At 37.9% G+C, this 72,089-nt stretch overlaps 6 protein-coding genes across 6 annotated transcripts; 3 read left to right on the top strand and 3 right to left on the bottom strand.

The window, feature by feature from the left end:
- Positions 1-24,472: 24,472 nt before the first annotated feature.
- LOC113732394 (L-type lectin-domain containing receptor kinase IV.1-like) lies at positions 24,473-29,546 on the bottom strand. The gene is made up of 2 exons (XM_027258115.2): positions 29,053-29,546; positions 24,473-27,076 (listed from the first exon to the last, which is right to left on the bottom strand). The coding sequence occupies exon 2, from the start codon at positions 26,791-26,793 to the stop codon at positions 24,772-24,774; it is 2,022 nt and encodes a 673-aa protein (XP_027113916.1). The 5' UTR covers positions 26,794-27,076; positions 29,053-29,546; the 3' UTR covers positions 24,473-24,771.
- Positions 29,547-36,196: 6,650 nt separating this feature from the next.
- On the bottom strand, positions 36,197-37,043 carry LOC113728961 (uncharacterized). Its single transcript, XM_027253304.1, has 2 exons — positions 36,941-37,043; positions 36,197-36,681 (listed from the first exon to the last, which is right to left on the bottom strand). Exons 1-2 carry the CDS (start codon positions 37,041-37,043, stop codon positions 36,197-36,199), a joined length of 588 nt encoding a protein of 195 aa, XP_027109105.1.
- A 3,465-nt stretch (positions 37,044-40,508) lies between these two features.
- LOC113732392 (L-type lectin-domain containing receptor kinase IV.1-like) lies at positions 40,509-43,026 on the bottom strand. The gene has a single exon (XM_027258114.2). The coding sequence runs from the start codon at positions 43,013-43,015 to the stop codon at positions 40,994-40,996; it is 2,022 nt and encodes a 673-aa protein (XP_027113915.2). The 5' UTR covers positions 43,016-43,026; the 3' UTR covers positions 40,509-40,993.
- A 2,801-nt stretch (positions 43,027-45,827) lies between these two features.
- Positions 45,828-60,259, top strand: LOC140036222 (uncharacterized). The gene is made up of 12 exons (XM_072077550.1): positions 45,828-45,849; positions 52,713-53,008; positions 53,347-53,413; positions 53,598-53,788; positions 53,844-54,092; positions 54,207-54,398; positions 54,525-54,672; positions 54,756-56,359; positions 56,528-56,972; positions 57,093-57,267; positions 59,420-59,788; positions 59,893-60,259. The coding sequence occupies exons 1-12, from the start codon at positions 45,828-45,830 to the stop codon at positions 60,257-60,259; spliced, it is 4,125 nt and encodes a 1,374-aa protein (XP_071933651.1).
- Positions 60,260-61,221: 962 nt separating this feature from the next.
- On the top strand, positions 61,222-61,776 carry LOC140036221 (uncharacterized). The gene has a single exon (XM_072077548.1). The coding sequence runs from the start codon at positions 61,222-61,224 to the stop codon at positions 61,774-61,776; it is 555 nt and encodes a 184-aa protein (XP_071933649.1).
- Positions 61,777-64,255: 2,479 nt separating this feature from the next.
- On the top strand, positions 64,256-64,996 carry LOC140036220 (uncharacterized). The gene has a single exon (XM_072077547.1). It carries the CDS (start codon positions 64,256-64,258, stop codon positions 64,994-64,996), a length of 741 nt encoding a protein of 246 aa, XP_071933648.1.
- Positions 64,997-72,089: the final 7,093 nt, after the last annotated feature.

The raw sequence follows: 72,089 nt of genomic DNA, 5'->3' as shown, positions 1-72,089 counted from the left end.
GGGACATTGGAAAAGAAGATGATATAGGTCTCCATCAGGCACATTACACATGGGGCAAGAGTTATCCACATGAATACATCGCTTCTGAAGATATCACAGGAAGGTAATGAATTATGGATGATCCTCCATAGCAAGTGCTTTGTTTTGCTTGGGATATTAAGGCCTCAGAGTTTTTTCAAAATCTTGTCAATACCTGAGCTGCTGCTTTGTTTCTCCTGCTGTCCTACCTGTATGGCATTTGAATCCATTATTGCATAGTACCCGTTTTTAACAGAAAACTTGCCATTTGCTGATTAATGCCAGGCCCACCTATCTTTGAATAAAATTGCAAATTCATTAACATAAACAAACAGGTTTAAACATTAAGTTTTTGGTTTTCTTAGTCTCGTTTACACCTTAATTGAGCCAACCCTAGTCTTCAAAACACTTCAATGTTGCATCCTAATTGAAAGCCAAATAGGCACTTGAAGGTCCAACCCGAAAAATGTTCATCTTTTTATAAGTTATCTATTTATATACTATTAAAAAAGTGTAATGGGTGACTTGTTTTCTCATGATATTCGATAGAAGTGTCATATTGCATCCTGTCTAACAAATAGACATAGGACTTATCTAATCGGACTGATGGACATGATTCATACAAAAAGTACAATTTAGACATTAATTCATTAATTCAATCGATACTTTAAAACAGTCCTAATTTTACTCTTAACTCTAAAACACGACCTTACGAATTAATTTAGATAAAATTATTGCAAATGCAGTTACGTGTAGAATCTCTTAAAGTTAAAAATGGCTAAATCGAACTTAAAGAGCTTCCCCTTTTACAAAATTAATTCTCTATTCCTTCTCTCTAAACAACTCTCTAACCAAAACTTCCTCTAACTCTTTCATGGGAGAGAGGTCAGATTTTTCTAATCTTTTCCAGTAGAAGGACACCTTTCTTTAGTTCCTTTTTTTTTTGTTTGAATAAAGTCTCTTCTAGAGTTTTTTAGTGAGAATTTCTTCTCTTCTAAAGTTATCGAGTGAGAGTTTTCTTCTCTCCTTCTAGTGAGAGTTTTTGTCTCTCCTAGAGATTTTTAGTGAGAGTTTTGGATAGTTTTTCTTTTTTTATTAGATCTAAGTTTTTTTTTTAGATTTTGATTATTGAATTTGGAATTTCTTGGGTCTATTTGGCAAATATCACCATTATATCTTAACTTAAAGTAGTTAATCAGTAGATTTGTCAATTGGAAGCGTGCACATATTTTTTGGGGCTACAAAATTGTTTTATCTTATTTTTAAATATATTTTTTGGAACTTCATATTATAATTTTTATCTATTTTTTAGATCTGTAGTATTCATTCTTAAGATGTGTTCTTTGAAATCTGTATATTATTGATAATATAACTTTTGCTATCAATACAATTTTTAATGAAATTATGATCTTTTATAAAAAAAAAATCCAACTTAAAGAGAGATCGATGAGGTAAAAAATGCATCCTAAATCTTAAATAAATTTTATAATAATTTATGCCCCTATTGTTCTATACTTTCTTTTTTGACCCCTCCCAAAGCTTGAATTGGTGAATTTACGAATTGTATATGTTGTTCTCCAGGAAATTGTTTTAAAACTTCTTAGTGACATAATTGAATAACTATCATTAATTTCAGGTTTTACGTCATAATCATAGTGTTGGTTAAATTTATTTGACTGTGACAATTATATTAACATAAGATATGTCAATTTAGTACAATTAAAGATTTTCTTAAGTCATTGTTTGTCTTACAGTACGCATGAATTTAAGAAGCTTGAAAAATGTTGTAGGGATAAGGGAATATATGGGAGTTGAGTTCGATGAACAAAAGATAGGGGCATTCTATTGTTATTCATTCAATTAAAAGGGGCATCTAATTTTGTAATACTACTTTTTTTTTTTGGATAATTTTTAGATGCCTCCCTTGATGTTTCTAATAATATCATTTGGCACCCTCAAACTTTAAAAAATGTTACTTGGTTCGCTGCTTTAAGCTTTTTATAACATTTGCAATCCATTTCAAAATATAATATTAAAAACTTTATTTTGAGAGAAAGAATATAATCTCATTCCAAAATTGGCCTTTTTTGTGGTCTCTTAATTATCATAGCACGCTAATTTATCTCTTAATTTTTGTAAACTTTGTGGATGTGGTTCTTGAATGGAAATTTAAAAATTGATAATGGAGTAGAAAGACCCTATAATAGTTTTTGTGTCATTGGTTCAGACAAGAAATATTAAAATATTTAAAATAATAAATAATTTGCAATACTCTTAAAAATAACTTGAAATAATTTTTAATAGGAGAAAACCGTTCAAAACATCCGTCACATTTTGTAAAATAATTTTTTAATCCCTTAATTTTAAAAGTATAATTCTACATCTTTTACAAATTCATATTAGTCAAATTTAGTCATTATTTAGGTTTTTTACTAGGTTTTTATCGAAATTTACCACGTGCCTTGCGCATGATCATTTTTGAGAGGCAAAATTATAAAATCGCATTTCACAAAATCCGATCCATAATCCCTCATATTTCATAAAATGAATTTTTTCGCTCCTCATATTTCAAAAAATGAATTTTTCCATCCTTCATATTCCACAAAATGAAATTTTCATCCCTCATTGATCATGTGTATGAATAGTTTTTTTTTTTTTTTTAAATTCATGTATATGTCTATTTGATTTCACCTAACTAGCTAGCATGAATAATATATAATATATCTCTCTTTAATTTCAACTACAACTATAATTAGCTTGTTCAAGTGAAATCAAATAAAGATATATTACAAGAAAAACTATTCGTACACATGATCAATGAGGGATAAAAAAATTGATTTTGTGAAATGTGAGGGATGAAAAAATTTATTTTGAGAAATATGAGAGACTATGAATTGGATTATGTGAAATATTATTTGACAATTTGCCCCTAAAAACCTAGGTAATGATCAAATTTGACCAATGTAAATTTGTAAGGGACATAAAATTATACTTTCAAAAGTAAGGGATGAAAAAAGTCATCTTATAAAATGTGATGAACGTTTTGAACAGTTTTCCCTTTTAATAATGGAAACCACTTTTTGCATCAGCTTGAAAATAGCACAAACAATTTATATATAATTTTTAGCGTTTTGTATTTTTCTAGTTTTTTAAGCCATCAGTTTGGACAACAAAATGTGAACAATTTATAAAACTCCTTAAATTAACTCAAATACTATACAGTAAAGAAAATAATATTTTTGTAAGTTGCAAAAACCTCAAATAAACTTTCAAATATTAACTCTTTGTACTATAAAAGCACACTATAAGGTTTTATTCGTACATTTTTATGTTCTATTTGTTTATTTGCATGTTTCATTTACAAACTAATCCGATAGTCTTTTGATCCTTGTTGGCGTAATAAATCAAACTTAGCAATTTCTATTTAGTTATTTAGCTATTTTGTTGGAATCAGGTTTTTACTAGTTTTCCTATTTAATAATTTTTTTTGACATAGTGGTTTCTTGTTTTACATAGCTAGTTGATTATCGAATAGGGCATTAGTTAAGGTATTTTTTAAAGAGAGTTTAAGAGCGTTTGTAAGATTTTATTATGCTGTGTCTTTCTTCCATTATTTGATATTTCAATAATTGTGTGAATTATTTATTTTTCTTCTCTTCCATATAAATATTTTGTGTGATTATTTTATCCATTCAATCTATAACCTTGCATGCATTAATTATTATTAGAACCCTAAATATGGGTTCTACAAAAAGTATCAAGAGCCAGACTACAAGGTTAATCTTGGGTGTTTTTGCTGTCAGAGTGATGCAATGAGATTGGACCTGAAGCATGCAATTGGTGAAGAAATCGATCATAAGATTGGTCCGAAATTGTCAGATTATTACAGGTATTATGACAGAGACTAGACAAGATTCCTATTAGTTTTGTCAATTGATGAAAGTTATCAAATTGAAAGATTTGATTGGTTAATTAGTTAGAGAGACTAGGAAAACTTGATAGAAAGGGGAGACAAAATTTAATTCAAGTACGTAAATTGTTTTGAATTGTAATGGATAGAGAATTTGTCAATGGTAAAAAATTTAAAATTTTACACGCATTGAGTACTTGTAAAGAAAGATCCTAATGGATTGCAATAATGAAGAAATATCTCAAAATGTATAAATTGGATGATATTCTCAAAATAAATCTTGATAGTGGTTTGTCAAAAGAAAATAAGAAAGAGAAGGCTAAATTGTTTTTCAAAATTATGCAAAAATATATGGTTGAAGAATATTTTATGAAAGTCTTCATTGATTCTCAATCACCTCAGCGGTTTTTGTTAGATCTCTTTTATATTTTGATGGAGATTGCATATGAGTCTGATCATTAGTCAAAAATTAGTTTGACATGGGAAATCAATTTGGAAAAAGATTTGTTTGTTGACAATGGAGATATTTATGAAATTTTTGATGAAATTGGAAGTTTTGATTTGTATACATTGTTTGGAGAAATTAGGAGTGATGCATTTATCGAAGAAAAAATGTGTTGATTTGGCCAAGAAAGAAGAAAATTTTTTATTTAGCAAAAAAGAATAAGAAATTGCTATTAAAAATTTTGTTGGCTCAGACTCTCTTTAAGATGATAGAAAAATATTTGATTTGATTGATACATGTTTCCTTAGAGTTGAAAAATATTTTGATGGAAGAAACTTAGTTCATGATACAAATTTTTGGTTGGTTATGGTAGTGGTTAGTTTGAATTATTGATGGTGATAATTTTGGCAAGAACGCAAACTATGATTTTGTACTCTTATGAACTTATATTAGTGGTAAATATGGTGACTCTGATGATGCATGGGTTGGTATGAATAAGCATTTTGACCAAGAAAAAATTACTAGAAAATTATTTGTAAAATATAAAATGCATCCACTGCCACATGTAAAAATGAAATTGATAACTGGCAACAAGATAAATCGTCTATTCAATGACTGAATTCTCAATGGAAATTTATGCTCGAAATGGTATTAGATGTGACTACAATGATAAATTTGGTTTAAAATAGGCAATGTTGGCATTATAAACCAACTTAAGCAGCTTCTGTTTAGTTATTTAGCATTTTTATTGGAGTCAAGTTTTTAGTAGTTTTCCTATTTAATTATTTATGTTTTATTTGGTAATTTTTTGACATAGTAGTTTCTTGTTTTACAAGTCTGGTAGGTTCTAAAATAGAGAATTAGTTAAGGTATTTTTGTTTTAAGAGAATCTAAGAGCATTGTAAGGTTGATTGTGTCGTAACTTTCTTATATTGTTTAAGATTTCAATAATAGTATAAATTATTTATTTTTCTTCTCTCCCACAGAAATAGTGTGATTGATTATTTTATCCCTTCAATCTATAACCCTGCATGTATTAATTATTATTAGAATTCTAAATTTGGGTTCTACAATCCTTGCTGCCCCATCAAGAATCAAGTTTGCTAATTGAAATTGAAGATAACGTTTTAGATTCCACCTCTTAGGATCCGTTTGGTTCAGGGGATGACACAAGATTGGATTAATCATCCTATATCATCCCATGTTTGTTTACATTTTACACATGGGATGAAATATCCCAATTAATATAATTAATTCCCTATTCATGAGATAAAATAATCCCGTGAGGGAGGTAGTGTTAGTTATCCCAGGATGACAAAGAGATAGTATGATGAAATTTTAAACTAATTTATCCTTACAAATAATATAAATTTATACTATCATAATTATATAACCTTACTCTCACATGACAATATAACATGAATGGACTAATTTACCCCTACTAATTAATTTAAAGCTTTTGACTAATTTGCCCCTACTGCTAACATAACAATATTTGGACTAATTTGCCCTTGCAAATGATACAAATTCATTCTAAATATTAAATAATCATACTCTAACATAATAATATGTGTTATAAAACAACTAAAATGTGGATGTCCCTTTGTATTTCCAAGAGGATTAATTCATGATTTATGGCTACATTATGTATAGAAGTTACAATCCATAAATCTATTCATGTAGCGGAGAAACCGTTTCATAGGTTTCTTCATATTCTTGTAGTAGTGGATGTTTAATAGGATTAATGTACCTTTACTCTTGTAGTACCTATATATAGAGGTACATTGACACCTTTTGGAGGGACTTTTGTATTAGTTGGAATAATAAGATAATCACTCTCTATTTCTCTACTTCTTTCTCTAATATCTCCAATATTTCGCTTGATATTATAGTGGTTTATTTTATTAGTTTTACAACATGTTATCAGCACGAGTCTCTACTTTTGAGCAAAAGGTGAAAATGGAGGCTTTACCTTGAGTAAAAGTGAAACACGAGATTCTGCCCATGTTTTTTTTTCGCCAACATCTGTCTATTTATTGAGGTAAATTTCTAACCTATAAATATATTTCAATTTATTATGGTTAACCTTTGAATGATTGCAAAATACAAGTGTCTACTACTGAACAACTACTAAACAAGAACATATACTCTTTGACATCTTTGAGGTAATATTTCATCTTTTAATTCTACTTATTTATCTTTAGAATTATTTGTTATAAATACTTATATTCTGATGCATTGAGTTTGGGAGATGCTATTATAGAAAATCAATTATATTTGAGGATCTACTTGTCCTTTGAAATATTTAAAGAAAAAGATTCGATCACCTGAAGATGGTCGTTCTTTAACGAAAAGATTTGACCACCAGAAGATGGTCATTATTTCAAAGCTTGGTATAATAAATTTACTTATGGTTGCAAGTACATAATTCTGCTATGTTTAGAATTATTTCTTAGTTGAAAATAATATTCTCTACATATTTCTCAAATATGCTCTTGTAGTAGCAATATTGAGAGAAAATTTGAGAAGTATTTTGTACTTATTGCATACTAGTTCTAGTCCATTCCCAGAAGTGAATGCGACTAAATTTCAATTTATTAGTTATGGTTGCTGCCATGACTATGATTTTGGTAATTATATATTTTACCATGACAAGAGAAAAAATTACCACTTGAAGTAGGATAATAATGATAAGGACAAGAAAATAAGAATCCTGAAGATAAATGTCTCGAAGTACATATGAGGAATCAAAATTATAATAGTATCTTCACATGGCCAATTTCTTTAAACACCCTGAAGGTGTATGATGCTTGATTTAATTTATGATAGTAATTGACTTTTCTTCCTGAAGAAGAAATGGATGTTAAACATTTGGGATCAAAGGATTATGGTGATGATATTTGTCCCATAAGAATTATGGTGACAATGATATTTGTCTCATTAATAAGTGCTACTATATACACTATATTCCAATGAGAGAGACAAACACAATCAGTGGTAGTGCTTAAATGATTGAAAGCTCCAGAAGAGCCACTACTATATTTCTCCCTGTAGGAGAAAAGTTTATCATAAATAAAGCACTATTTTTACCATGTCTCAAAAAATTTATTGAATTTGAATATCCGTTGAAATGGATATCAAATTGAGACACTAAATGAGACAATAATAGAGATCATGTTTAGAAATCAAATGAGATAAAGGTTAATTATATCATAATAACCATTCGAGAGAGAAATGGTTATCGCTATAGTTGTCTTCATTCTCATTTGATTTATAATTATCACCTGCAGTAAACTAGAAGTTTACTGATCCCAATGGATATATGATTTGACAAAAGTGAGAATATTTGAGAGCCGGCAAGTATTTATACATACCCCCTTTATATTATATATGGCTCTAAAAGAAATTTAAAATTTATGTCGGGTATGAATCACCTTTTACGAATAAATATCATAAAATATTGATGGGTGATCTATTGAATGATTTATTTATTCTGATGAACTACGATTCCCGACATTAGGGGGAGGAAAAAATCAACCAAAAGGAAATCACCTGAAAAATTGAATTTCCTCGATTCTCATACAAAATAATGTGAACTAGAAGTTCAAGAAATTCTTCATTTGTAGAAAGTTATATTTATCGACTCCAGAAGAGTCATTAAATCAACTATTCCTGCAGGAAATACTCTGGTTAAAATTGATGTCCCTGAAGGACATGCACAAGTGCTACAAATAAATTTAAGACCGGCCTACCTAAATAAGGTATAAATTGATTTCGAATAACTCCGGAGATTAAATAAATGTCATGACAAAATTCAACCTCTTGAAGAGGTCGCTCCCGAAGAGCCAACTCCTGAAGAGAATGAAATCATAGAAAATTTAATTGGAGCCTAATAAAATGTAGCACTTGATATTATAGAAGTTGATGAGAATTATGAATCTAAATCGATTGATGAATGTCGGTATAGAAATGATTGGCCAAAATGGAAAGATGTGATCCAATCTGAATTAGACTCACTGGTTAAAAGAAAAGTTTTTGGACCTGTAGTCCAAACACCTGAAGGTGTAAAGCCAGTAGAATATAAATGGGTATTTGTGATAAAGAGAAATGAGAAAAAAGAAATTGTGAGGTATAAAGCAAGACTTGTAGCCCAAGAATTTTCACAAAGGTCTGGATTTGATTATGATGAAACGAATCCACATGTAGTGGATGCTATCACATTTAAATATCTTATGTGTTTTGCAGTACATGAAAAATTAGATATGCGTCTAATGGACGTCGTTACTGCATATTTATATGAAAATCTTGAAAATGATATTTATATGAGAATCCCCGAAGGATTCAACATGCCTGAAGCATGCAAATCAAATCCTAAAGATATTTATTCTATTAAATTACAAAGGTCTTTGTATAGCCTCAAACAATCTGGACGTATGTGGTATAACCGCCTCAATGAATGTCTAACTAAAGAAGGTTATACCAATGATCCAATATGTCCATGTGTTTTTATCAAGAAAAATGGATCAAATTTTGTGATAATTGCTGTATATGTTGATGATCTAAATTTGATTGGAACTCCTGAAGAGATTCAAAATAATGTTGAATATTTGAAGAAGGATTTTGAGATCAAGAATTTTGGAAAAACAAAATTCTACCTTGATTTACAAATTGAGCATTTGAAAAGTGAAATTTTTGTCCACCAAACTGCTTATACCCGAAAGGTATTAAAGCAATTTTATATAGATAAGACACATACATTAAGTATCCCAATGGTCGTCAGATCATTAAATCTTAATAAGGATCCTTTTAGACCACGAGAGGAAGATGGAGAGATACTTGGTCCTAAAGTACCATATCTCAGTGCAATTGGTGAAGAATATTGGAATGCGACGATTAAAAGATCTCAAATGATGTTTGTATCAGGGGGAGAAATTAATACACAAGAATAGTGTATTCTTTTTCCTTCACTAGGGTTTTTGTCCCGATGGATTTTTCCCTGGTAAGGTTTTAACGAGGCATATTCTTTGTGTAATGGATATCCAAGGGGGAGTGTTATAAAACAACTAAAATGTGGATGTCCCTTTGTATTTCCAAGAGGATTAATTCATGATTTATGGCTACATTATGTATAGAAGTTACAATCCATAAATCTATTCATGTAGTAGAGAAACCGTTTCATAGGTTTCTTTATATTCTTGTAGTAGTGGATGTTTAATAGGATTAATGTACCTTTACTCTTGTAGTACCTATATATAGAGGTACATTGACACCTTTTGGAGGGACTTTTGTATTAGTTGGAATAATAAGATAATCACTCTCTATTTCTCTACTTCTTTCTCTAATATCTCCAATATTTCACTTGATATTATAGTGGTTTATTTTATTAGTTTTACAACAATATGATAATAAATAGACTAATTGTCCCTACTAACTACATTTAAATTTTTTACTAATTTGCCCCTATTCATTATTTTAAATTTTTTACAAATTTACCCCTATAAATTAATTTAATTTTTTTGACTAATTTTCCCCTACTTACATCATAATAAAAGTACTATATTGCCCCAGGATAAATTACCCTTACAAACCTTATTTTCTCAACCAAATTATATATAAATAATAACCTTATCAATTGGACTTTGCGAATGAGGGTTTCAATAACCTCAAACTCGACCCAAAGAAAAGTTTCTACATTGGCTTGAGTTTGGTTCATTTAAAGCTCTTAAATGGGTTGGATTTTAGTCAATTTAACCCTAATTTAGCTAAAACTCGGCCCATTATTTAATTTAATTTCAAATTTAGATTAAAAACTAGGTTAAACCCAATTTTTAAGGGCCTGAATGGGCTGAGTTTGAGTGAATGCAAATTTTTATATATCAAAACCCTTGATTTACTTTATAATTCTAAAGTTTAAAATTACTTTATTTTAATAAAAGTTATAAATTATTAAATTATTTTACTGAAACGATTCTACAAATTAAGGGATACTTTAGTCATTAAAATAGTAATCCTATCTAATCCAATCTCTAACCAAACATAGGATAGAATTATTTTTCAATATATTCTATCCAACCTAGAACCAACTGAATATTAGATAACTTGGACTATTAATCCGAGGATGACTCAACCCATGATTAATAATCCGAGAATGAGTCACTCCATTTCATCCAATCCGTAAACCAAACAAACCCTTAGAGAGCTACTAACCTCCCATCCTTATTTCTTAGAATTTTGATTTATTTTAATTAGATAAAACTACATTTAATAAGGTCCCTTATTTCCTTTCTATCTTGGTTCTAAAATGTCTTAACTTGAACTACCATCAAGAAAAGAGAAATTTAACCAAGGAAAAATGCCTCAAAGCTGGAAAATTCTGCTGAACCTACAACATGCTGTCTGTCTACAAAGCTGTGGTTGTTTCACTCAAAAATCTGTTAAGTTGTATTTGTATGCAACATGCACACACTCTAGCTCTTCTATCTTGACTTGCATGTAGAATTTCACTTGAAGCAAAGAAGGATCAGTGTAAAACTAGAAGGAAAACCCTGCTTAAAACTGATTACCTGTTGGAAAATTCTCTATGTTTGTTGAGAGGGAGAGAGAGCTTGAGTCTCACAGCTTTTCATTCAAAAATTTGGAAGAAATTTCACTGGGAATGCATGATATATGTTTTATCTCTTATATGATATTTATCTTTGAAACTAGTGAAAAGTTGGTGAACTTGGTTGAAAATATTGAAGAACTTTGCTGGAATTCTATTGAGATGGCTGAGAGAGAAAAGAAGAATTTTTCCAATTTTCCTCTATGAATTTTGGCTGCAAACTTTCATATTGTGGTTCAATACACCTTATACCACATAAATCTTAACATGCATGTTGGATTTGAGTATAAAATGAAGAGTTTTATTGGGAAAAATATTTATTTTCAAACTGTTTACTTGCTGGAATTTTCCAGCTTTAGCCAAGAGGAAAGGAAGTTTGGTTTCCCAAACTTATATTCGAAATTTTAGGAGTTTGGCTAGGAGAATTCTTGTTATGTGCTTACTCCTTGTTGTATATATGTCGTATCATGTGTTTCACTTTAGGTTCTAGTGAAAAGTTGGTTGTTTAAGAGAAAACTTAAGGAAATTGCTGGAAATTTTGTTGAGGGCCAAGGAGAGGAAAATCTGGGAATTTTCAGCTTTAACTCCATAATTTTATTTATTGATAAGTATATCCTTGCTTCATATACCTCTTAATATCTAAAACTTAGCATGCATGTGGTAATTTACTTGATTTAAGCAAGGAATTTGGGTGAGTTTGCAAGAAAATGAGGAATAAAATTTTGAAAGTTTTATTTCATAAGTTTGGCCAAACTTGAGTTGGTTATTTGTGCAGCTTGTAGCTGTGAATTTTGAGGGTTTGATGAATTGTTGCTTTCCACCTGTTTTACTAGATGTGTGTTGGTTACATGATTGAACCCCTTGAAAATTAAAAGTGGGATTGTTGTGTGAGAATTTGGGAAAACGGTGAGCTGTTTGCTTCACCTAAACATGGCTATAGCTTAAACCCCTTTTGGAATTGTGATTAGAGGCTAGGAAATAGCATGTATGTAGATCTTTTCTCAAGAGTTTTACCAAATGAATAGCTAAATAATTATGGTAATTGTAAATTGTCTCAAGAGGCAATATTGCAAGAAGGAAACCCTAGAGCCAAAATGTGAATTAATCTTGTAGGGTGAGTGTTCTATATTTGTTTGTAATGATTGAATGTCTGATGAATGATAAATGTTATGTGCCTGGTTGGCTAATATCTATTGGACTATTGATGTTTGAATTGTTTAGAGTGAAAATTGACAATTGCTACTATTCTACTGAAAGGCGAGCGCATACTTTATTGCCCTCGACCTAAATGAATTTTGAAAATGATAAATGCCTAATTGTTACAGGAATTGTGCATGAATGTAAGCCGATTGTGTACTTTATCATAACAGCTGAACTGGGCTCAAGCCCCCACTGTTGGACAGTCTATTCGGCCCAGTAGTGGGGTTGGTTGAGTAGGCTAGAAGACTTTGGGCATTGAAATGTGTGGTATACTTGAGTATTACCCCTTACTGGGGCATATATTGGAGTGACGAAGTGATTAATGATTGTAGGGGATTGTTTATTGTTCTGAAGGATATAAGGAGAAGATTGATGAAATGTGAAGTCATTGCAGGAAGTTGTGCAATGAATTACTAAATAGAGCTAAGTGCTACGTCTGGAAACATATGAGAGCCACCTCTAGATTCCATATCAGTACCGTATCCTTTGATATTGATTGTGCTATTTGTTAAGAATTGTTTCAGGAATTATCTTGTTATTAATTGGTTTGTTATTCCTATTATATTATTGAAAGTGTGAAACTATGTGTTTATGGTTACCTATTTTCTTATAACCTCACCGGGCAATAGCTCAATCATTTAGTTTGTTTTCCTTAACAGGGGTTGGAAACGTGGAATCAGGAAATAGTGAGTTCGAGAGTTGAAGTTTTTGCTTTAAGTAAATTGCCATCCTATTTGTACTTAGTGAATTGATTGAACAACTTATAATGTGATTCGTTTAGTTGTACATATAAGTATGAATGATTTGGAATGTTGGATGGTTTGTAATGTTTAATTGTGGGGTTTTAATGCTTACTTTGGAGTTAATGCTATTGATTGGAAGATTTTGAGTAAGCACTAGCGAGGGTTAGGTAGGCGGTCTGCTAAACCTTAGAGTACGCCATAGGAGGAGATAAGATCGTCATAGCCACTAACTCTATTATAAGCTAATTAAAGAAATTATTTTCTTCAGTTTTTTTTATTTTGTGAGCTTAGGGCACTTCGGTAGTTTTTTTTCTAAATTTTATATTTTTAATATTGGCCTTTACTCAATAGGTTTTCTTTTCAAATGTTTTATATTTTAATGCTGGATTTTATACTCTGACACTAAATTTGTAGTATATAAATTATAGTTTTGATATTTCATTTGCACTCAAAATAAATTTTTATTGTTATTGTGCATTTATCTTGATGACTTTTCATACAACGCATGTACATCAAAAAAATGCACTTAATAGAAAATTAATATATACATTTAAATCAATAGAGATGTATTTAGAAAGTTTTCTTTGAGAGTGTTTTAGAAAAATTTTTAGACCAAATATTTGATTAGAAAAATATCCTTTGATTGATGTTTGTGAACACAACAAAAAATGGTATTCCCTCCATTCCAATTATTTGGTCCTAGTTCGAGAGTCCAATTTTTCAAAATAGTGGTTTGATTGTGATGTTTGATCTTTTCTTTTCAATTTTATCCCCACAAATTTAAAATTTAAATTTAAATGGTAACATGCATATGATTAGAGGGAGGGGCTATATTGGAAAGAGAGATTAAAAGGTGTTTTGATTTTCTTAACATGAAAAATATTTTGGGACATTCCAAAATAGAAAGTAGGACACTTTCAACAAGACAGAGGGAGTAGAATTTTACAATATTTACACCCAAAAGCCTAATTTTCTTGAGAAATACAATTCTAGCTTGATTTTCTTGAGAACTGCAATTAATTTACACCCAATATTTACAATATTTCTTGAAAACTGCAACTCTAGCTTTTTGTTTGACGTAAAACACTTGAAAAGTGAGGAAACGTATTGTGAAAGTGAAAGGAATGAAAAAATAGGATTGTATGGTTGGAGGAGAGCAATCTGGGTAAAGAAGAGTTGCAGGTGTGCGATAGAGATAAAACTATCAAAATGGATGATTCGTGTGGGTATGGGCGTGTTATGATTAGGCCAACTCATATGTACTCACGTAGTTCATGGTTCAAATTGAAGGGAGCCATAAATGGATATACTCTTAGATAAGAGTAGGCCACCTCATTATCCATTTATGACCTATTTAAAAAAATTTACTTACTTTTTCTCTGACATTTATTAGGAACAATATAGTATATTATTGTAATAAAAAAGTAATCATATTCTAGACCAAATAACCAATTTATAACTATCTTTTGATGGGTACTTGTGAAAAACAACAAAGAATGGTAGACTTTCATAAAATTTTCACCCAAAAGCATTTTTTTCGAGTACTACAATTCTGGCTTTTTATTTGAACAAAAACTCTTGACAATTGAGCAAACAGACCATGAGTAGGGAAAGGAGTGGAAGTATAGGGATTGTAGGGTTGAGAAGGATGATCTAAGCCAATGGGAAGTTCCAACTGTGGGATGGAAATAGAGTTGTCAAAATAGTTCATTCATGTGGGTTTGAACATGTTATAATTAGGCCAACTCATATCCACCTACATAGTCAGGGGTTGAAACTGGAGTCATAAATGGCTATAATCTTGTTGGGAGTGGGGTATCCAATTATTCATTTATGACCTACTTAAGAAAACTTACTTACTTTTTTCTCACATTTTATTTAGTAACAATATAATATATCATTATAATGCAAAAAATAAACATATCAAATTAGTAAATGATCTTTTACCTGAATAAAAAGAAAACAAAACAAGAATTGCATAGAGGAGCAAAAAATAGTGATCATAATGAGTTCAATTGCTGCTACTTTTACAAGAATCTAAAAATCATATAGGTGTTAATGCTAGAAATCAATTAATACTCAAAGAGTTTGTTAGACTTTTATGGAATGGAAGAAGGAAGTAGGAAAAAAAACAAAATAATAAAAATTAAAGAAAAGGAAACAAATGCTGAACATATCTTTGCAAAAATTAGAATATAATTATTGGATTTGTAATAATTTAAATTTAGCTACTTAATACCCACTAATGTTAGAGTTTAACTTATATCTAATTTAACGAGGTTAAAATGGATGACCCAAATCTGCCCACTGAATACCCATTAATTAATAGATTTCATTATTTCACCCATTTAGACCGAATTAAATTTAGTAGATACTCAAACTCAATTATTGATGGGCAGGTCAAAGTTAATGGGTTACTATTTATAGCTATAGATTGATGGAAACAGTCATATGACAGGGTCTACATAAGGGTGGCGACGGGGGCGGTTGTCCACGGGGTTAGAAATAGAGCTGGGGATGGTGCGCGATAGGAGGAGAAATCCCCCCCCCCCTTAAAATAGGGTGGGGGCCGGGGCAACATACACCCGCTCCATCTCCCGGCCCGTCCCCCTCATACAAAAAAATATTATATATATATTTAAATTTATAGATGTATATATAATACATATATATACAATATAATAATTTAGTTATAATCCAATTCCTTATATTTAATAATATAATTAATAAAATAACTGTATATCTCTAATGACTAATAAGTAATAATCTATTATTTAATAAGGCAACTAAACTAATAGTACTATGTTATATATTTAGTCGGATGTTTTAATGCCATTTTCATGGTATTGGCAGATTGCTAATTTTCTTTAATTATTAGTATTTGCAACTCGTTGAATGTTCTAAGGTTGAGTGCCTAAACATGTCTTTATTAAATATTTCGAGATAGAATGAATGATAAAATTGTCCCATAGATAAGCAGATTGTTAAATATGATAGACTAATTTCACCTTGCGGGGGAATCGAGGTGGGGTGGGGCAGGGGATGGGGGGGAGGTGGGCGAGCTATTTGACAATGGGGTGGGAGATCCTTCCACCACCCCAACCCCACCCCATTGCCACCCTTAGGTCTACAAGAATGGCGCGGGTTGGGCAATGGGATGGGAGACAGGTAAGGTGAAGTGAAGGTAGGGTTTAGGCGAGAGGAAAGGGTTGTTGGGAAGTTTGGGTTAAGAAGTTCAGACAAGGGCTATGGCGAGTTAGGTGAGGGTAGTGAGGAGAGAAGAAGGGAGAGGGTCAAGTCCTTGCAAGGCAGGAAAAGTGGCTTGACCGGTGGAATCTAGGAGGGGGCCAATAATGTGTATTTGATGTGCTTTTGATATTTTTTTAAAATATTTTATTGAGCTTTTTTTTTTGTGTACATTTTAGTATAGTTAAATGTTTAAAATAGGACATGTATAGTACGATATTTTGATATAAGTTAAATACTAAAATAAAATTCTTTTGAATTTTTGCCTCTTTTGCACATAACCATTTTAAATTATTATTATTATTATTATTATTATTATTATTATTATTATTGTTTGAAATATAAACCTTTGCATAGCCAAAATACTAGTTTTATACATGGGCATGCAACCAGCATAAACGGCGCCACCAGAATTGGAATTGTTTTCTGTAACTTGTCTGAAAACAGGCATGTTTAATCTGTCATACAAAAATTAAAAATTTGTCTTGGCACCTAATTAGTCTCGCTAGTCTATTAACAGCAGGAAGAATGTGAGGTTAGTGTTATTTTCTTGCTTTCTTCTACCTATTCGTTTTCCTTTGATTTGATGAAAAGGATGGTCGATCTCATATGTTCCACATAAACATGACGTCGAATTTATATCTTCAAATCAGCACGCCAAAGAAAATGTTAGGTCATATTAAAATTTTGGGTTAAATACAGAAAATTCCCATGAACTATTGCATGATCAGTTGCACTTTACACCCAAAAATATTTAAATAGGCACTTTACACTTTTGGTCAACTAAAAAATTGATAAGTGACTATTTTGTATTATATGTGGATGATATTTTATGTTACTTTTAATCACTTTTGCAATGTTATAAGAAAAAAATGATCCATTTTGGCTAGAATTAGTTCTAAATGCTACTTAGTGTTTAAATGAGATTTTTGTTCCTTTAACTTGCATGCTTTGATTGTTTTTTGTCGGAGTTGGAAATGACCTATTTCTTGAACAAGAAACAAGCTTGCAATATGTTGATTGAAGTTCTAAAGTTTGCAAAGTCGGTGAGTTTCAAAGGTGTTTTGAAGCATATGAGTAAGAAATTGGAGGAACTTGTCAGCTAAAAAAGTTGGCCAAATCCCTTAATCCTTGGTTGGGTTCATGGAGGGATTCGAGGTAGAAGCAAAGCAAGTTCGACAAAATAGGGGAAGTGAATCCCTTCAAGAATCCCTGGCTGGATTTAATTCAGCTAGGTATCTGTAGCCGGATTCTTGAGGGATTCTGGTTAGACTTGTCGGATGCAACTTACGTAATTCAATTTCAACTCCATTATTTCATTTCTTTCGATGGGACAAATTTGCAGAATTTTTAGCTAGAGGATCTAGAACCACCTTTTGGACTAATCTTTGTCTATATAAACATATGAGTTGCAAGAATCAAAGAAAGTTTGGAGAGTGCAAGAACACACCACAAAAATGTATCTCTTATATTTTCTTAGTTTTAGATTAGTATAGATTAGGTAGTAATGTATGTCATCTACTCTTGTACATTGGTTAGACTATGATAAAGATGGGTATGAAGAAGGAGGGGTTGAAATTCATATGACAAGGGTTTTCTCTTCTTCAACTCTTTATCTATTATATTGGATTCTTATGTGTATACAAGTTTTGGATTTGTACATTATGTATATCTCAAGTTTCATACCTTGGGTTTTGGTTGAACTTTTTATGATTGTATTGTATTGATTTCTTGATATTTGATACTATTATTTTGAGCAACTTATTTAGCACTTTTGCTTTTCTAATCATGATTAATTGGCCTGTTTTCGAGCTCGACAAGGATAGTGCTCCAGGTTCGGATGGCTACACAGGCGCCTTCTTCAGACACTGCTGGGATACTGTGGCGTTTGATGTCTGGGCAGCAGCTAGAGATTTTATGGCCGGCACACCGATCCCGAAAGGCATTGCTAGTACACTGATTGTTTTGCTTCCAAAGAAACCTAACCCATCTACATTTGCAGATTTTCGTCCTATTAGCTTATGCACCTTCGTCAACAAGATTTTTATGAAGGTGTTAGCTAATAGATTGCGGGCCATCCTTCCAAGCATTATTTCTCAGGAACAATCCGCTTTCTGTCCAGGCCGGGATATCGCCGAAAATGTCCTCCTGGCACAAGAAATGGTGGCGTCCATCAATCGGAAGGCTCGAGGTCACAATTGCATTTTCAAATTAGATATGATGAAGGCCTTCGACAGAGTGTCCTGGGGATTTCTGCGGCAGCTCCTCCAGAAATTTGGTTTCGATGATAGATTTATTTTGCTCGTTTTAAATAATCTCTCTCAAAGCTGGTTTTCTATCTTGGTAAATGGCAGGTCGAGGGGTTTTTTTCAGGCATCACGCGGGATTAAGTAAGGTGACCCCCTGTCCCCTATTCTATTTATTTTGGCATCTGAGGCTCTTAGTAGGGGTTTAAATGCGCTGGTGGCGGGTGGTAGTGTCGCTCCTTATGCAATGCCGAGAGACTGCACTAGTATCACACACTTGGCTTTTGCGGACGATATTGTCATATTTGCTCGTGGAGATAGGAGATCAGTGGGCAATCTGCTCCGTTTCTTAACACTCTATCAGAATGGAGCGGGGCAACGGATCAACAAGCAAAAGAGTTTCTTTATAGTGTCAAAACGGTGTGGCGCTGGCCAAATTTGCCAAATCCAACATCTAACAGGGTTCAGGCATGGCTCCTTTCCTTTTTCTTATTTGGGGTGCAACCTCTACGCTGGTCGTCGGAAAAGGGAGTTCTTCTACTTTTTGATTGAGAAGTTTGTTGCTAAGCTGGCGGGTTGGCAGAAGAAGCTTCTCACACAAGGGGGTCGCTTGATTCTAATTAAGCATGTTTTGTCTGCCATACCCTTGCATGTCCTGGCGGTCATGGATCCCCCCAAAGCGGTGATCCACAGTCTAGAACGGCTAATGGCTGGTTTCTTTTGGGGCTAATCGGAGTTCGGGCCAAAACACCAATGGTGCTCCTGGAAGAACTTGTGCTACCCCACAGCTGAGGACGGGCTTGGGCTACGTTGCTTTGAGGACATACAGGGGGCTTTTAGCTGTAAATTGTGGTGGCGGTATTGCAATTCCAAATCCCTATGGGCCGATTTCATGAGATCCAGATATAGTGTGCACAGTGGGGCGCAGCAGGCAGCATCCAGAGTCTGGAGACGAATGCTGGCCGTCCACGACACGGTGGACCAATTCACACAGGTTATAGAGTTAGATGACACAGTTTGGCGAGCCTGGGTCCTTACAGCCTCCGGAGAGTTTACCGTCTCCTCGGCATGGGATGCAATGCGGCCTCAGCGGGCGTACCTTGGTTCAAGGAGATGTATATGGGATTGTCGGCTCCCTTGCAAAATTTCCATTTTCATGTGGAAGCTGCTCAATAACAACTTGCCTTTCCCTAAAGCATTGCGTAGGTTTGGCTTCCAACTCCCTTCCAAATGTCAGTTCTGCCCTACCGGAGAGTCTCAAGATCACCTCTTGTCCGATTGCTCGCTTGCAACAGAGGTGTGGAATTTCTTCTCCAGGATCCTTCGGATACCTATTCAGCCCTCCAATGGTGTCGTCTGCCGTTTGCAACAATGGTGGCTTTATAAATCTCAAAGTACCGCTCGGGGTGAATTATGTAGGGTACTGCCATCAATCATAAGTTGGGGACTGTGGAAGGCTAGGAACGTGGCAATATACGAGGGTGTTAGGTTGACGCCAACACAGGTTTGTCGGAACATACAGGCTTTGCTACTCATCATTTCCCAATCCCATCCTTTCGTCCAGATGGCGCACGACGACAGGGAGTTGGTGCAATCCGGGTTGTTGCTTAGCATGACACGGAGGAGACATAGGCTCCTGCGCAGGGTCACATGGGTCATGCCGCCAAGCGGGTGTGTGAAGCTCAATATTGATGGCTCGTCCCTAGGAAATCCCGGACCGTCAGGAGCTGGAGGGGTGCTACGTGATTCAGATGGTACCATCCTGAGCGGTTTCTCAACGTTTTTGGGGTCAATGACAAATATGGAAGCAGAGGCCTTGGCGCTGCTGGAGGGCATGCGTGTTTCTGCTGGATTTCACTGGTTGCACGTCGAAATGGATTCTCAAGTCTTGGTGAGCATGGTGACTGGCAATGGAAGCGTTCCTTGGAAGCTATGGAGTACTATCTCGCGCATCAAAGCCATAGCCCTGGGCCGGCAGATTACTTTTACTCATACCTATAGGGAAGCAAACACAGTTGCAGATGCCCTTGCAAATCTAGCAAGTTCCATGCATGTTTGTCAGAGATTTTCTCCTTCTCAAATCCCGGAGTATATAAAGGGGTTAGCCCGCCTAGATAAGTTACAGATGCCTTATGTACGCTTGGCATAGGTTGCGTAGAGCTTTTATGTTACTGGCAGAATGTCAGCCTCGTCCACCGCACATTGTTGGAATTTTGAATAAATATTGGAGTGGTGCCCACCCCCGTGTACGGGGTTAGCCGAAAAAAAAAGAAAAAGAAAAAATCATGATTAATTGGCCATTAATTGTGATAATTTCAAGGTATTAAATTTGCAATGAGAATTGGAGTTTAACACTAGTTCAAGAAAGTGCTAAATTTAGAGAGTACACTCACAAGAGTAGAGGTACACGTTTGTGGCTTTTTTTTTTACTTTATTCCATGTAATTTCATATCAGGAAATGAACTTGAAGCTAATTTTATAACCACAATAGTATGTATGAATTAGTTATAGGTATAGTTGATTCACTAATAGAGTACATTTCACATTTATTACGTCATAACTAGCCAAGATAGTAGTACTCAATAATTCGAAAACTTGCACTTGTATGAGTAGTTAGGAATACCATGACCTAAGGAGCTTTCATTTGTTAATTTTCTTGCACATTTTAGCATAGTTTTATTTTCTTCAATTTGTTGATCATCTAAATCATAGAGGAGATTTAATGGTGCTGGTAGTTATCTATTCTTCCTTGTGGGTTTGATCCTTAATACCCTGTGCTTAATCTTGATTCATATATTTACGGAAAATTACGTGTGAGGTATTTAGGAATTTATAAATATAAAATTTGATTGCTGATTGAGATTAATTTTGTATGCATACCTTGCACTCGTCGATTTTTTAGAGCCATTGTTAGGGAACATTGGTGGTAATATTAATGTGAAGAGTAACTTTTTTAGTTTAGGCATTTTATTTGTTTTCTTGTGTTTGTTGTGTCTAGTTTTCTTATATGTTTATTGAGTCTTTGCTTGTATGTTTTTGTATGTGTCGAGTCACCTATTTTTCTTGACTAAACTTGTTTTTGAATTATTTTAAAGGCATGTCTAGGGACTGAAGGAGAGTAATAAACATGGGTGGACAATGCATAAGAAATGAAAGTTCGGCAATGGACTCTTACCATGTCCAAAACTCCATGAATAGAGGCAGCCAAAAACGTATCGTGAATATGCCTTTTGAAGATGGTTTAAGGAGTTTAAAGGCTGAATTTGATTATATCACATTAAAAGTGCGATTGGACAACATCATGCATTTGATTAAACGGAACATAAATGTTAATACTTTTAATTCTAATTGTGTGATTTGTAACTTGCGTAGAGGATGTCATGCTTCTTACACATGTATGCAAGTACAAAATATGGATTATTGTGATGAATTTGGGCATTATGACTCTTGTTTTATCAATGCAACCCTAATTGGGGTAATTCTCATGATTATGGTTGGAATAATCAAGGTGCATATAGTAATTCTTCATATTTGTATGATGATTTCCAACCCAATTTTGTCCAATATGAACCTAATCTATCACGGGAATTAGTTATTGAAAGAGTAGGTAATGGACCTAGACAACCTTGGGAGTTAGCTATTGAAAAGTTAGCTAATGTGATATACGATTGTTTTGATAGCGTTGAAGAAAGTATAAATGAATTAGCTTCTCATTTTGGTAGAATTCAAGACCAATTGCATGTTTTGTATGAAGTTATTTCATATAATGATATGCAAAGTAACCTTAACGAGAATAGTGGGAATGTTGTATGTGAAAGCGAATTGTATTTTGATGAAAATGACGAACCTAATTTGTGTTTCAATGAAGAAATGTCTATTTCACATAATAATATCTTTGCAGCTAACTTTGAATCTCGAGAGGCGAGCATTAATGACTCATTTTTAATCCCTCTTGAGAAGTGTGTTGAAAGCATTTTTAATCCCTCTTGAGAAGTGTGTTGAAAGTATAGGTTCTAAAAGTATTATTACCCAAGAAATCCTCGCGGCATCTCTTTTGAAGAGTACTCAAGTGATGCACATTGAAGGTAATATCTATGAATCACTTGAGATTAGTAAGTCACTTTTATCTCTCTTATCATTTGGATATATGGCTCATACAATCAATCCATTTGGATATAACTAGGAATTAATCTAGTAGAACCCGCCAAAAAGGATGAAACCATGCATAGAGCTCTCTCTCTCTCTCTCTCTCTATTTAACTCAAAAACGAATGAAACCATGCAAGAATTGCCAAATGCATTTTGCCTCAATCTGTCGCTCCTTAGGGATCAATCAGTAGTGGTCATTAAGACACATACTAATGTGTGTGTAGTTAATATCGAAATTATTTTTTACAAAATTTTTTAATGGTTTAGATTTAACAAAACTTCCACTATGATAGCCTAAGAGAAGAAAATTCTCACTAGTAAACACTAAGAGAGAGAAAACTCTCACTAGAATATCCTAGGAGAGACTTTATTAAATGTAAAATAAAAATAACAGAGGGATCAGAAGGAATCCTTGATTTGAGACCAAGATCTCCCTTCTATAAATGAAGAATGGTGGAAAGATGGTTGAGAGTGAAGAAATGGTAGAGAGATCGGGTAGGTAGAAAGTGGAAATACCTTCTTTTTTTTTTCAAAAGACAGCGGATTACTAAAGTTGACAATTACAAACCAGTTCACTGCAATTCCAAAAGAACAATCTTTTCGACCTTGGTTTTATTGGATCAAAGCAAGTCAGAAAGGTTGACAAACGGTTTACAGACAAGTGAAATTCATTCCATGAAACAATTTGCTCTATATATGGACAGCATCGCTGTGGTAGAGGTTGTAATGCCAAAGGAATCATTATCGTACAAACGAGATAATTGTTTTTTCAGCTTAACTACATCTCTTTTCACCTGGTAAAGGTAAAAGGTTCCCAATTTTTGTTAATAATTGTTTTTAATCAAACAGATCTACTTTCTGTTCAAATTTTTGATAATTAATATTAGGATTAATTTTATATACATTGTTAGTATATACACTATTACTATTAGATATATGACAATGTGCAAAATTTGAATTTCAATTTAAATTTTGCTCATGTCATCCATCTAACCGTGATAGTGTATATTTTGACAGTGTATATAAAATTTACTCTTAATATTAATATCTGATATACCATATTCGACTAAAAAGATGTATTTGGTATGATACAAATTTAAATTTTGAAAAAATAGAAGAGATTCTTGAACCCTTCATGCTCATGCACATCAAGGCACTGTAAAAGTAAAAATAACCAAATCCGATCTAATTTTTTACCGGATTAGGGAAAAAGAAAAACCCGATTCAGATATAAAAGATACAACTAAAAACATGCAGGATTTCGGATTGTCACAATTTCTAGTTATCGTAAGGTTAATCATTTTTAGATTTGTATTGTTAGAATGTTTTTGGGGCCGAATCCACTTTGAATTTGATAAACTCAATAAAAATGCTTTTTAAAAAGTGATGCAGTATAATCAGGTCAAATAAACCCATTTGGAATAAATATTCAGCAATCAAGTTCAGAAAAAAAATTTCAATATTATATTTGCCAAGAAATGAAACAAAAGTTTCATTTTCATTATGGTCTTAATGACACTTACATAAATACGTTGATATCGTTGGCCATAATTGATTTTGACAAATACAAACTAGTTCACTACGCTTCCAAAAGAACAATTTTCCACAATTTGATTATTGAAGCATTAACACGCAGCTTTATTTTGACCATTATACTTACACCCAAATTACAATCAGAATTGCTCATTTTTAAGGCCATTGTTCATCTATAAAATTGCTCTACTGTTAAGTTTATTTTGATGAAAACGCGAACTAAAACAAAATTCCAAGATATCACCTTAAACTCCAAAACCTAACTTAAATGGTCAAAAATAAATTCACAAGCAAGTACTGATATGGTAAAGACTATAAACTATCCAAAAACAAAAAAAAAGGTATTTCTGCTAAGTTTGAGGGTAACTCTTAAGCGTTGTGATGATGATGACTGTAATGACTGGATATACATTCCAGACAAACAAGATGAACAGATGGTGATGTATAGGTTTTGTTATGAATGAATTACTACACAATATTATCTACCAATCCCACTTAAACTTACTAAATTCTCATTAATGGCTAGTTTTCGTTCTTTTGGGACATCACTTACTCCCTAATGCCAAACTAAACATAGAGCCACAGAAAGTGGTGGGGGGGGGCAGAGAGCCATAGTTTCTTATTGATCAGTAATTGCATAATTCTCCAGAAAAAATAATTAACCGAAAGCATTGTCCTCAATCACCGACCTCCAGATAGTAGCGATTCTGCAACAGAGGACGAAGCGTGTGAAAATGGCTTGTCCATCGAAGATGGACATGATAAGTTAAAATCACCGAAACCTTCCTGACTTGAAAAAGACAGGCCACTGGCAGAAATCCCAAGTGAGCTTAAATCTGGCAGTGCCAAGGCGCTGTCCAAGTATAGAACAACTTGACGCATGCTTGGCCTTGCTATGGGCTCTGACTGTGAGCACAACAATCCGAGCTTCATAACCAATTCCACCTCCTCTTTCACATAATTAAGTCCCATGTTTTGATCAACTGCTTCAAGAATTTGCCCTTTGTTCCAGCAAGAAAATACCCAATCAACCAAAATGGCATCCTCTGTTGGGGGATGTGGTTCTGTTGGTCTTCTGCCGCAGACTACCTCAAGCAAAAATGCCCCAAAGGCATATACGTCTGTTTTGGTTGTAGCCTTGCCAGTTCTAGTATGCTCTGGTGCGAGGTATCCAAGTGTTCCAACAACACGAGTTGTTTGAGGGTCTGTTCCATGATCATACAATCTGGCAAGCCCGAAATCTCCTAATCTTCCATTCAATTCACTGTCTAACAGGACGTTGCTGGCCTTTACATCTCTGTGGATCACTATTTGTTCCCATCCTTCATGTAGATAAAACAATCCAGATGCTACACCTCTTATGACTCGAAATCTTTGGCTCCAGTTCAGGGTGTTCTCATGCTGCTCAAATAGAAACCTGTCCAGGCTTCCATTTGGCATGTATTCATAAACCAATAGCAGTTCATCTTTCCGCCTGCAGTAACCTAAAAGTGGAACCAAATTTCGATGGCGTAACCGGCCTATGCTGACAATTTCTGCCACAAATTGTTTCATTCCTTGCCTGGATTCATGAGATACCCTCTTGACAGCAACCTCAAGTTTGGAGCTAGGCAGGATGCCATGATATACCTTACCAAAACCCCCGCTTCCTAGTAATCCCTTGTCCCTGAACCCTTTTGTAGCGATATACAAATCTTTGTACTTGAATCTGTGAGGACCATACTCATGCTCCCAATCCTCAAGCACTTCTGCAAACTTCTTCTTAATTCTCACACGATATATTACACCAGAGATTGCAATTGACAAGGAAGCAATCAAAATTACAGGTAAACCAATTGTTAATACTTTGGACCTTTTCTTAGGTCCAACTCGCGGGAGCTTAGGAAGTTGAGAAAGATCAAGCCCTTGAGCCACACCGTTCATCTTGAAACTCCATCCCAGAAGGCAATGCGATGTCGGCACAGAACCGGTAGATGATGAAAATCCAATATACATGATTTCATTTAATACTGGTGAAAGATCATTGGGTAAAGATAAAAGAGGTTTGTTTGGTTTACCAGCATATATTGGAGCTAATGTGACACTTATATGCTTAGCTGTTCCATCGTAGTCGATCCAAACTTGCATTGCTTTACCACTAGCAAGAGTCAAGTTCTGAACAACACCGTTGCCATTGGAATAATAACCTGCAGGATCTGCTAGTGTGGAGTTCAGCCCGTTGATGTCAATCCCAACGTGGTTATTATTGATATCATTGAACTCTTTGCTTTGGACTGTGTCGAGTTCCACTGCAAAGACATGATTGGTCGGTTTTCCATTGTTTGTTTCATTGAAGAGGCCAAGCTGGTGACTAGGAAGAGCTCCTGGAAGACCTCTTCTTGGTGCAATCACGAAAGCAATTCCATGGCCGCTCATAGTAGGGTATTCAGACACTATAGCAAAGACGAAGGTGGTGGAAAAGGTGAACGCAGAGGAATTGGCTGAATTTTTGAAGCTGACAGGATTAGGAAAGAAGGCATGACCTTGCTGCTCCTTGGTGTCATCAGTTAGCTTCAAGACGCCATTTGGTGTGAGCTGAGCTAAGCCGTCCAGGCTCAAGTTCGTGGATCGGAATCCATTGTAGGTGATACTAAGGTCCTGGCAAGATGCAAAGCCAGCTAGAGCAGAAACCACAAGTAGTATAAGCTTGATCAGAACCAACATGGCTAGCTGATGGCTGAAAGCTCATACTAGCTTGAAAATCCCTCCAAAATTCGATGATGGTTTAAGTAATTTCTTTGCTTGTCATTTGTCAATATGGAATCCGCGGTATTGATGGACTCTAACAAGAGACCTGGACAAGGGATTCTGATTTCTAGGCCTATTGGCCCTTGGAAATATTGGATGGTTACGCTAATGACGAAGCTTGTTTTAGTTCTTCCAATCACCATCACGAGTCCATCAGAAAACCATCACTGTCATGTACATCGTAATGTGACTGTATTATCTGCACAAAAGAATTACTCCCCTATGGTGACAAATCTATACAATCTTGAGATCACATTCTGAGAAGCTTTTAGTATCACTTAAATAGTTAAAAGTCAGATTTTTTCATCTAGAACATTAGAAATTTCCAGTGATTCCTGTGTACCTTGATAATACTACCACATGAATGTCCCCAAAATGATGGTTGCCAATGCAGGAGGAACAACCCGTTTGTGGGTACGCGCCTAGATACAATAGGCTTTAAATAGTCAATCAACTCCAGTGGTCCTTCGTCCCCATTTCTGCTGTAGTGAAACTAAAGTGTACCATGAAGGGGGGTAGATTCTCTACATAAGATTCCACGATTCTTAAAATCTTTCAGGACAAGATTCCACGACTCCAGTCCAGAGTTAACTTGGTGGAAGATTAAAAGAACGGTATGATTAATAGGACTAATTTGGCTTTGTACCCTGAACTTGCTTGTGATTCTCACATCGCATGCTAAATTTTAAGTTTAAACACTCTGCACTCTAATATCTCAGACTTATTCCACCTAATTCCAATCGATAACACTGTTAGCAAAACAAATTAAAATAGAGGATCCTGCAGATTTACGTGTTTTTTGGATGATTGACAGAGGTTGGAACATGATGGTAAATACACTAGGCTCAGTAGAGTGGTTGAGGTATATGTTGTGCATACAATCTTCAATGGATTGAATATGAGAAATTAAAGTGTAAAGTATCTAAAATTAAAATTTAAGGTATAAAATGAGGATAGGGTACAACTTCGAAGGTACAAAATGAAATTAGTCCTTATTCATAACCAAAATAATTAACCTCTGTAACTTTGAAAATTACACACAAATATAACACTCCCTCCAACCTTATTTATCTTATTTATATCGTTTGAGATTTTAAATAATCGGAAAATTATCTAGCAATAAAATATCTAAAAGATAGGGATAAAAATATAGAATAATGATAGACGTAAAAGAAAAGCCAATGATTGAGAGTGGTTTACAATTCTCACAATCGCAGCTATTGTCATCTTCATATTTTCCTAACCAAAATTTGACTAAATTAATAAATTATAATTAATGTCATTCGAGAATCTTTGAATTCTCTTGAATTATATATAACTTAGCATTCCATGGAAACAGCTGTAACTTGGTACTTAGCATTCCAAAGTTTAAATGATTTTCTGTCTGTGTTCTACTTGGAAGAAAGGAAAAGAAAATTCAAAACTGATCAGCGTAACTCCGACTCACTGTATTCTACGTGGAAGAAGGGAAAAGAAAATTCAGAGCTGTTCCTTTCTTTCTAATTTAGCTGTCTGGATTCTGGTTTGTTAGCCTTGAAAGTCTCGCGGTTGAATGGAAAAGTTTCTCAGGAAAAAAAAAACCGCAAAAACTTTTAGGTATTTAACAACGAATGATTTTGGTATTTATTGCCATGACGTTGAAAAGTCTGTCATTAATATGAGAGCGCGACATGTCCCAATGACCCTCAAATTATTATAAAATTCAATTCTTGATGCTTTAACTATTAAGAGCTTATCATTGCTGCTCTACTTCTTCTTCAGGAACTCGCCGAAAACCATCACCTATAACCTTGCCGGAGTTGCCTCTCTCTCTCTCTCTCATACCAAGATACAATTCATACACTAAAATTCTTACAAAATTACTGCAAAATAAGAGGAAAGAAAAAAAAAAGACAAAATAAATATTACCTCCCAAAATTTTTACTAAAATTTTCTTTTGGTCATTTCTTCAAACAATTTGAGAGCTTAAAAAGGATTAGCAGGTCCAAGTCCAACTTAAGTCATGGTTGACCCAAAAATTTTCAAAAGATAAAACAAAATTTTGATCATTCATAATGACAAAATGATAAAAGCAAATAAGCATGCTAATCAAGAGCAACGAAAAGCAATTGGCATGTGATTCATATAAACATTTGAAATTATTAAAAGGAAATTTGGGATAGAAGGCAGAAAGACCTTTATAGGGCTATTCTGATAATGGTTCGGCAGATAGTGGTGGATTCCAACGACGACCAGCGGAAACTCTTGCACTTCAGCTCTTCCTTTTCCTCTTGTCCCTTTTTTTTTATTTTGGCTTTTTTTCTATTTTTTCTTTTCTTGATTTTTCCTTTTTGAATTTGGATGGAATATAAGAGTTTAAAGCTAAGATTGGAGGACTTTTGGAGGTTGGATTAGATAAAGATTGAAAAGATGAAAATGGTCTATAGATTTTTGTGGCTCAAGTTTAAGGGAAGGTGCAAAATGGAAGCTGAGGTCTCTGGTTTAGGTGATTAAGGCTGTTGATAATGAAGTCATATGACAATGATTCTTAATGATAAGGGATATAAGTGTACATTTTAATTCGTTCGGAGGTAAAACTACTCGACAAATAATTGAAACGTCAAAAGTTGAACTTCGTAATAGTGTTAGAACCACAGGAGCATCTTGCCCTTGACATGATAATATCTACGCAAATTGATCTTGAGTTGTAGGTTCAACTCCACAAAAGGCAGCTAACAATATGATCATATTTCTACGAACTCTGTGATATATATTCATGTTCTAGGCATCACAAGCAAATATTCATTAGAGACTGAATGGTGTATCTATATAGTTAGTCAACACTCAACATTTTATTGAAGGCCAAAGTCATATCTTTTGCGAAAAATAAAAAGATGCCAAAGTTTAATAAGTTCAATCACTTCGTAAAACTAAAGCCGACTCAAGTCTGTTCAAAAAAAAAAAAAAAAAAAAAGGTCAGTTCAAAGGAAACTCTTACTTTGTAATTCCAGAAAATTTGGAGAGTGGGAAGGTGTCTTAATAGGTGTAATAGGATAAATGTTTTTCTTCTTTCTTTTCTTTTTCTCTTTGTTTTTTCTTTTTTGGTTAGAAAACCAAAACGGGATGATATTCGTGCTCCAAACGTTTATCCGATAAGAAGTTGTTCAAGTGAAATGGGCCCTTTTCAATAATGTTGGTTGCAAGAAATGGGATAATGAGACCCAATCATGATTGAAGGCTGATGTGTGACAACAATAACTTTAATTGTTTTAATGACTTGTCAATTGAACAATTAGGTAAGCGATTCAGATGCCATGTATGTGGTTTTATTCTTCCCACTTCTTCATTTGTTGTAGAATTTTCATCACACTCCGGTATGCGAAGTCTGCCTCCATGAAACGTCCAAACACTTTCAGAAATGGAATTAGAGAGAGAGAGTGTAGAATGGGAAAGAAGGGCCGGACCTACTCCAAGGCATACTCCAAGAATAAAGGACTTTTGACAACAAAACCAAACTGTCTTTTACTAAGAAAGGAACAAAATGGTTAAGTTAGTTTGTTTCACTAAAAGTTTGTTATTTATATAGAAAAGACAACCCGAAAGATATCAAAACTAAATAGTCACTTGAATGATCATCATCAAGAGGCTGCTTTAGTCTCCTTTAATGGGCAAAAGTACCAAAACTGTTTCATCACTATAATGATCATCAATAGGTTGCAATTAGTCTCCTTCAATGAACAAAAAAATGTCAAAACTATTTCCCAACTATAATGGTCATCAAGAGGCTACATTAAGCATTTTTCTTTTGTCCAATATTTTGAATTTAACAAGCTTTATTTCCATTTCAATTCACAAACTATTCTAACAATCCCCCACATAGTTTGTGAATGAAATAAACTAACACACATAAAACACCATGTATAAAGATAAACATCGTTAGATTTAAACTTATCTTTTAGTGTTAGTATATCACTTTGAACTAGTTAATCATGGTTGTTTATAAAATATTAAATCAAGATTTGTAAATTAGCCAAGAAATTTCACACAAATGGTATTTAAACATTTGATCAATTCACAGAATTTTAGCACTCTTATTGGCCATGTGCTTTGTCTTAGTTTCATGATCATTTACAAAAGTTAAGCATACCTTTGGTAGAAGCGGCACCACTTCTATGACCATATAGGTGAAATCACTTTCAAACTTTACGTAACAAAGCACTTTGAAAGCAATTACATTTCATTAAAAATATAACTAATCATATATTCAACCTCCCATTTTACACACTAGTGTCTAGTGGGATCGATAACTTTAAATACAAAGTACTAGTGTTCTTAATCACTTAACAACTTGTTATTACCCTTTAAACTTTTTCATCTAGTAGTAGTGTTAGAATGAAGGTAGAGTTCCTATTGTAAGTGACTTTAGACAAATGGTTTCAACCCCATTTCCAATGGCATTATAATCACTAACTCGATCCCTTAGTAAAGGTTTAGTCAACGAATCCGCTAAATTGTTGTATGTTCTTACATGTACAACTGCCACAACGCCATCTCTTAACATTTGTCTAAGATACTCATATCTTAGATATATATGTCTACATTTACCAATATATTCCTTATTTAAGACTCTGGACATAGTGGCTGCACTATCACAATATTCAGACACTCGGTCTCTAGCAACCTGATCCAACCACCAATTTCAATTAAGTCAATTCAGCAAAGCCTATGCCTGCATATTATTAGGATCCAATACTGGATTGAAAACCAAGAAAATTTCAGCAAAACGGATTGATTTTATAAAAATAACAACATTCAGTTGTCTTTTATACTCCGATACCTCCATTAGAGAGTAAGTAAAAGCCAGCAAGCGGTGTTTTGAACCAGCTTTTTAGCATCACCGAGTCCCTGAACAAAGGCACGAAATAAGGCATTCAATTGGAGTAATGGAGTTCAAATGCTCACCGGAAAGTACAGCCATACAGGCAAGTGCTGGGAGAGCACCCAGTAAAACCCTAAATTATTAGCTTTCAAGAGATCTAAGTATACATCAACGAGCGAAGTAACTTCCCCATGAAGACAAGCTCTCTCGGGAAGCTTATAGAAGTCGGCAAAGCTTCTCCAAGGTCCATACTCTCAAAAACTTGTTTTTTGTGTTTTTACGGAACTTCAGGTTGAATGTTACATGAGAGAGTGTTCCTGCTGACAAAATTGTTGAGGATTAACTGCTGTGTAGATGAGAGGGGAGAGGGAAAATTAATTGGTGATTAAAGAGAGAGTTTGCACTTTGCATGTGATCAGTCTTCCATTTGATGCATGAATTTTGCCTTATAAAATCTGATTTGTTAATGTTAGGAAATTGGCTTAATTTTTTTTAGGTAGGTTTCTTATTTTGTGTGAAAGTAACTAGTTTTCTAGTTGATTTTAGTTACTTGAAGTAGTAGCCAAGGAATTTTCTATTTTGTTTAGGATTAGAAGTTATTTCCTATTCTATGTAAGTCTAGAAATTAGAATAATGGTTCTTATAAATAGGTGGGTTGGCATACTATACAAAGATACACAAGGGTACACAAGAGGTGACATGTAGCCTTATACATGGGTGATGAGAGAGGGTTCTTGAGAGATGAGAGATGGTAAACAAGAGTTGGGTTTGGATTCAAGTTGTATTATTATATAGGGTTTTCCTTTCATAATAAAGAACGGGTATCTCTTCGTGGATGCAGGTTCAATGGTGAAGTCGAACCACATTAAATATTGTGTGTCATTTATCTTTCATGCTTGTGGCTTGTTTATCATTAAATTGTTGTGTACTTGATATCTCAATAGTTGTGTGTTCCGCGCTTGAATCCTAACAAGTGGTATCAGAGTTTGGTTGCGAGACTGGATTGTTCACAAGCACTTGGATCCCAACAAACGGAATGGTTGGATCAAGAGTTTGGTTATTCAAGGTTGGATCCTAGTTAACTATTGAGATGAAATGGATTGGCGGCTGTTGCCAATTGAATAATTTAATGAGTGGTATCCTTATTTCAATGGTTTGGCAAAAAAGTATTGATGGTGAAGGATAGGAAAGTCGAAAAGCATGGAGATACTTGAAGGTGAATTTAGGCAAGTGTTTCAAGGGTCAAGAAAAAGGTGGAGTCCAATGTTGATTTTGGACGTGAATCGGTAGAGATTTTCTCACACCTCCAATGGTTAAAACTTCATCCCGATGGATTTTAGATTTCGATTATGTTTTTTGGGTGGTGTGGTACGTGTCCCAAAGAAACAAAAAAATCTAATTTTTATCCGCCAGAAGACTCTGACAATTACGAGTTTTTCGTTTTAGGTGGAATCTTGAAAACCACACATGGCGAGACAGTCCTAAGAATGGAAAGAAGTATAATAATTTTATCATTTGATTGCCTCAATGGTTAGGGTTAGAACTCACAGAAGGGGATCCCAAATTGCAAGTGGTGGTGAGAAGAAATCCTGCAAAGGGAGATGGTGAATTGAGACACCTTCTCACGAGTCAACTGGAGGTTGGACTCGAGATAACTACACATGTTTATTTGCCGATTGAATCAATTTGGTGTTAGGACTGTATTGATTCGGGTGTGTAGTTTGGTACCATATTATTTGGTAGTTGAAGGCAAATAGTTGTTAAAAGAAATTTTCGCCAAGGTGAAAATTTCTTAGGAAATTGGTTTAATTTCTTTTAAGTAGGTTTCTTGTTTTGTATGAGAGTAACTAGTTTTCTAATTGGTTTTAGTTACTTGAAATAGTAGTCAAGAAATTTTCTATTTTGTTTAGGATTAGAAGTTATTTCCTATTGTATGTAAGTTTAGGAATTAGAATTGGTTTTCTATTATTATTTGGGTATTGGCTAAATAATGTTCCCTATAAATAGGTAGGTTGACATACTACACAAAAATACACAAGGGCACACAAGAGGCGACATGTAGTCTTATGCATGGGTGATGAGAGAGGGTTCTTGTGAGATAAGAGATGGTATACAAGAGTTTGGTTTGGATTCAAGTTGTATTCTTGCACAGAATTTTCCTCTCATAATAAAGAACGGGTTTTGGACGTAGGTTTAATGGTGGAGTCGAACCACGTTAAATATTGTGTGTCATTTATCTTTCATACTTGTGGCTTGTTTATCATTAAATTATTGTGTACTTGATATCTCAATAGTTGTGTGTTTCGGATATCTTAATAGTTGTGTGTTCCACGCTTGAATTCTAACAGTTAAGTGTAGTTGTGGATCTCAGTCTGCAAAATTCTAAGCCATATTAAAATTTTACCCAGCACCAAGCTATGCATAAAAGAAGATTATGATGATTCATGAATTCTTGTTTACAAATGTGTTTTTTGTTAATCCTCTTTACTCATAGTCCTACAAATATAAAAGAGCGACCAAATGTTAATTAGATATGGTTTGAATAAGTAGTCAGAAAAACTACATACAAGCTGTTTACAATTATTATTTTATCAACAAAAGGACTCTGAATTGATATTAAACAAAGTGTTTGCATAGAACTTCCTTATTTCCTGTCAAAAACGAATGAAACCATGCAAGACTTGCCAAATACATTTTTCTGCAATCCATCCCTCCTCAGTCATCAATTAGTAGTGGTGATTAAGGCACACCTTATTGTGTGTACAGTTAATGAAAAATATATTTATCAAAATTATTTCTTTTCAAATTTTTTTATTGGGTTGGATTGCTTTATAATCTAGATTATCGCATGCAAAGGTGATAGAAGTAGATAACAAATTGTAACACCTTTTACTTAACAATGTAAATCACTTTGAACCACAGTGCGAAATTAGAAATTATTTTGTAAAACCTGCATATTTTATTGAAAGAAAGAGTATAGAAATTTCATTCGGCCATTCCTTTCTAGAATGGGTGTGGAAGGTCCAAGGTGCACTGGCATGGTGAAATCTGGGGTGTCAATTACAGATTGCGGGATCCGACAATCACAGTCCTGAATTGTAGGTTGCAATTAAGAGTGTGGATGAGTTTGGTTTCAAATCTTTTTAATATAAAACATAATATTTCATTTCATGAAATCTGAATCAATGTCAAAAAATACATTAAACATGTCATAGATACAATTAATTTAAAAAATCATTAGATTTAGCAGATCTAAAAAACAACAAAGATTACACTATGAAACTCCAATGGATCAGAAAAATTATGAGCTATCCAATGAATATTTATGCATGTCAACACCATCAGGTTTGCTATCTAATTAGTTCAAGTTTAAAGTCAATGTTGGGATCTGATAAAATGACTTAAAAAATCCCAAATCTGATATATAGGTCTAAAAAAAACTCTTAGATCTAATAAAGAAACAATAAAAAACTAAACAAAACTCCTGCCAAGATATTATGGGAGAGAAGAAAACTCTCATTAAAAAATTTTAGGATGGAGGAAAAGTCACACTACTAAACACTAAGAAAGAGAAAACTTCACCAAAATCTACAATCAGAGACTTTATTGAATATAAAACAAAAGTAGAAGGAGACCTTAACATGGAGAAAAAAACTGTCAGAAGGTTTTAGAGAATATAGAGAAACTTTGGAGAAAGCGCATTTTGATTGCGATTTGAAATCTAGTGAATGAACAATTTTCAAAGTATATCAAAGTTTGTTAGGGTTAATTACATTAACCTCCTCTGAGTTTTGACCATATTACAAAATAAAACCTTAGTTTGGTCAAATGACAGTGAACCTCCTTGAATGTACAAACGTATATCAAGTGCACCCCTGCCATTGAAAAACGTTAAACATGATGCTGCATTAAAAAAAAAAAAAAAGGCTTGATATATTTTTTCTTTTTTTGTGTGGTAAGCGGAGCTGCTATTGAAAGATGTTTGTACATTCAAGAGGGTTCACTGTTATTTTGTAATATGGGCGGCCCATCCTCCATGGCACCTACCTTCAATACCCACCAAAAGTTCACCAATTCCCTTCAAATTCGGCCAAGCAAGACAACTTAATGACCCCTTCACAAGGCAATTTCCTGAAACTATTATTCCTTAATCCTAGCCATGGTCTTTTCTTTAGAAAATTTTTACAAGTGGGCTGTAGGAGTATACTGCCATCGGAGGCCAAAAGGAAGTGAAGGTAGTAAAATTGGTTCCCCCAAATCCCTTACCTTCTGTAGAGTTGGCAGATATATATTTTTTTCCCAAAACGATAACACATTCCATTTCCAGAAAACTAATTAAACTGTTGGAGCAACTGGTCTTACATCTTTTTTGGCTAAACTAGTAAGCCATATTGGGAAAGATTCCTTCCAACTAATTTCATCATACAGGCTTATGGCAAATTTTGCCAGCTTGTGAGACACTCAGTTACCATCTCTTTTAACAAATGAGAAGCAACATTCATCGAACCCTTGGCTTAGCTTCAGTATATCAATTAAGATAGTCCCTGTAACTGAATCTTCAGCATTCATATCCTTGAGCTTATCAACCATTTGTTTACAGTCAGATTGGATGACATCTTCGTTCCAGCCACTCTGCTTTGCCTTGATGACAGCTTTTCTGATTGCTAAGGCTTCCTCCACTGTTGGGTTTTCGTCTCTCCTTTCACCTCCTGCCCAAGCTCCAACAATCTCCCCATCCTCCCTTCTGGCCACTACCCCCCAACCTATTCTCCTTTCCTTTTGCTCCAAAACTGCATCAGAGTTTAGCTTGATAAACCCCTGCGGGGGTGGATGCCATCTACTCGATTTTGCCACTTGTTTTTCCCCGTTTTCCTCTGTTTTGTCTTCTCCAATGCTCACTTCTTTATATTCAGACCACTCATGTATAGCTTTATTTGCAGTTCTTCCTGGACAGTTCCTAACCCATTAAATTGTACTTGGTTTCTGGACTTCCATATCTGCCATAGGATATTCACTATCAATGTAATGTGATTCCTTCCTTCTAGTCTTTCCTTTACTTCCATCAAGCTATTCCACCAATGCCAAAAATTGTGCCTAAAATCCTTTAACCCATCCCAATTGATTGGTGCTGCCTTCCAGATGTACTCTGCATGCTTGCAAAAGAAAAACATGTGCTCTACCGTTTCTGTCATTTCCCCACAGCACCTGCATTTGTCCTCACCTTTACTGTTCTCCTTTTGATAGGCTCATTAACTGGTAAAACATCATGCAAGCACTTCCAAATAAAATGCTTCAACTTATGTTTCATTTCCAAGCTCCATAAAAACTTCTAAGCCTTGGAGTTAGGTACATTTCTGCTATTACTGGCCTACTGCCTTTTCTCTATCAGTTGGCAGATGTTTATATCCTTACTTTGGCAAATTTGGTTTTCTTTGTTGTGAATTTTAATAAAAGTTGAAGTATATCCAAGTGGGTTGCCTTTCCTTCAATTTCATATTCATTGTCTTTGTGAGATTTGTTGCCATTATGATTAATGGTGAAATTTGAATGTGTGGAGAAGATGAAATAATTGGATTTAGCAGTGAGGAAGGAAAGGTGCAGGGTGGGTGGGGAGTCAGATAGCCGTCGATTGCAGGTGAAGAAGTTTCTTTTTCCTAAAAATTTATGCGTTTTTTCTTAATCCCCTTTCTCTTGCATCCCTTGATGTACAAAACATAGAAGTAAAACAGAGAGGACTAGCTCCACTTTGTATTCCGAACTTGCGTTACTCTCTCATTTCACACTTTAAAATTTAATTTTAGACACTTTACTTCTAAAATCGCAATTTTGGACACTTTGTGCCCTAAATTCTTATGTTTGTCTCATTTAAATTCAATCAATGACAATTTTAGCAAAATTAATGACATAGAAGACCCAACAAATCAATGACAATGAGTTGAAAGTGATCAAAATGTGCTAAGGTATTGTAGAAAAAAATTAAATAATATATAGTCATTAATTTACACTATCTTTTATCTCGTTAATTTTGCTAATAATATTAGTGATTGAGATGATATAAATCAATGATCATATCATGAAAGCGGTCAAGAAAAAAAAGGCTAAGGTATCACAATTAGAATAAAAGGTATATTATCATTAATTTTTACCATTACTTATCTAATTAATTTTGCGAACGTAATTATTTATTAGACTTAAACGAAACGAATTTAACAGTTTAGGGTGTGAAGTATTCAAAATTAAAAATTTAAGATGTAAAGTAAGAAGGTGGTATAAGTTGAAGGGCGCAAAGTGGAGTTAGTCAAAAAAGAAACGTTGCATGAATCAAGAAGAAAAAAAAAATTAGCGTACAGAAACTGCCAGTTGGAAGAAAGCTCCATTTGCCTTTGGCTGCGGGTAAGATGCGTGTTACCAGGTTCATAGTTTCATCCAAAGACATAACATCTTGTTGACTTTGCGGTCACTGGTGCAACGATGGCCCGTTCCCGGCCGCCTCGGGTAAGATGCGTGTCTACCAGGTTCACAGTTTCATCCAAAGGCCATAACATCTTGTTGACTTTGTGGTCACTGGTGCAAGGATGGCCCGTTCCCGGCCGTCCTTCGTACTAATCTACTACTAGACTTCAGTCTTTTGAAAGGCGTTAATTGAGCGCGCCTTGAGAGTTGAGACCCTTATCTGGTGTCTGGGGTGGGGCGTTAGTAAAATGCTCCGGTCAACGACGGAGCCCTGATTTTATTTTTTTTTAAGGCAGGTCAAAATTTTTTCTAATAGAATTATCTTAATATGTTATATTCAAAATAATATATATAATTATATATATATTAATTTTTATAATAAAAATAAAAATTATAAAATATTAGAAAAGCTAATTTTATTTTATACATATATTTATATATTATAAATTAAAATTTTTAAAACTTAAAAAGATCATGATGCTCATCAGCCCCTGGCTCCGTCATTTCTGGCAGTGGATGTGAGCAAGTCTTAGGCGTGCGCCTCAATCTCAAAGGTGCGTTTTTTATGCCCCAGAGTATGAGGCGGTTGAGCCAGTGAATCTTGAGTATCTTTGTTTATATGCTTCAATCATGAGCTGGGGTTTAATTTTCAAAGAGTTTAATTTAAAGGAAAAGGGTGCTGTATTCATAATCACTGAAAAAAATGGACTTTACAGTTGATTTATCATGAATAAAAAAAAGCCAATAAGCGATAGTGGAAGCTAGCTGACCGCCATCTGCAATTGCAAGTTCGAAGTTGCAGCCACGTGGATAAGGGGTCGGGAAAGATGACAAGTCTTGAGATTTGCACTTTGACCCACTAGATTTTTGGTCATTATTATTTTGGTCCTTATGTTTTGGCTCACATTTAAACTTTAGTTCACATGTTATCTCAATTGTCATTAACCGAAAAATTTTATTTTAAAATTTTTGTATAGTACTATTACATACCATAATAGTTAAATATCTAAACTTACTTTTAATATCATATATGTCTTTTATTAAATTTAATCATTTTTCATACCTACAACTACTGTATCATGAACTTTTACCTATTTTTCAATTATAATATATTTTGCTATTTTTATATTTTTATATATTAAAAATTTAAAATTTGTGGCCCCATGCCTAGGGACTTTCGCCCCGTTTGGGCGAAAGAAAAATGTCTTATCCAATGCTTTTGTCTTTTAAAGCACTACTATGAGTTTGCAAAATGAACCCATAAAAATTCAGGAATGAAGATCTATCAACAAAATGATATGTAACAAAATACTCTGCTTGATCAAGATATGCCCGATCAACTTTGATTACTGAAGTTCAACTTTTAATAAAACATAGTTTCACTTCAAGAAGATCTTTTCATGAATTAAATGTGTTTGAAGTGTTTTTTTCCCCCAAGAATTAATGCGTTTTTCTTTCTACCCAAACAAATTTTATGGGCAATTTCAAATTTTCACTAGTTCTATAATGCTAAATTAACAAAAGTTAGCGTGAGGGGCGTCTGTTATTTGGTCAAATCGTAGGTTTATTCGGCGATATGATCAGATGTCAAGGGTGGTAGATGTAATTAACCCAATTTGATATGGTATTGCACATTGTTGTGTTACATAATTGCACCACATAATTGGGAATCAAAGTCAATAATTGCAATTGCTCGGCCGACCTACAGACTCCGGAATCAACGTCAATAATGCGATTAGCAAACTCCGGGACACTTCAAGTCCACGTCCGATAAATTTAACCAAAAAAAAAAAAAAAAAAGGTCCATATCCAGTGAAGACAGTGGTTCAAAGTCCGGTCCAGTCCCTATCGATGGTCCAAAATTCTGGCCCTACGGCCATATTTGATTTTGACAATTACAAACCAATTCACTGCCGCTTCTCGAAGAACAATATTTTCCCCAATTTGATTACTATAGCATTAACACGCAACTTTCCTTTGATTCGTACCCTGCCATATTATAATTAGAGTTGCTCATTTTTAGGCCATTGTTCATCTATAAGAGTATTTTACAGTTTAGTTTAGGTTTAAATTGATGACCACGCAAAGCTAAAACCAAATTCCAAGATATCACTGTAAAATCCGGAAATGGGACTTCACAAGTTCCATGTCACACAAGTTGGTGTAAATTAACAATTTATATCAAATTGTCCTCAATTTATACTAAATAATAATAATCAATTTATACCAAAATGTACCTGATTTACACCAAATAATAGCAAATCAACATACACTGAACTGTACTAGATTTACATCAAACTGGATTTGACTCACACCGAAATCCTACTAATTTAATTTACATTAGAGGTCAACTTGTGCGAAATCGTAGGAAACACAGATTGTGAGACCTGGATCCATGAAATCCAAATCCTAACTTGAATGGTCAACAATAACTTAACAGGCAACTTAACAAGCAAGTACTGATATGGTAAAAACAATAAACAACCCAAAAAAAGCTATTTCTTTTTAGCTTAGGGGAGGCTCTTGAGCAGTGTGATGGTGATGACTAGATGCCTAGATGACTGGATATACATTTTAGATAGAGAAGATGACTAGATGGTGATGTACAGGTATTGTTATGAATTAATTACTGCTCAAGATGATCTTCCAATCTCATTTAAACTTCCTAAATTCCTCATCAATAGCTAGTTTTTGTTCTTTAGGTACATTGTTCACTCCCTAATGCCAAAACTAAACTTACTGACCAACAATTACATCAGTTGCATAATTCTCACAAAAGTCATTAACAGAAAGCTTTGTCCTCAATCACCGACCTCCAGACAATAGCGATTCTGCAGCAGAGGAGGAAGCGTGTGAAAATGGCTTGTCCATTGAAGATGGATATGATAACTTAAAATCACTGAAACCTTCCTGACTTGCAAAAGACAGGCCAGTGGCAGAAATCCCAAGTGAGCGTAAATCTGGCAGTGCCAAGGCGCTGTCCAAGTATAGAACAACTTGACGCATGGTTGGCCTTGCCGTGGGCTCTGACTGCGAGCACAACAATCCGAGCTTCATAACCAATTCCACCTCCTCTTTCACATAATCAAGTCCCATGTTTGGATCAACTGCTTCAAGAAATTGCCCTTTGTTCCAGCAAGAAAATACCCAATCAACCAAAATGGCGTCCTCTGTTGGGGGGTGTGGTTCTATTGGTCTTCTGCCGCAAACTACCTCAAGCAAAAAGGCGCCAAAGGCATATACGTCCGTTCTGGTTGTAGCCTTTCCAGTTCTAGCATGCTCTGGCGCGAGGTATCCAAGTGTTCCAACAACATGAGTTGTTTGAGGGTCTGTTCCATGATCATACAATTTGGCAAGCCCGAAATCTCCTAATCTTCCATTCAATTCACTGTCTAACAGGACGTTGCTGGCCTTTACATCTCTGTGAATCACTATCTGTTCCCAACCTTCATGTAGATAAAACAATCCAGATGCTACACCTCTTATGACTCGATATCTTTGGTTCCAGTTCAGAGTGCACCTAGGCTGCTGGTATAGAAACCTGTCCAGGCTTCCATTTGGCATGTATTCATAAACCAATAGCAGTTCATCTTTTCGCCTGCAGTAACCTAAAAGTGGAACCAAATTTCTGTGGCGTAACCGGCCTATGCTGACGATTTCTGCCACAAATTCTTTCATTCCTTGCCTGGAATCATGAGATACCCTCTTGACAGCAACCTCAAGTTTGGAGCTGGGTAAGATGCCTCGATATACCTTACCAAAACCGCCTCTTCCCAGTAACTCTCTGTCCCTGAACCTTTTTGTGGCGATATACAAATCTTTGTACTTGAATCTGTGAGGGCCATAATCATGCTCCCAATCCTCAAGAACTTCTGCAAACTTCTTCTTTATTCTCACCTGATAAATTATGCCAGAGATTGCTATTGGCAGGGCAATTGTCAAAATGATAGGTAAACCAATGGTCAATACTTTGGACGTTTTCTTTGGCCCAACTCGTGGGAGCTTAGGAAGTTGAGAAAGATCCAGCCATTGAGCCACACCGTTCATCTTGAAACTCCATCCCAGAAGGCAATGGGATGTCGGGACAGAACCGGTAGATGATGAAAATCCGATGTACATGTTTTTATTTAATATTGGAGAAAGATCATAGGATAAAGATAAAAGAGGTTTGTTTGGTTTATCAGCATATATTGGAGCTAATGTGACACTTATATGCTTTTCTTTTCCATCATATTCCACCCAAACTTGCATTGCTTTACCACTAATAAGAGTCAAGTTCTGAAAAACACCGCTGCCATCCGAATAATAACCTGCAGGCTCCGCTAATGTGGAGTTCAGTCCGTTGATGTCAATCCCAACGTGGTTATTATTGATATCATGGAACTCTTCACTTTGGATCGTGTCAAGTTCCACTGCAAAGACATGATTGGTCTCATTTCCATTGTTGGTTTCGTTGAAGAGGCCGAGATGGTGACTAGGAAGAGCCCCTGGAAGGCCTCTTGTTGGTGCAATCACGAAAGCCATTCCATGGCCACTCAAAGTAGGATATTCAGACACTACAGCAAAGATGAAGGTGGTGGAAAAGGAGAAAGCAGAGGAATTAGCTGAATCCTTGAAGCTGACAGGATTAGGAAAGAAGGCATGACCTTGTTGCTGCACGGGGGCATCAGTTAGCTTCAAGAGGCCATTTGGCGTGACCTCAGCTATGCCATCCCGGCTCAAGTCGGAGGACCGGAATCCATTGTAGGTGATACTAAGGTCCTGGGAAGATGCAAAGCCAGCTAGAGCAGAAACCGCTAGCAGTATAAGCTTGATTAGAATAAACATGGCTAGCTGATGGCTGAATGCTGGTACTAGCTTGAAAATCCCTCCAAAATCCGATGATAGTTTAAGTAATTTCTTTGCTTGTCATTGTCAATACGGAATCAGCAGTATTGGTTGACTCTAATATTGAATGATTAAGCTGATTATGGAGCTTTGTTTCAATTCTTCCAGTCACTATCATCAGTCCATCCAAAAACCAATCTCACTGTCATGTACATTGTACCGTGACTCCGTTTTCTGCACAGAAGAATTAAGCTTACTCCGACTTGGTAACTAATCTGTACAATCTTGAGATCACACTCTGAGAAGCTTCTGAGTAGTTGAACATAATTTTGGCAAGGTGATAAAAGTCAGAATTTTTCATCTAGAACACTGCAATTTGCAGCTGATTCATATATACCTTAATAATACTACCAAATGAATGTCCCCACAATGGTGGTTGCCAGTGCTGGAGGAACAACCCGTTTGCGTGCAGCACGTGCCTGCAGTAGACTTTGGATGGTCAATCTCGCGTCTTTGACCAATTCCAGTGGTCCTTCGTCTCCATTTCTGCTGTAATACAACTAACCTGTACAATGAAGGGAGGAAATTCTCTACATAGGATCACACGATTCTTAAATTCCTTCTGTACAATTATCAGGCTTGGAAAGCCACAGACTCCAGAGTTCACTTGGTGGAATTATTAATAAGGTAAATTACTTTTTATCCTCCTATGATTTGGAACTTTACCACATAACCTCCCATAGTTTAAAAATTCGTACATAATCTCTTTATACTTTGAATTAAAGTGTCACAACTAGTTTTTTCATTAAAACTACTGGTAAATGTTAAAAAGTTAAAATCAAACTAATAAATTGATAGATACAAAACAAAAAACACAGTTAAATATTTGATTTAGAAACCTATAATGATATTTGCAAATGATTAAAGTTTTGGTATTTTCTATTTATTATTTATTTACTTTTATTTCCCTTTCTTCTATTTTGTATTTGAAAAAAAAAGGTTTATTAATATTTAATACCGAATTGTGTGCAAAATAGAAGCAGCGCTTCCACCGGTGAAGATGGAGATAAAAATTAAATTAAAGTTGCACGTGAGTTATACCACTAGAGAGACTGCAATGACAATTGAAACTCATGATGGCATTAAAAATGATTTAAGAGAGATAATGTTGACAAAAAAAATTTAACCAAGTCAATTTTAGTTGTTTTAGAATTAGATTTAATATTTGGTAACTATATTAGAATTGGTATCAAAATTAGTTTAGGAAATAGAGTTGAATTGTGATTAAGTATTAGTATTGAAACAGGTTTTATAGTTTTTATGTGTTTATTTAAGGACTTGATGTCTCTCTATTCTTGTTAAGAAAAATTGGTCCGTCGATTAACTAATTCTTGTGCCCCTCCCATATCTTTCTTGTTCCTTCCCCGCGATTCCATTCCTACTTGACATATATTCAATTTGTCAAATAGTTTGTTGTGATTATTCAAAGGCTTCGGTTGAATATTTGGTGATAGATCAATTGTGTTTTATTCCTATACTTTTCCTTCATTGAGTGACACTAATCAAAGTTCTAGCTAGGCTTCATGAGCAAAGACAAACCACGAGATCCATTATCTATATAGTTAGTCAACACTCATCATTTTGCTGAAGGCCAAAGTTATATCTTTTGCGTAAATTAAAAAGATACCAAAGTTTAATATGTTCAATTATTTCGTTTTACACTCTTGTACCAAGGATCATAAACCTGCAGCCTAATTAAGTCTGTTCAAAGAAAACTCTTACTTTAATTCCATAAAATTTGGACCTGTTAACTGAAAAAAATTAACCCAAAAATTTTGAAAAAATGGCCAATTTCGTCGTTAAACTTTTTTCTAGAGTTGATATAATTCCTAACTTTTATTCCTGACTAATTTAATACATGAACTTAATCTTTGGATCCAATTAAGACCTTCTCCGACGGCGCTACAATCTAAAATCAATTTGACTTCTAATTTAATAATTAAACAAAGGCATTTTGGAAACTTTGGATTATCCGCTCCTTCCACTAACAACCTAAATCACCAGCCACCCACCTCCTCCTATCCTTCTCCTTCTACCTCTCTCTCCCCACCCTCTTTCCCCCACCTTTGAGTTTACATTGTAATTGAGAAAGTTGAAGAGGGAAATCTGCAAATGCTTTCTGGCTCAAGTAAAAATAGCAGAAATATGCAAATTTTATCATATATGCTACCATTATGGCTTGGCTGATGGAGAAAAGAAGATCCCAGCCATTTGCGCAGTCAGTTGCTGGAGCATTTGTTAGCTACAATTGGTGCATTGTCATAATCATCACTCCGGCCTTTTGCTGATGTCCTCTGCTTTCATACTAATAGTTTCACAATTTCTGAAAATCATCTTTGTTTTTCTACATATTTGAGCCCACACAATAAGATAGCTTTGTCTAGCTCACTAACAAATTCTTACAAAATTCACGCTGTTTCGTCCTAGAATACTTCAAAATTTTCATGACGGAGTTTAGTGACTTACAAAGGTTAGAAAAACAGGAATTTTTTTTTTTAATTTTTGAACAAATGAAATTTGAGGACCCCTAATCCTGTAGCTCTTGACTTCTCATGGCTAATTTGTCTGTAGATGTGTAAGATGATTTGAATTTGTCAAATGCATTTCAAAACAAATTGCTTGTGTTGCTGTAAGACCCGGTGGAACTGGTAGTTAGTAGAAATGGGCTATCTATCAATTGTGTGGAATGGATGACGTGAGGTGAATATTCTTGAATAACTCTCAACACGAAAACATTAAGGAGGGGAAGGAAATGGCGGCGGTGGCAAGGAGAGGTGAGGTAGGAGAAGGGTTAAGAAGTTAATTAAAAATTTTAAAAATACCTTAAAACTGTTTTAAATTTTAAAAATACCCAAAAATTAATGATTTTTTAACTTACTTAGTTTGATTGCAATTCATACATGAAGTTCCCAAAATACCCTTATTTAGCTGTTGAATTAGAAATTCGATTGTTTTTAGGTGGTGGCACAGCTGAAAAGGAACTTAATTGGATTCAAAAATTAAATTTAAGGAGCAAATTGGTCAGAAATAAAAGTTAGGGACTAAATCGACTTTAGAAAAAAGTTTATGGATGAAATTGACGATTTTCTCTTTTTTTGAAATACATGGAATTAAGGTAATCCACAAGAGTGCCACCTGTAAAAAGCCACTCTAAATCACCGATATTCCTAAATGATAGATACAAATATAAAAATTCCTAAAATCAAGAAGATAGGTTATCCATTAGTTTAATCTATCATTTGAATCATATGTTGCTTAGTATAGGACTTTCCAATCCACAAACCACAACGCAAAACCAAAAATGCACGAATTTAGTGTGACAATGCTTCACCAAGTTTGCTGTTTTTGACAGGAGAGTGGGAAGGGGTCTTATTAACGGACAATAACTTTTATTGTTCCAATAATTTGTCAATGGAAAAATTAGAAAAGCGATGAAGATGCCATGCATGTGGTTTTACTCTGCTCGTTTTTCCTGTTGTTGTTGAATTTTCATTACATTCCAGCAAGCAAAGTCTACCTCCATGAAACGGTCCAAACTCAAAGCATAGTTTAGCAATATTTTGAAACTTGAATCGTTAATTGAACTGGTAAAATAATCGGTCGAAATTTAATCGATCGAACCAGTTCAATCTTGATTCGAAAAATTTTACACACTTGTACACACTGAACTATTTTTTATGGCAAAGCATCAAGAAGTTCAATTTTTTTTTGTTTAATATTCATTCTATAACAAGACGGAAAGTAGCATAAGTAGCGTACAGACTAGCAATTGGATGGATTGGGTGATTTTTGGACAAGTTGATGTTAAATTTATATTTAAATAGGTTGTATCCAACTCACCCAACTATAGATTGGGTCGGGTTATATTGGATCAATCAAACTCATGATCCAGATATGACCAAACATATTATTTTATATATTTTGATATATAATACTCTTTCACATGTAAAATAATTTTTTTACATATATAAACAAATTTTCACAAGTATAAACATATTTTCACACACTAAAATACTTTCACCCATACTAACACACAATCACTTTTTAAATTTCATTGACGGAAATACATCATTTTCATACACAGACATACCAAAACATATACTAACATACTTTCACATATACAAACTTACACATACCAATGTTTTAAATTGCTTTGTTGGACAAAATAAGCGCAGAAAATCCTTTTGTAAAAGCAAATCAAATCATGTACAAATGCAATCAAAGGAAACACCAAATTGAACTGAAGAATTATAGAATTCAAGCAAATGGTGTTATCTAAACAGATTATTTTCCTTTTTTCTTTGAACAACATCTAAATTGATGTTAGGCATAAAGACATTTTCGTCTAATTGATAAAATAGAGGTTATTACACATGCTTTATGGGCAAAAAAGGATAGAATTGTATAATACAATTTATTTTTTGGCAAGTTATGGCATTGAGAATGTTGACTGCTGTTCCAATTCCTGGTACACACCATCAATTTGTATACAAGCTAGAGCAATGCATGTTTTACACATGTACTACTTTTAAACAAATCTTTCAATATATAAAGCATGAGGCGTGAGTCTGGTGTTAAAATTTTTTATCATTTTTTATTTTTTCAATATTTTCCTTATAAAAGTAAAAATCTATTAAAGATAACTACTAGTTGAGTAACTTTCAATAACTTCCACTATTTTTACTTCCAAATTCCAATAACTTTTTTCTGTTCGCTAAAAAAATTCATAATATCTTTTTCTATTGTTTGCAAAATAAATGAATTAAACTTTTAATAACTTCCATTGGCTTTAATAAAACAACTTGACCTTTTCCTTTAATTTGCACACTAAACAACTTGATTTAACAAAGTTAGCACACTCGAAGAAAGTAGAGAAAACCAAACTATAACTTTGAGAATTAATTTATAGGTGATATCTGAACAAACGCCTGTGAAATTCCTGACAGTGATAGTATGGCTAGTCCAAGAATCAGGTGTGAGATTCAGTTCAGTAAGTGGAAGTGGTGGCTTGGCTTTAAAACTTGAGAGATGGAGTCTCGTCAAGTGTGTGACAGTAGCGTTGATCACGAGAGAAGTAGCCAAATACTAAAGACAGCATTTTTTTTTTTATAAATCAAAGTTTGGGTGGATTCGGTTCCGATTATCACTATGGGTCAAGACATACTTCTGAGACCATAGGTGATTTATAAAGATTCTTATAGATTATCCACTAATACCACCCTCACATCGATAGTGAAATTCAGACACATATTCTTTTGTAAAAAATAAGCCGAATACTAAAATCAGATAGCTTTCTCTTTTTTGTTTGAATTTAAATATTATTAAAAAATAACAGGTTGGATAATGGATACCCAAGGAGAGTAACCCGACCCACCCCATAAAACTTGTGGGGCTTGCTTGACCCAACCTAAAACTCATCATTCAGTTGACCCAAGTCAACCTTTGAAATGAGTTGAGCTGATTATTGGGTTTCGCATTTAATTACCAGCCCTAGTAGTATAGTTGAGAATCTCTACAGTGAGATGTTAATCGAGAGAAGAACTATTGAACAAGCTGTTCACGTTCTTTTCATGCCAAACGGTTTATAAATGTGACGAGTTTAAAATGATTTAAAAAAAGTAAAAAATCTTGGCGGCCATTAAACTATTCCTTGCATCTACTTTTAACCATCAAATTATTTTTCATCTCAATTTAGCCACTCAACTAACTAATCAGTATACTCATGATCATTTCGTCAGATTTTGCTTTTAATTACAAAATAAACCAAACACATGCAATTCACGTGTCAAAATCTAAGGGTAAATATATTCACTGAATTTCTTAATTCGAATCTAAAAATTTCAGCGTGCACTAAACTATTCTACTTGTACACTTTTCGCCACTCAAATAAATTTTATTTCAATATAGTCACTGAACTCTTAAATAGGAATATTCGTGGTCATTCCATCAAATATTTCTAGTAGTGCTAATGGATTGAGCTCCATTTTCATTTTGTGTACCAAAAAATAAGGACAATTTCGTAAGGAGTGAGCTCCATTTTTTATTTTGTGTACCCAAAAATAAGGACAATTTTTTGTTTACCAAAAAAATAGGAATATTCGTGGTCATTCCATCAAATATTTCTAGTAGTGCTAATGGAGTGAGCTCCATTTTCATTTTGTGTACCAAAAAATAAGGACAAATTTTTAGATTTTTTTCCCTCTAGAGCTTTATATTTTTTAAATTAAAGATCTATAATAGTTGCTTTAATATATTCTAATTTATAAATTTTTACAAAAATACTAAATTATATGCTCAAGTTCTTGTGAATTATTTCCAAGAATTCTAAAATTAAAAATGAAAATAATCGATATAATGAAAAAAATTTAAATGAAAGCTTGCTAATATACTATTTTTTTCTGAGTTGAGTGGACATTTTGAATGAAAGATCACTTAAAATATATTGTTTGTATAGTTAAATGGCTATTTAAGATTTTTGTCTCATCTATTTGGACGAATTTACCCATGGTCTTTGGTGTGTGTGCACATGCAATTCATTCTGTTAGGGCTAACATCAAATTTGGACAAAATGGCCATTAATATACATATTTGTAAGTTGAGTGGCCATTTTGAATAAAAAATTAATTGAGTGATTAAAATTGTACGACCAGAACAATTTAGTTGCCACTGAGATCTTTTGTCTATAAGTCAAGAAAATCAATGGACATATGATTTGCATGTGTTCAATTTAATTTGTAAATTAAGAGCAAAATCCGAAAAAAGGGTCATAGGCATACTGATTCTAACTTAAGATGAAAAATAGTTTGATGATCAAAAGTAGACGCAAGAAATAGTTTAGTGGTCGTTGAGACTCTTTGCTCTTAAGAAAAAGGTCATACACTGGTGTCCAATGGCTTAATTAAAAGGCATTAAATTGCTTTAAGATCAATTACACTTATGACTCACAAAAGCAAGCGAGACATTCCAAGGAAGAATCACATACTAAATTCTTTCCTAATTTCTCTTTACTTTTCTGTTCCCCAAGTTCTCTCTACTTATTCTTCTCTTCACGAAAAGACCTTCCTCTTCTGGAGGATCCCTCCCATGTTGTTAGAAAGTCTCTTCTAAAATTTCTTAGTGAGAGTTCTTTGGTTTTCTTAAGAATATTTAGTGAGAATTTTCTATTTTTCTAGGAGTTTCTAGTGAGATTTTTGTATTGTTTTTTTCTTTGTATTAGATCTAAATTTATTCCTATCTAGTTATTAGATTTGAAAAATTTTTGAATCTTGCATCTATCCTGACAGATCTCATCATTTTTCAGTTTATTCATAATTAAATTGTGGATCTACTATTTCGAGTGCATATATATCCTGCCATTATATTTCTATGATGTAAATCAAATTGTGCTAGATAATTTATAACAATTTCATCAATAAAATTTGCATTTTATATGCAAAAAAGGATATTCAAAAGAAGAATCAAGCAAATAGATAAATAACATGACGAAATAATGAAAGAGGCATAAATAAAAAATTTTCTAACTTGGAATTGCATTTCATATAGAATTAAATCTTGGGTTCCGTTTGGTCGGCGTGCTTTTTTGACATGTTTTTAATAGACAACTTTTTTAAACAATTTTTGTCTTTAGTAGCCTTCTAAACACCCTAAATTTTTTTAAAAGACACACCCTCAAACACACAATGTTTCCTTTCTTTCCTTTCTTCTTTTTCTTCCTCCTACCCCACCTCAACCCACCACCGCAGGTCTGCATTCTACTAGTGATGGCAATGGCAGCACCTTCCTTTTTTTTCCTCCTCCCTCTTTGCTCTTCTTCTCCTCCCTCCCAACTCCTCCTCTCCTCTCCCTCATCCCTTTCTACCCCCATGACCAGATGATAGAAACTTTTAACACTAAACTCACATCTCATGCTTTATATATAGAAAAGATTTGTTTAAAAAAATAGTACATGAATAAAACATGCATTGCTTCCTTGTATATAAATTGATTGTGTCTATCCAATGTTTTGAAAATCATATCAGACTGGCTGATTTGATTGGTTGAATTGCGAACCGGCCATGCCTTCGGTCCGATTCAATGCTAAAGCCAGGATTGACAAAAAACCAATCAAAACCGATGAACCAGTAAAAATCCAATCGAACTGTGACCGGCGTTTTTTGTATCTTTCCAAAATAACCCGACCAAAGGACATAAAGTCATAGTTGTAAACCCTAAAGTTAGCTTCCTAAAGTTCAGCTGTCAGACTTCCCTCTCTCTCTCTCCTCTATTTTTCTCTCTTTTCTCTAGCTTTGCTTCAATTTCTTTTTACTATTTCAAATTTACACTATTTCCATGGCTTCTCCTTAGGACTATAACCTTTTATCTCCTTTCTCTAGTTTGCAATCTCCATGGCTCCATGGAAACCAAAGCTTCTAAATCTCCTCTTTCTTTTTTACGGTTTTTATTTTTATATTTCTTGTGTGCTAATTAATTTGCTGTGATTATTGTTTTTCTTGCTTTTCACGGTTTTGGATTGCCACATCATGACATGGTTTTTCTTAATTTTGGCCGAGGTTAATGTTTTTCCATCAACTCTCTGATTTTGCTCTTTATTTTCAATTTCATTTTTTATTTATTGATTTTTATTTTTTATTTTCTTGATTTATGTCGGAAGGTAATAAGATTCGATATGAGGTGGACACTACTTCACTTGTTTTGTTGAAATTAGCTTTTTTTGGGTTGAAGCTATCTTTTTTTTTTTGGCCGAAATTGTCTTTGTGCACACAATGAAACAATTATAGGATTTAACTCTTCCTTGCACAGTAGCTCATCTGAAATTTTTTTTCAACAAACGCATCTGACATTTTGTGGAAGTGTTAAAACATTGGACGAAAGGATTCAAAGCAAAATAATGGGCCTTTGTTGTTTAAAGCCAGGGTGAACAAGTGGACAAATCTTATTCTTGTTTTCTGTCTTGATCCTAATACTTGGCTCTATTGGCTCATGGGTCCTGGAACGTTAAAGAAAATGCTGTGAAAGTAGGCAAGATTCATAGATTGGTAAAAAAAGGTGAGAGGGTTAGGGAAAAAAAAGGAAGTGAAGCATGTTTCCATTTTCTACTATTATTTCTCGCAAGATTTTTTTTTTTTTGGAGTTGTAATCATGTTCAAGGTTAGATCTGAATACATCATATTAGCTTTGTACTACGGATTTATCATTTATGTGCTATTTTTTTAAAATATGTTTTTTTTCTTTCATTTCTTTTCATTTATCCTTTACTTCTTCCTTGTTTAATACTCTGGCACTTGTGGGATGTATTTTCTCAAGGATATTTATGTTCTTTTAATAGAATACCATATTATTCAGATTTTTAATTTTTAAAAATTAATTTAAAAATATTGAACCAATAAACCGGCTAGTTGAACCGATTGAACTAAGAAAATCGCGAACCGAAAGCTTAGCCAGTTCACTTGGTGGTTCAAGTTTCAAAACACTATGTGTATCAGGTACTGGAATAGCAGTCAACATTTTCAACTCCATAACTTGCAGAAAATAAATTGCATTTTCCAAGTTTATCCTTTTCAACCCAACGCCATAACTCAAGGTTAGGGAAGGAGGAATGGTAGGGATACTGGTAGTAAGTTGCTGCTTACGTATACAGAGGCTTTCCACAATGGGGAGGATGGGTGTTATAAGGGAGTGGGAGAGGATACTGGGGAAGAGGCTGGGGGCAGACGGGAAGAGGAGAGAGCTATAGGAATAGGGGAGCAGGTAGGGAGTGTGTGGGAGCAGGGGGATGAGGGTGTGGGGAAGAAAGGGTGGGGGGACAAAACTGTCCAGGGAAATGCTTGGGGGGATGGAGGGCAAAAGGAGCTGATGGAGGGCAGGTCAGGGAAGGATTCAGTAGATGAGGTGGTGAATTTTATGTGGATTGATGGTGAGAAAAGTGGAAGTAAGGTAAGGGGGGAGGGTATGGGGGCTCATGGGGTGATGGAAGATAACAAGAAAGTGGAGACAAAGGGGGGGGAGGGGAAAAGGGAATCACAAGGTCAATAAGAGTTGGAAGAGGTTGGTACTGGAGGTTAGCAAATGAAAGCCACTGGTGGAGGTTAATAGGGATGAGGGTGATTCTGGCAAAGGGAAAAGGAAAGTGGAGGAGCAGGCAGGGAAGGAAAATAAGAAAAAGTGCAAAACGGGAGTAGAGTGGTGTGAGGGGACAACTTTCTGTGAGGGGATGGAGTCCACCCTTAATGGGGCTCCACATGCTCAATGAGAGCTGTGGTGTGAAACTGTAGTGGTGCAGGGAGCCCCTTGACAGTTCCCCAACTAAAGGAGTCTATGAAGCTCCATTCTCTATCATTGGTATTTTTATCATAAACAAAAAAGAAAAAGAGCTATCTGAATAATGTGAAGCAATGGATAAAATTCGATCATCTGTTTGTTGTTGATCCTGTGGGTTTGGCTGGTGGCTTGGCAGTTTTCTAGAAGAAGGAATTGCAAGTTAAAAAAGTGTTGTTCTCAAGTTTTACTATAGAATTGTTAATAGAGGATAGGGAAGTAGGTGGTGAATGGTGGTGTGTCTGTGTGTATACTAGTGCTGATGTTAGGATTAGGAAGGAACAGTGGAAGGTCATAGCTAGGAGGAGTTGTCTGTGGGGAGAAGCATGGGCTATTATGGGAGACTTGAATGATATTACATCAAATAATGAAAAGTGGGGAGGGAGGCACAGGGCTGAGGTGAGTTTCCAGGAGTTTAACTCCTTTATAAATAGCAATGAATTACAGGACATAGGTTTTGAAGGAGTTCCCTGGACTTGTTATAATAACTGGGGTAGTGAGGGAGAGGTATAAAGAAAGGATTGATAGAGTTTTGGGTAGTCAAGGCTGGATAAAGAGGTTTGAGAAGACAAAATGTACTCATGTTGAAACTGAGGCTTCTGATCATTGTTTATTGGTACTGGATACAAAACCAGTAGAGAGGAGGTTCATGTTTGATAGGAGATGGTTGGGACATAGGGATATAGGGGAGGTTATTGATAAGGCATGAGGAGAGCAGCAGGGGGGATCTAGGATGTTTAAGGTTCAGAGGAAAATAAAACAGGTCAGAATGAACTTATTGAGTTGGAGCAAGCAGTGTTTTTGTAATTCAAAAAAGCTGATAGAGCAAGTGAAGAAGGAGATAAAGGAAGCTAAGGAACTGAAAAGTGATGGTTATAGGATCAAGGTAGCTTGCCTGAAAAGGAAGTTGGTTGAGGCTTATAAAAAAGAGGAGATATATTGGAGTCAGAAGGCTAGAGTGGAATGGTTGAAAGAGGGGGATAGAAATACCAAGTTTTTCCATGCGAAGGTGTTAGGTAAGAGGAGGTGGAATAGGATTAGTATTTTGAGGAGTAGGTCTGGTGATTAGTGTAAGAATAAGAAGGAAACATGCCAAGAGATCACTGATTATTTTCAGCAGATTTTTACTTCTCAGAATCCTGAGGACTTTGCTAAGATACTAGAAGGTGTTCCACAGACCATCACTGAGGAGATGAATAGGGAGCTCACCAGGAATGTATCAGAGCAAGAGATCAGCAAAGCAGTCTTCTCGATGCACCCACACAAGTCCCCAGGACCAGATGGTATGTCCCCAATTTTTTTCCAAAAGTTTGGCCAGTTATTAAGTCTGACATTGTTTGTGTAGTTGACGGTTTTTTTCATTCAGGTCATTTGCTCAAATCTGTTAATGAAACTTTAATCAGTTTGATTCCCAAAACTAACACTGCTAGTTCCATTTCAGATTTCAGACCTATAAGCTTGTGTAATGTCCTTTACAAAATCATTTCAAAAGTGCTCACCAATAGGTTCAAACTAGTTCTGAGTGCTTGTATTAGTCATTCCCAGTCTGCGTTTGTCCCTGAAAGGCAGATTTTGGATAATGTTTTAATAGCTCATGAATGCATTCATTTCTTAAAAAATAAGAGGGTTGGCAGGGACGGTTTCATGGCTATTAAATTAGATATGTCAAAGGCTTATGATAGAGTAGAATGGAAATTCCTGGCTAAAATGATGATGAAGATGGGATTCTGTCCAAAATGGATTCAGTGGGTAGTGGAGTATGTATCTAGTGTTACCTACTCTATTAATTTTAATGGGGAGAAAAGAGGATACATTAAGCCAACAAGAGGGTTGAGACAGGGAGATCCTCTATCTCCCTATTTGCTTTTGATCTGTGTTGAGGGGTTTTCCTCTTTGCTGAACCAAGCAAAGGTACATGGAAGGTTGACTGGCTTGAAGATTGCTCAGGGGGCTCCTAGTCTATCTCATTTGTTTTTTGTAGATGATTCCCTGATTTTCTGTAAAGCAAATGTTGATGAAGCTAGTCAGATAATGAGGATTCTAGAAGTGTATAAACAAGCTTCTGGTCAGTTAGTAAATGTAGAGAAATCCTCTCTGTTCTTTAGCAGGAATGTAGGCAGTAGAATGAAGAAGGGGGTTATGAGGAAGTTGCAGGGAATGAGACTTGCTCAGCACAGCAAATATTTGGGGTTACCTCTACCCATTGGACGATCCAAAAGGCAGGCATTTGAGTTCATCAGGAATAAAGCTATGGAGAGGCTGCATGGATGGAAAGAGCAGTTATTGAGTCAGGCAGGGAAGGAGGTTCTGCTTAAATCTGTTATACTGGCCCTGCCCACGTATGTAATGTCTTGTTGTTTGTTGCCAAAGGATCTGTGTAAGAAAATTTGCTCAGAGATGGCTAAGTTTTGGTGGGGTCAAAAAGGAGATAAGCAGAAGATTCATTGGCTCAGCTGGCGAAAATTGTCTGAAGTGAAAGCTGAAGGAGGCCTTGGTTTCAGAGATCTTCATGAGTATAATCTGGCCTTGTTGGCAAAACAGCTATGGAGGATTTTAACCAGGCCAAATCTGTTAATGAGTAAGGTTATCAAAGCTAGGTACTTCAAGGGGGTCTCTCTATGGAAGATGGAAAGCAATGGTACTGACTCTTGGTGTTGGAAAAGCCTACTGAGGGCAAGGGGGATTTTAGAAGCAGGGCTAAGGAAGAGGGTGGGTGATGGACAATCTATCAGCATATGGGATGATAGGTGGCTTCCTAATTCAGAAGATGGGAGAGTTAAAACTCAAAGAAGGGAGGAAGTGGGTGTTTTCAGAGTTAGTGATCTCATACAAGAAGAGAAATGGAACAAGGAGTTGATTGTTCAGGTGTTTGAGGAGCAAGAAAGAAAGGAAATTCTGAGAATTCCTCTGAGTGTATTTGAGAGGAAGGACACTGTATACTGGAGTAAGTCTAGCACTGGGGAGTTTACAGTAAAATCAGGCTACAGGTTAGCTAAAAGTCTTCTAGGAAAGGGGGATCATGGGAGAAGAGCAGCAGAATCAAGCTGTAGAGGGAAGTGCACGCCCCAAGGCTAGAGTTTTCTTTGGGGACTGAAGGTAAAACATAAGCTGAAGCACTTCATCTGGAAGTGCTTGCAGGGTGTGTTGCCTGTAAATGTTGCTATCAAAGAAAGATGCTCAAAAGGGGATCCTGTTTGCAAATGCTGTGGGAAGTACTCGGAAACTATTGAATATCTGCTCTTTTTCTATGATAATGCTAAGGCTGTCTGGAAGACAGCACCTATAAGCTGGGAAGGGTTAGAGTGTTTCAGGAACAGTTTTGGCCACTGGTGGGAGGAGCTGAGGGATGTCAGGGCATTGGAAAGTGGTCAGGAAAGAATTGAGTTGACCGTTCTATGGCAGATATGGAAATCAAGGAATAGGAAGCAGTTTGAGGATAAAAGGATGGACCCAATGGCAGTAGTGCAGAAGGAAACTAGGGAGTGGAGAGAGTTCCAGGAGGTTCAGGATTTGGAAGGGGGGATGGGTAGCTTTAGGACTAAAGGAAAGGAGGGATTGGGGGGTTGGAAGGCACCAAAGGGAGGTTGGGTTAAGATAAACTCTGATGCAGCAATGCAATAGAAGATAGACAGTGCTGGTTGGGGGTTGATTGCTAGGGACTGTTTTGGAAATGTGTTGAGAGCCTGGGCCGTGCCAAGCTCAGGTTGCTCAAGTGCTAAACAGGAGAAAGCTTTGGCTCTAAGAACTGCTATGCTTATGGCAAAACATCAGGGCTGGAAAAGAGTGGTGTTCGAATCAGATTGCAAGCAGCTCATTGATAAAATAAATGGGGTGGATGGGGATTCTGATATTGCAACTATCTTGTCTGAAATAGTTAGGTTGAAATCCAATTTTTACGAATGTTGTTTTTCCTTCACAAGGAGGTCTAACAACTCTGTTAGTCACTTTTTTGGCAAAATTAGCTTTAAGCTTGAAGGGTCCTGCTGAGTGGAAGTCTGTCTTCCCAACTTGGCTGCTTGAATTACTTCAAACAGATTGTAGGGGCAGTTGCTCCAATAGTACGTAGTCAGTTTTGGTATATATCAAAGTGTTGTTGTTTGGGGAAAAAAAATCCATAAAGCATGTGTAACTTCTATTTTATCAAATAGACGAAAATGTCTTTACTGCTAACACCGATTTAGATGTTAGTCAAAGAGGGAAATAGATGGGGAGAGAAGAGGAGAGGAGATGGGGGCAAGGGAAGGAGTAGGGATGACAACAGGGCGGGGTTGGAGCGAGGAACCCTCTCCTGTGCTCTCATCCCTGCCCCGCGCTCCCCCCGCCCTGCCTTGTTTCTTTCGTGGGTCTAATAAAAATTTGTTATATAATTTTATTATAGTCAAATTTTAATAAATAATCAAGTACTAAAATATCAATTCATCACAAAATTATTGTCCATTGTAGTTTTACAATTGAAACTCATAAAAATAATTAAACAAAAGTTATTTGAATACAATCTAACATGACGGAACAAATACAACTAAAGTAGTCAAGTTTTCACTTTTGATACAAATACAATTACTAAATCATTATTGTATTTTTTTTTTGGAGAAAAAAGTGTTATTGTGTCAAATGTAATTAGGAATTTAGTATAAATATATTAGTAAATTTATTATAACTAATTAATAATGTCTATTAGTAAACATGTATAATTATTAGTATAATTGATAATATCAATTATATTACATATACTAATATACAATATATAATACATATAACTAATAATATCATTATTATAAGTTTGTAACTAATTAAGTTAAATATTATACATATAATTATATATATGGATATATGTATTTATATATTTATTAATTTTTTAACGGGTGGTGGGACGGTGGACCCAACCCGTTTCTATACAGGGGGAAAAATTCCCCCTCCTGTCCCACCCCAACCCCCGTCCCGTTAGCCCCCCGCGGGTACCCACTCCAATTGTCATCCCTAGGGAGGGGGGAGAGAGAGAGAGAAAGAGAGAGAGGAGACTGCTAGCACCGTCACTGGTAGCCTACGGAAGTGCCAGCAACAGTGGCCAGCAATAGGGAGGGAGGGAGAAGGAAGAGCAGTAGTGGGGTGGGGGGAGAAAGAGAAGAAGAGGAGGGGAAAGAAAAGGAAAAAGAAAAAGAAAGAAAAAAGGAAACAAAGAAAGCTTTACATAACTTTAAAAAATTTTCTAAAAAATTCCACCGTAAGTTACAATAAAATCTTATACAAACACTCAAAAAACTCATCACCTAAGCAGATCCTATATTAAAGGGCATACGGGTAGAGATTATTTGAAATAATAAACGATCCATCCTAAGACAGGATTTATGGGGGAAAAAAATGCTTAAGATAGGGAGGATATTACTGTAATTTTTTTAGCAAAATCAATCAATCAGACAAGTTATTAAAAACCTAGGACTGCACTCGGCCAGGCAAGAGGAAGGAGTCTTTCCATTACATGTGAGACCCCTCCCTCCATATGTCCCACCTTGGGGATTTGCAAAGGAAATAATTGATCTATTAGTTCCAGTTCATGGGTTATTAATTAGTTTTGATTAATCATTTTAAATCTATGATTCCATTCAAAAGTTATTTGGGAAGTTCACGGATTCAAGGTGCAGATGCCCCGTCCTGAGCCTATACACGTGGCAGCTCAGGGAGGCCTGAGTTGGGTTTAGACCCGGGGTCCATGGGAACCGTCCCGCGGCCCTCCGCTGCTAGGGCTCCGAGGAGCTCCAGAAAACGATCCCGTAGAGGGCGGGGAGGATCCCCCTCAGTGCGGGATTGAGACTATTCTGGCAGGTCCCGAAACGTACGGAGGTCGGACTCCTAAACAGGTATAAATGATAACGCACACCGATTGCATAAGGTACGCTCACTATTCGCCAATTATACCCAACTGTTTTACTTCCCGTGAATCTCACTCACCGGAAAATTAACTTGATCGTCGGAATGCCCTCGGGGACGACCTCAGGGCCCCCCTGTTAGATCACTCTCCTATTCGCTTTGCAGGCTTGTGACACGCTCTTCTCGTCAGCACCCCGAGCTCATCAGGTCAGCTCGGTCAGGGGAAGCTCCGTGCTTCTTCAGTTGGCGCTGTCTGTGGGAACGAGGGAATGTACGAGTAGTTGTGTTGATGGCGAGAACACGTTCCAAACGAACCGTAGAGAACACCGATCCCGAAACCGGCGAAGGCTTCCGGCGAATGGAGACCGAGGCGGCTCGGGGCGCCGGGGGCTCAGCCCTTTTAGTGGAACGGAGACAGCAGATCTTTCAGTTCGTGACGGAGAACCTTCCCATGCTAAAGGACATAATTCGGCAAGCAAAGGAGGGGGGTGAAGCCAGAGGCGCACAGACCTCGAAGGCGAAGGGGAAGGAGAGGTAATCACCTCCCGTTCCCTCGGAGGATGAGTCACGGGACCAGCCCCCAGGAGGAAACGGCCACAGACTCCCCCTCGGCCGCGGGCCTCGGTGATCGGGGATAGCGAGAGGTACTCTCGCGACCGGTCCACTGGGGGCCGACCAAAGAATCCCTCATCGTGGAAGCTTGCGCGAAAGGAGCCTGAGCGCTCCCCGCCCGATCTATCAAGAGCTGGCCGCGGGACCCCCCAGTGGAAGCCTGTCCGGGACAAGTTTGAGCAGATCCTGCGGCCGCAGTTGTACGAGAACAACTACACCACCTCGCCTTTTACCCGGGAGATAGAGGACTACCCACTACCCTGCAGGTTCAAGATCCCGAACATCGAGTTGTACGACGCCTCGACCGACCCGGAAGACCACCTCTCGGTCTTCCTGACGCACATGCGTCTGCAAACCGCTGCGGATGCTGCAAAACCTTCCCCATGTTTCTGAAGGGGAAGGCCCGGCTCTGGTTCTAGGGTCTGGTACCGGGGTCCATCCGGAGTTTCCCCGAGCTGGCCAAGCAGTTCACCGCCCAATTCGTCTTCTCGAAGACTTACTCAAAAAATGCGGCTCACTTGATGGCAATCAAGCAGAAGCCGGACGAGTCCCTGAGGAATTTCATGACCCGCTTCAACACGGAGAGCTTACAGATCAGGGACAAGGACGAAAAGGTGGTCATGGCCGCCTTCATGAACGGGTTCAGGGCGGAGGAGCTCTACTACAAACTCGTCGAGAAGCCTCCTGGAGGCCTAGAGGAGCTCTTGACCAGGGCGCACGCCGCCGCTAATGCGGAGGAGGCTGCCCGCCTGAAGAGAGAGTCAGATCGGGAGTTCGAAAATCGGAGAGAACGGGGAAACCCTCCCGAGAACAAGGACGGCCCGGCCAAGAAAAATGTTTTCCATCGGCTCTCAAGGGAAAAAGCCCCCGCTCAACCGCCGCTTCCGGAAAAAGGCTACACCCCCTAATTCGGCCCAGAACCCAGATTCTGGCCGTTATGGAGGCGGAGGGCCTAGGGGAGCGGCCACCTAAGATGGGGACACCTCGGAACAAGCAAAATCAGGACCGATACTGTGCCTTCCACCGTGATGTCGGGCATGATACGGAGGGGTGCTGGGCCCTGCAAAAGGAGATCAAAAATTTGATCCAGCGCGGCTTCTTGGGGCGTTTCGTGCGGCAAAGTCGACCAGGCCAGAAGTAAGGACGCACCTACCGCGGAGACAGGGGCGAAGGCCAGCGTCGCGATCGCCTTGAGCGGCGAGACGCCCCTCAGGGCAACTCCCCCGACCAGGACAATCAGAACTTAGTAAGGGTAATAAACACTATTGTTGGGGGCCCCACGGGGGGACATCCATGCAGTTCAGAAGAACAGGCGGCCTCCCCCCGAGGGGTATGACTCCCTGAAATGCTTGCGTATGGATGAGGAGATCACCTTCGGACCAAGAGATGCGGTTCCCCTGGCGTCTGGAAACCACGAGACCATTGTGATAGACGTCGTGACCAATAACTACCGGGTGAAAAAAGTGTACGTCGACCAGGGGAGCGCAGTGGACATCCTGTTTTACCGGGTGTTCAAGGAGTTTGACTTGGAGGACGGACAGCTAATCCCGGTTCGGACACCCCTAGTGGGATTCACCGGATCGCCCATCAATCCGGAGGTGATGATCACCCTGATGGTCACGGTAGGGCAGACGCCCAAATGCCGGACCATCCCCGTCAACTTCGTGGTGGTCAAACAACAATCCCCATATAACGTGCTCTTGGGACGGCCCGTTTTGAATGCCTTCCAAGCTATCCCCTCGTCTCTCCACCTCAGCGTCAAATTCCCCACCCCGGGAGGAATAGCTGAGGTGCATGGAGATCCAAAGGTGGCCAGAACTTGCTACTTGTCCGTACTCCGGAGACATGAGAAGGTGGTCGTCCAGACGACCAGTTTGGAGCCTTACATGCCGGGGGAGGAGACCCGATAGTTGGGCACCCAGGACGAGATCGAGGAGTTCCCCTTGAGGGAGGACCGATCCGACCAGGTCCTCCTCGTTGGTGCGTCGCTACCCCCCGAAGAGAAGGAGGGCCTGAAGGCCCTACTAAGGGAGTACGCCCAGTTCTTCGCGTGGACGGAAGAGAACATGCCCGGAATTCCGACTAATCTGGCCGTCCACCACCGCAACGTAGATCCCCGCTTCAAGTCAGTGAAGCAGAAGAAGAGGAGTTTCGCCCCCGAAAGGAATGACGTGATCAAGAAGGAGGTCGGCAAGGTGCTGGAATCCAGAATCATCTTGGAGGTATATTACCCGACCTGGTTAGCCAATCCCGTCCTGGTGAAGAAGGAGGACCAGTCTTGGAGGATGTGCGTGGACTTCACAGATCTTAACAAGGCCTGCCCAAAGGACTGCTTTCCCTTGCCAAGGATCGACAGGTTAGTAGACTCTACTGTGGGTTTTGACATTTTGTGTTTCCTGGATGCCTTCAAGAGATACCACCAGATAGAGATGACCGAGAAAGATAGGGAAAAGACTTCCTTCATCACCGAGGAAGGGACGTACTGCTACCGGACAATGCCATTTGGATTGAAAAACGCTGGAACTACCTACTAGCGCCTGGTCAACAAACTATTCCAGAGTCAGATCGGCAGGAGTATGGAGGTCTATGTGGACGACATGATCGTCAAGAGTCGAACTGACCGGCAGCTCGTTCCCGACCTGAGGGAAATCCTGAACATCCTGTGGGAAAGTCGGATACGGCTGAACACAAAGAAATGTACCTTCGGGGTCAGGTCAGGAAAGTTACTGGGTTTCCTGGTCTCCCAAGAGGGGATCCGGGCAAACCCGGATAAGTTCCAGGCCATCATGAACATGGCCCCCCCCGAGGAGCGTCAAAGAGGTCCAACGGCTCACGGGAAGAATGGCCACCCTAAATAGATTTCTCTCGCGCTCCGCAGTAAGGGGGCTACCATTCTTTCTAATTTTGAAAGCACCAAAGGACTTTCAATAGACGGAGGAATGCCAGAAAGCCTTCACCGACCTAATAGCATACCTGGTTGAGCTGCCTGCTCTGACAGCCTCGGAGCAGGGAGAAATCCTGTTCCTATACTTGTCTGCTTGCAACGAGACCGTTAGCGTAGTTTTGGTGCGGGAGAACAGGGGGGCTCGAAGGCCAATATACTACGTTAGCTGTGCTTTACAAGGGCCGGAGACGCGGTACACGCCGGCAGAAAAATTGGTCCTCGCCTTGGTGCACGCCGCCCGGAAGCTCCGACCTTATTTCCAGACCAACAGCATTACTGTCCTGACGGATCAACCCTTACGACAGATACTCACAAAACCTGAGATCTCGGGCAGAATGACCAAATGGACCGTCGAACTGGCCGAGCACGACATCGGCTATCAGTCTCGCACCGCTATCAAAGCTCAGGCCCTGGCAGACTTCCTCATCGAGGGAGCCAGTTTGTCAGTGACTGAGTCGAGCTCTTTGCCCGAGGAGGCATGGCCGGAAGAGCAGTGAGTACTATTTGGGGACGGAGCCTCGAATAAGGAAGGGAGCAGAACCGGCCTGCTGCTCACCTCGCCCACCGGGGAGGAGCTGACCTACGCATTCAGATTTGACTTCCCGGCATCCAATAATTAGGCTGAGTACGAGGCCCTATTGACAGGATTGCGGATAGCCCACCAGATGGATATAACCGCGATCAGGATCCGGAGTGACTCTCAGCTCGTAATCTGCCAGGTCCGCTGGGAGTACGAGGCCAAGAAGGATGTCATGAAAGAATATTTGGCTAAGGTGCGGGAGGCAATAAAACTGTTCGACATTTTTTAGATTGAGCGGGTGCCGAGGTCACAGAACAAGCGGACGGACGCCGTGTCGAAACTGGCGTCCTCCTCGTTTGCCCACCTGAGCAAGGAAGTCTTGGTGGAGGTAGTTAAGCAAAAAAGCATTGGCCAGATTCAGGTCTTGGCTATAGACAGCTCAGCCACTTGGATGACTCTCCTCGTGGACTTCCTCACCTCAGGTGCCCTCCCAGTGAACAAAACTGAGACTCGCCGACTCCAGCTCAGAACTGCTAAGTACGCCTACGCCGGGGGGACCCTCTACAGGAGGTCGTATCTGTTTCCTTGGCTAAAGTACATAACTCCTGAGGAGGGCGACTATGTCTTCCGAGAAGTTTAAGAAGGCCTGTGCGTGGCACATGTGGGGTCCCGAGTGTTGGCCAAAAAATGGCTGCTCCTAGGCTACTACTGGCTCTTGGTGTTTCGAGATGCCGCAACTCTTGTTCAGAGATGCCGAACTTGCCAGGTGCACGCCCCGCTGCACCACCAACCCACTCGTGAGATGGTCCCCATCCACAGTCCTTGGCCCTTTGCCCAGTGGGGGATAGACCTCCTAGGTCCCTTCTCCCGAACTCCTAGAAGGTACGAACACCTCATGGTGGCCATCGACTATTTCACAAAGTGAATGGAGGCCGAACCCCTGGCCACTATCTCCGGAAGGACAATTCAGAAGTTCTTCTGGAAGAACATAGTCTGCCGCTTCGGTATCCCGCATGTCTTGATATCCGACAACGGGCGACAGTTTGCTGAAAATCCCTTTAGGAGCTGGATTAGCCAACACTTCATCTCGGTCGGACATCCCCAGGCCAACGGTCAGGTAGAGAATGTTAATCGAACCATTCTGCAAGGGTTGAAGACTAGGTTGGAACTAGCCCAGTCTAACTGGTTAGATGAACTCCCTAGCGTCCTCTGGGTTTACCGCACTACGCCGAGGACAGCCACTCATGAGACCCCATTTTCCCTGACTTATGGGGCGGAGGCGGTGGTGCCCGCGGAGATCGGCCTCCCCTCGCCTCGGACACAGAATTTCGTCGTGTCAGCCAACGAAGAAGAACTGAGATGCAACTTGGACATGCTGGAGGCCAAGCGTGAGGAAGCGGCGATACGGATGGCTAAGTATAAAAGTCAACTCGCTCGCTATCATAACTCGAGGGTGAGTAATACGCAGTACCAGCCCGGAGACCTTGTCCTAAGAAAGAACTCAGTTAGCCGAGCTCATAACTCCAACAAGTTTGATCCGAACTGGGAGGGGCCGTACAAGGTCTTTGAGACAAGTCAGGCTGGGTACTGTAAGCTTGCGAAATTAGACGGAGTAGAGGTACCCCGCACTTGGCACTTCTCGAATTTGCTGTTGTTCGTAGGATAGATTGGTCCAGGGTATCTTACTGTATTCTTTGAAATCCTTATACGAGTTCATCATTAAATAAATGTTCGGCTTTCAAGTTTTAAATCCATTCTCATTATCAATGCCGTTTAACTTTTCACTTCTATACTAGCACACTCAAATAATGCTAAGTGTCCTAGTGGGGGGTCCTGAGGGGTGATGAATGGTAACGGATGGAATGCCTTTCAAATGGTAACGGATGGAATGCCTTTCAAGTCTGAGAAATCGACGCTCGACCCAGGAGGTCGGCATGATTATCTTTAAAATTTTGACGCTCGACCCAGGAGGTCGGCGGCTAAGGGACGAATTAAGATAATGAATCAATGGAATGCCTTTGAAGTTTGAGAATTGATATTCGACCCAGGAGGTCGGCAGGGCTTAAAGCTTTAAAAGTCTGAGAGTTCGATGCTCGGCCCAGGAGGTCGGCAGGACTGTCTCTAAAATTTTGCCGCTCGACCCAAGAGGTCGGCGCAACTTAAAAGAACCTTAGGGTCCGATGCTCGACCCAGGAGGTCGGCACGTCGCACAGGTTGTCGAAATTGGGTTGTTAATTTAGTTTGATCATCTTATGGGACCCTAGTTTATCGTCCTTTTGCAAATTGGTTGTTGGCTTATAGTTTGACGGATGCTCGACCCAAGAGGCCGGCACGCTGCTTCAGTAAAACAGATTTGACGTTCGACCTAGGAGGTCGGCGTAACTTAAAACCCAGAGATTTGGTGTTCGGCCCAGGAGGTCGGCGCGTTGTTCCGATTATTAGAATTCGATTGCTAAATCAGCCTGATAGTTTGATGGTTTGGCGTCCCTGGCAACTTAGTTGTTGGCTTAAAGTGTGATGGATGCTCGGCCCAAGAGGCCGGCACGCTGCCTTGGCGGATCTATTTGGTGCTCGACCCGAGAGGTCGGTGTTCCTTTTCGGTTACTAGAATTCGCCGCTAACAAGGAATTGAAGGTCAAATCAGATAGTTTCATTCAAACTTCATTTCACATATGCATTCAGACCCTATCTATTACAAAGCCTACCGAGCTATACAAGGAAAGGAAAATCTAGCAATGGCTTCTTCTTACTGGCGACCTGCTTGAGGCGGGAGCTGATGGTACACGTTAAGCATGTTGAGAGGCGTATGGTGAAAGCTACTCAAAAAGATATCTATGGAGATCATGAACTGCAGGGCATGGCCACATCCTTATAAGAGGATGGAAAGGGTTTCTGAAATGGCCACTGCTCTAAGCCACTGGCTCCTTCCCGGAAGCCCTGCCAGGAGTCTCATCCTCCCCCAGGGGGACCTCCGCTAGCTCGGCCCCCACATCACTCCTGCCCACCAGGTCCTTCAGGGCATGCCCCTTGCAGTACCCATCGAAGAGCCAGTCTAACTTCTCCTCGGCGCCAAGTCGAAGCCAGGCAGTTTGAGGCCCTTCACCTGGTCCAGGGCCCGCGTGAAGCCGATCTGGAGGATTGGCTGGTTGAGGAGGGCCACGTCCTCGGCAAACTGTTCGGAAGAGATGAACTCCCGAACAGCCTTCTTGCGCTCCCGGCTGACGGTGCCGGAGAGTTCAATGGCGTGGTCCTCCCTCAGTTTCGCCACGCCCTTTTTCTCCTGGTCCAGCTCGGACAGGGTGGCGGCGAGCTGGACTTGGACCCCCTCCAACATCTTCTCGACTTTGCCCAACTTGGCCTTAAGGGAGTCCGCCCCCTTAAGGGCTTGGGCAAACTTCTGCTCGGTCTCCCGATTCCTCTTCTACAACTTCTCCAGATCGGGAGACAGTTCGGTGAAGCGGGTCACCAGGGCAGCACCGGCGGCATTGGCCTGAGGAAAGGAAAGTAAAAATTAGCACTCCATCAAGGGAAAAAACAGGGACCCAAGGGGCCCAAGCGGAAGAGGGCTTACTTGGGCGTGGACGGTATAGTACTTGTCCTGGAGTTCGGACGGGTTGGCCAGCTCCATCCACCTTCTGTCGCGTGGAAGGACTGAGCCCGCAACCAACTCGCGAGCCACTTCGGGGAACTGGGCTCGGACATTGATGGAGAGCTCCCAGGACGGGCAGAAGTGACGGGGGTCGTGCATGGTGGGGGCCTGTCCCGACTTCACGGGGGCCACGTGGCGGAAGTGCCACAAGCTCGGGGAGGCTCTCTCCCGGGCGTGCTCCTCCGCGGAGCCAACCCCCAGGTGGACAGGGCCTCCCGACGTCAACAGGAGAGGGCGCTGTGCTGGAGCTGGCGTAAGCTTCTTCTCGGGTTGGGAAGGCTCGTCCTCTCGGCCCCTCTTCTGCCATGTTGCATTCTTTTTGCTGGCGACCTGTTTGGAAGGGGACTGAGATTGGGAGGCCTCCTTCTGGGGGGCAATTCCTCCTTCTGGGGGACCGAATTGCCCCCAGGAGTCGGAGAGGCCTCGGAGGCCTTTTTCGCCGCCTCCGGCTGCGTGGCGGGAGCGACCTGCTCGGGTGGCGCGCCCAGTAGCCTGGAGAGTTTTTTCACTGCAGCAAAACACCACCAATTTAGTAAAAGTAGGGTCAGTGAAAGAAAGAAGGAAGCAACGAGTTGCAGGAGTACAGAGGTGGCATTACAAATGTCGTAGTCGGTGGGGGAGGGCTCCACTCCTTCGGGGGACCCGGACAAAGTCCCCAACAGCCTGGCCGCAGATATTTGCTCGGTGGAGAACTTGCCCGCATAGAGTTTCACCTTGGAGCTCACCAGCTGGCTAAGGGTTTCGGGGTCCAGGTCCTCCGGGTAGGGGTCGGATTCGACCTCCCCGACCTTCCACACATCATGAGGAAAATGTGTGGATTTAACAAAGAAGAAGTCCCCATTCCAGTTCTTCACGGAAGAGGGAATCCCATAGAACAGGTCTTGGGTGCCCTTCCCACCCCGAACTTTACCAACAGTTCGGCGGGAGAAGTAGTACCACCCAGGAAGAGAGAGCTTGAGGGTGTAAGAGGCTCGGAAAAGAGAGAGAGAATAGGGGATGGAGCAGATTTGACAATAGATCAGGAACGCAGTGATGATCCTGATCGAATTGGGATGGATTTGGGTGATTCTGAACCCCCAGTATCTCAGAATCTCGGCTAAGACCGAAGGGATGGGGAGTCGGAGTCCCGCGACCAGCTGCTCCCCTATAGATGGCTACGAAGCCAGGGGGAGGTCGGCTAACTCGGTCGTCGGGCTCGGCAACCCTCGGCTCAAAGGCCGGTGGAATGGAAAAGGACCTAACCAGTTCGGTCACTACCCCGAGTGAGAGGGTGACCTCTTGCTGGTCAGGTTGACAGTAGTTAATTTCGGGATCATCCCCCTGCTCAGCAGCAGGGGTCCCCTCTGAGGAATCCCTATCCTCACCTACCCCACCCTGGGCTCCGCCAGGGGAGCCATATGGGGACTTGGGGGAAGGAATGGAGGTGGCCTGCTGATCGATGAAAGCATCAAACTCGGCCGCCTCCTCTAAGATGCGGGCGGAAGGAGAATGGGCAGATGGAGTGCTCATGATGTCAATGGGCTCGAACAGGTCAGGAATGAGGAAGTTAGAATTAGAGGCAGAGGAAGAAGAGAGAGGAGGAGGAGAAGATGAAGATAAAGATGATGACGAAAACAAGGAGGAAATGAGGATTCTGTGGGCTCTACGATTGGCCGAAATTTGGGATGCGGTGGAGGTAACGCCGGAACGATCCGACATAAAATGCAGAAGGTGGCAAAGGAGGAAAAGAAAATGCGAAGGAAGGGGAAAAAGAACTTACTGATGATCGGAATGGAAAGAGATGGAGGAACCGCCGGAATCTGGGTACTGATGGCCGAAAGTCTTGCCGCGAGAACTTTTGGGAGTAGAAAAAATACGTGAAGAAAGGAAAATGGCAAACAGAGTCTGAGGAAATCTGGGAATCCCTATTTATAGGGAGCAAAATGGGGGGAAACAGCTGCTTGAATTTGAACCGCCCCATGTGAACGCATTTAAGAGCGGTACGGAGACCGAAAAGACGCGACAACTGAAAGGACGCGGGCGCAGCTTTTCATTGATAGCACTGTGCCAGAGGTGACAGTGGCAGAGCAGTGCGACGCCGGGCACCCACGTGGCAAGGGTATAGATTAGGTCTGCCTGGAAGCCCTACCTAATCTAGGGGGTTAGTGCAGAGGCCCCGTCTTGGGCCTATACACGTGGCAGCTCAGGGAGGCCCTGAGTTGGGTTTAGACCCCGGGCCCATGGGAACCGTCTCTCGGCCCTCCGCTGCTAGGGCTCCGAGGAGATCCAGGAAACAATCCCGTAGAGGGCGGGGAGGATCCCCATCAGTGCGGGATTGAGACTATTCTGGGCAGTTCCGAAACGTACGGAGATCGGACTCCTAAGCAGGTATAAATGATAACGCACACTGATTGCATAAGGTACGCTCACTAATCGCCAATTATACCCGACTGTTTTACTTCCCGTGAATCTCACTCACCGGAAAACTAACTTGATCGTCGGAGTGCCCTCAGGGACGACCTCGGGGCCCCCCTGTTAGATCACTCTCCTATTCGCTTTGCAGGCTTGTGACATGCTCTTCTCGTCAGCACCCCGAGCTCATCAGGTCAGCTCGGTCAGGGGAAGCTCCGCGCTTCTTCACAAGGCATTATAGTTGGTGCATAGTGAATTTCATGTGATTTTTGCATGGGTGAGTTCGGAAATATGGTCCCTCTCTTTAGGATTTTGTGAGGACTTCAAAATCCTAAGGGGAGGATGAATGTGAGGCCCCCGTTTGTCTATCCCACATTGGGAGTTTGAAAAGGAAATGATTGATAATGCGTCGGCCAATGGCCAACCAAGTGATGCGTTCGAACAAGACACCGCAACAACTCAATTTAGCATCGACTAAATTTGATGACCATAACTCAATCCAGTCCCGATTATGAAAAGCCCCCCCCCCCCAAAAAAAAATCACACACACGCAATACCACAAAAACAAAATTCCCATTCCATTTCTGATCACAACCCCAATTTCAATCCCAAACCTGATGAATTCCCGAAGCCTTGAGTAGAATCCAATGCTTCGGAGACCAATTCCAGGTTGGGCAAATACTAAGTGATAGGGTATAATTTGTTAGTATTTTTATTATTAATTTTCCCTTCTATCCCTGACAAATATTGTGTTAATTGCTGATATTTACTCATATTTGGTATTTGGAATCAATTTCAGGAATGAAGCAGAAAACTACCAAAAAGGAGGGACTTTGTGAAAAATATGGAGACTTCTAAGGGCTTCAATCCTTGGGCCCTTGAATTGGTGGGGGACCACAAGCTAGTGAAAGGCATTTGGTCATTTGGGCTTCAAAGAAAGTAACGTAGAGAGACTTGGAACAAGAAGTACTTGGGAGGCTTTGTCCACATGTGTGGGGACCACCTAGATAGCTTTTAGTCATCTTTCTTTTGTTGCTTTAAAAGGGGACAACGTACAGAAGCAAAAGATATCTAGGGCTTTAGTTTTAGTTTTTTAGTTTAGTTCTAGTTTTCTTTCTTTGGACTGGCCTCTGACACACGCCAGGTATTCGACAATATTCCCCAACGGGGAGATTTTCTCATGAGGCGTGGTTAAGCTTTTCTAGTCAAGGGGACAACTGACGATTTGGTTCGACAATTACTGTGAGATCGAATCTGTTTTAATTATTTTCTTCATTTATTGGTATTTATATGTTCCTTGATTTTAATTGCTATGGCCTTGTGTATGATTGATTAGTGCGCAATAATTAATTATTCATATAGGCTATTTTTGCTAAATAGGGGTAATTGAATCTGTAATTGTTCGTTATCTCTACCTCAGTAGCAACTGGCGTAATTGGGTTTATGTCAGGGGAGCATATGATCTAATTTAAACAAACCCTCGTAGCGTGTTTGTTGGTTAGGGTTGGGCCTTTCTAATTATTAATGCAATCTAGAAATTAAATCCTACGGTCGTATCTAGGGTTATTTTTGGGTTAGAGAAATAGCTAACTATCGTACCTTAGCTATCGAGAAATTAAGGAAGGGTTGGTTGTTTATCGCGTGCATGACAACTATAACTAATCTATTGCTAAATGTTGGAATTATTTCTGCATCAATGATCAGTGCATGAACCATTTCTGAAGTGTACCCTTGGATAGAGTTTTCCCTTAATTATTCCTCTTAATCAATTATTTTCTGCAGTTAATTTATTTAGTTAGCATTTAATCCAAAACCCCCCATACTTTGGACTCTAGAAGAAACGAATTATCCCCAGTTCCTGTGGATTCGACCCTACTCACCGCTATATACAAAATCTGTATTTTTCTCGAATAGATATTTATTATTGTACAGGTTCGGCACCTGTCACTAAGGCAGCCAAACCTTGACCATGAGAGAATTGTTGAATGAATTGAAGAATGGTGAGATGGTTCCTAGAGGAGGATAGGAAGGGGAAGGACGGGGAGGATGAAAAGAGAAGGGGAGGAGAAGGGCGGTGGGTAGTAGTGTGGTGTTAATTTTTTAATAAAAAATTCAAAAAAATACCATAAAAAACATTTATAATAAAATTTTTTCACATATATTGTTACAGTATAATTTTTTAAAAACACTGCCAAAAAGAGGTAATCCATACTAAACCAAAATGTTTTCATGACAGAATCCTCTTACTTACAAGCTCTCCTATCATACCATTCAATCCAACCTCCCTTCACTTATAGTATCAAAGGACCTACTTACAGTAGGGCCCAAATCCACTTTGAATTTCATAAACTCAAGAAAGAACGCTTTCTAAAATATTGTGGGGTGTACTTAGGCCGGATAAACTCTTCTAGAATAAATATTTAGCAATGATGATCGTGAAAAAAATCTCAAGATCTTATTCATGTGGAAGAAAAACAAAAGTTGCATTTTCATTATGGCCTTCAGAACGATAATTACTTAAATACATGTGTATTGTGGGCCATAATTGATTTTAACCACTACAAACCATTTCATTACGCTTCCAAAAGAATAATTTTCCACAATTTGATTGTTGGAGCATTAACACGTAACTTTCCTTTGACTGTTATACTTATGACCTGCCAATTACAATTAGAATTGCTCATTTTTAAGGCCATTGTTCATCGATAAAAGTACTTTA

This window comes from Coffea arabica, chromosome 2e, assembly GCF_036785885.1.
Source record: "Coffea arabica cultivar ET-39 chromosome 2e, Coffea Arabica ET-39 HiFi, whole genome shotgun sequence".
Taxonomy (NCBI): Eukaryota; Viridiplantae; Streptophyta; class Magnoliopsida; order Gentianales; family Rubiaceae; genus Coffea; species Coffea arabica.
This window is presented reverse-complemented; position numbering and strand designations above follow the sequence as displayed.

Excerpts from the sequence above, each read along its gene's own strand:
- LOC140036221 (XM_072077548.1), top strand. The coding sequence starts at position 61,222 with ATGGATGAGGAGATCACCTTCGGACCAAGAGATGCGGTTCCCCTGGCG.
- LOC140036220 (XM_072077547.1), top strand. The coding sequence starts at position 64,256 with ATGGAGGCCGAACCCCTGGCCACTATCTCCGGAAGGACAATTCAGAAG.
- LOC113728961 (XM_027253304.1), bottom strand. The coding sequence starts at position 37,043 with ATGAAACATAAGTTGAAGCATTTTATTTGGAAGTGCTTGCATGATGTT. Across the intron at positions 36,682-36,940 it reads AAAGGTGAGGACAAATGCAG|GAAGAACTGCAAATAAAGCT; the intron begins GTGCTGTGGGGA and ends GGAACTGTCCAG.
- LOC113732394 (XM_027258115.2), bottom strand. The coding sequence starts at position 26,793 with ATGTTGGTTCTGATCAAGCTTATACTACTTGTGGTTTCTGCTCTAGCT.
- LOC140036222 (XM_072077550.1), top strand. The coding sequence starts at position 45,828 with ATGGCGGCGGTGGCAAGGAGAG. Across the intron at positions 45,850-52,712 it reads GGCGGCGGTGGCAAGGAGAG|AGGCTTTCCACAATGGGGAG; the intron begins GTGAGGTAGGAG and ends TTACGTATACAG. Across the intron at positions 57,268-59,419 it reads ATCTTGTCTGAAATAGTTAG|GCTTGTGACACGCTCTTCTC; the intron begins GTTGAAATCCAA and ends TTCGCTTTGCAG.
- LOC113732392 (XM_027258114.2), bottom strand. The coding sequence starts at position 43,015 with ATGTTTATTCTAATCAAGCTTATACTGCTAGCGGTTTCTGCTCTAGCT.